The sequence below is a fragment of the Salvelinus sp. IW2-2015 genome, linkage group LG26 (assembly GCF_002910315.2).
Source record: "Salvelinus sp. IW2-2015 linkage group LG26, ASM291031v2, whole genome shotgun sequence".
NCBI lineage: Eukaryota > Metazoa > Chordata > Actinopteri > Salmoniformes > Salmonidae > Salvelinus > Salvelinus sp. IW2-2015.
Window position 1 is genome coordinate 34,585,933 of NC_036866.1, and position 72,089 is coordinate 34,658,021.

Sequence of the window (72,089 nt, forward strand, 5' to 3'; positions counted from 1 at the left end):
GTAGACCAAGGGTCTCTACCAAGGATTTATATATACACTAGATCAAATCAAATGTATTTATTTATTTGTCACATGCTTCGTAAACAAAAGACGTAGACTAACAGTGACTAATACACAGGGAATAACAAATAACAATAAAAAGTACATATCATGTCTTTAAAGATAAGATTAATGTTCACCACCAGTCACCTAGCTATTTTACAGTTAAAAGTCTATATGCAGACTACCACAGACGTTCACTGGAACATTCAACTGTGTGTTAATTAGGACATGTAACTTGCCATCTTGACTGACTGACTGACTCAACCCAATGCAGCATTAAATCAGTGCCTCCATTGCAGACTCTCAAGTGTCTTCTGTCTTGGTCAATAAAATGACGCTCAAAGCTACGCAGACAACTGATTAACTCTCAAGATACTTGTTTACTCATAGAGATTATGATGAGGCTCAAAATCAACTGCAGACTTTGAATAGTAATGTCCCCAGACTGCATGAATCATAGACTTATATTCAATATCATATGAACACATTAATATAATTACATTTTACATTTTAGTCACTTAGCAGACACTCTTATAAAGAGCGACTTACATTTAGTGCATTCATCTTAAAATAGCTAGGTGAGACAACCACATATCACAGTCGGGTTGTTTTATGTCATTTCAGCAAGCCATGACACCAACCATTTCAGATTGTTCTGAAATCTTTTCTGTAGTTAGAAACAGATACGATAAGAATTCCAGAAACATCATTTTGTTGATATATAATAGGATCCTTGAAAATATCATTAATTGCACTTAAATTGGTCATTTTAATTTATAGGATTCATATAATGTTCAAAAATTATAGTACCTAACATCCAATTTTGACCAAACTTTTTTCTAACAATGAGTAAGACATGAGGAATCTAAAGAAGTGGTCAAAAGCCAGGCATAGTCCACCCAAATGACCAAATGACATATTGGTTTTCTTACCCTGTACGCAGACTATGGACCAGGTGTGACTTTCTTACCCTGTACGCAGACTATGGACCAGGTGTGACTTTCTTACCCTGTACTACGGCAGACATGGACCAGGTGTGACTTTCTTACCCTGTACGCAGACTATGGACCAGGTGTGATTTTCTTACCCTGTACGCAGACTATGGATCCAGGTGTGACTCTTACCTGTACGCATCTATGGACCAGGTGTGACTTTCTTACCCTGTACGCAGACTATGGACCAGGTGTGACTTTCTTACCCTGTACGCAGACTATGGACCAGGTATGACAGCAGCAACCCATGCTTTGGTTTTGTTTACCTGACCACTGTTTCAAATGCTAACTCTTTTGCATTTGTGTCACAAATCCAATGTAATTCAAAGGTACCTATATTAGCATTCAGCGCTTCATATCCAAATCATATACAAGTAACATCATTGAGTTACACAATACATTTTTAGATACTTTAGGATGATTTGGACATGAAGCTTGAAAATGCTAATATCAATACCATTGACTTGCTTTGGGCTTGTGACACAAATGATGAAAAGTTAACATTTGAAACAGTGGACAGATAAACAAAACCAAAGCATGGGTTGCTGTCATACCATGTCCAGGGACTGCTTACATGGTGAGCGTCATCCGCATAGCAATGATAGGGGAGATTATGTGAGGATATGACGGAGCTGAGTGACTTGGTGTATAGAGAAAAGAGGAGAGGGCCTAGAACGGAGCCCTTGGGGACACCAGTAGTGAGAGCATGTGGTGCAGACACAGATTCTCTCCACGTCACCTGGTAGGAGTGACCTGCCAGGTAGGATGCAATCCAGGGCTGCATGCAATCCAGCCCTGAGAGGGTAGAGAGGAGGATCTGATGGTTCATGCCGTCAAAGGCAGTGGATAGATCTAGGAGGATGAGAACAGAGGAGAGAGCCTGCTTGAGACAGAGGCGAGCAGTCTCAGTTGAGTTAGCTTCAAGACTCTTCTCTCCACACACCAACTCACTCAGCTCTGTCATATCCTAACATGGTCTCTCCTATCATTGCTATGTGGATGACACTCAACTACTTTTCTCCTTCCCCCCTTCTGACACCCAGGTGGCAACACACATCTCTGTGTGCCTGGCAGGCATCTCAGCTTGGATGTTGGCCCACCACCTCAAGCTAAATTTCGACAAGACGGAGCTGCTCTTCGTCCCAGGGAAGGCCTGCCTGTTCTATCACAGTTGACAACTCCACGGTGTCCCCTCCCAGAGTGCAAAGAACCTTAGCGTGACCCTTGACAACATCCTCGTTCTCTGCAAACATCAAAGCGGTCACTTGCCTGCAGGTTCATGCTCTACAACATCCGTAGAGTACGACCTTTCTTCACACACAAAGCGGCACAAGTCCTAATCCAGGAACTTGTCATCTCCCGTCCGGACTACTGCAACTCTCTGTTGGGTGGGTTTTCCGCTTCTGCCATCAAACCCCTGCAACTTATCCAGAACGCTGCAGCCCGCCTGGTGTTGAATCTTCCCAAGGTCTCCCATGGTAACGAGAGAGTTGGTCATAGACAGCACACTCAATTGTTTTGGAAAGAAAAGAAAGAAGGGATGCTGGTCCATAGTTTTTTTTTTACGTCAAATGCATCGAGTGTTGGTTTCTTGACTGTGACTATCTTAAAGTCAGATGGGACGCAGCCAGTGGTCAGGGATGAGGTGATGTGGGAAGTGAGGAATCCAGATAGGTCTCCAGATAGTCTTGAGGAGGGGATGGGGTCAATTGGGCAGGTTTTTATCTCAAACATCTAAATGTTTTTAATATATACTACAAATAATGTTGTTAATCTGTGTGTGTATATTCTGTATTAAAGAACAATGTAGCCTACCCTACCTGAATGTCACCATATGGTACCTACTCAAGTAGGCTACTCAACCACTTTCAGGAACTCCACTCCTTTAGGTGAGTAGGCCCTGTTCTACAGTGTATTGCAGCTTTAAAATGGTCCACAATGCCTTGCGGTGTCCCAGTTCCGATGCAATGTATTTACAAGCAAGAGTAATGAAATAGGCAGAGGGCGATTTTCCGCAGCGTGTTGGTCCGACCCCAAGGGCTAGCGCAGAGACGGCGCAGCGAAAAACTTTCAGCCATGGATATTTCAATGCACCTCATTTTCTTTTGATGCCGTTCTCTTTGCTGTGGACCGTATCACTTTGTCGCAGTTCATATAAGTGATTTATAGGCTTGCCCGAGAAAATATCACATTTGCAGATTCCATTACTCAACAGCATCTATTTTTCCTAAACTTCAGTCCGGCTACAGAGGAGTAGGGGAACTTCTGTTGTTTTTTTCGTCACCTAGCCTACAACACGAAGGTAAGGTTACGTTTGTAGTTTCCCTCCTAATGTTAAGATGTTAACGTTACACTGTATCTTAACTAACCCTTTACAACAGTATCCCAGGTGTACTAATCGGTAATAGCAAGCGGCCGGGATAATGGAAACATTATTATTAGGCTGCATAGTGGAACAGTTGTGCCCGTTACAATATCGCGGGTTCTTTCTCGCGGTGAATACTATCACACTTTTAAAACAAGAGCGGAACATTTCAGAGCCATTTGCCACACTTGTTTACTATGTGGCCCATATCTTTTACATCAACACATGCATTGGATCTCTACCTGAGAATAGCCCATAGCCTATGGTTTTATGACATGTTTATAAACATTTAATAATGGTTGATAATAGCTACATTGTGTCTCATGATGTCTGTAAAACATTACACCGTTTACACTTTTCAACACAGAATTTCCTCTGTGTATAGCCTATTTCCCACTCATAATTAAGCTAAACACTATTTAATATACCTATAGGGCTATTGTTAATGCGGACTCAGTTTATATTTCCAGTTACCCACTCTACCATTAGAGACTGAAACTACCTGTAGAGTAGGTCACTCCAATATTTTTTGGCATAGTGATGTATTAGAGCAGTAGTAGAATGCAAATGGCTTCTTTCTTGCTTTCAGCATCTGTGTATTGACACTTTTTTCATACAATCAGCTATTACACACATGTTGAAGCAAACAGTGTTGGCCAGCAGATACTGTTCTATATCAGTATCTGAGTCTTGTTTGTTTTGGGCTGTCTCCTGCACAGCACTGTCATTTTGTTGATAATATTAAAGAAACATTGGCCTTCTCCGTAAAACTTTTCTTAGGACCTGTTTAATTTCCCTTCAAAGCTGTACTATCTTAATCCCACAGCTGTGGTAAACATGTGTTCAATTACTGCACTAATGACTGATGGGACCGCCAGAACATGGACTAAACTAAACCCATGTCCTCATCATGTCCAAACCAACCCTCCAAACCCTTGGCCAGAGTAGAAGCCAGGAGATCGGGTCTGTTGCCCCAATCAGTGTTGCTCCTAAGGCCCTGCTCCCGGCATCAGGCTGGCACTTCAAAGCTGGCCTGCTTATAGAGCCATCATGGCAGGGGAACAAAGGCTGTATTATTGCTGCTGGCTAAACGTGCAGTCCAGATGTTCGAGATCCTGCCAGTGTTGACCTCCCGACTAGGGGAGGCGGGGGCCACTCTGGAGTCTAATATAACATCCAGCCAGCCTGATGTTAGGGAGGGAAAGGAGTGTGGGCCTCCAGAAGCTCCTAATGGAAAGCTTTACAGGAGCTGGGGCTATAACTGTGGCTGTGGCATGACTGGGTCTGTTTTTAATCCCTGGTGAGGGACAGACATCTCAAACGCCGTCTCCCTAGAGATTTTTGGATTGAGGGGTTAGAGGGGGTTAGCCAAAATTATGAGCAAGTGTTCGGTTGTAAGGGTGTGCTCGAGGCGAGCCTATGTTTTTCAGGTGGCCTAATATAAGTACAGGATATTGTCTGGCCAAACTTTACCAGTGGAATAATTTATGTAATTTCCTTGTAGTTACGGTAACTAAACTTTTTGTATTTTCTTAACTGTCTAGACATATTTATTTTATGCTAATTTCAAAGTTGCACAATTTGCATATGTCTACAAACATGTTTACAATGTCTACAAATGTTTTCCACTTACAAGGCAATGTGAAGTGTTTCACACACAGACACCCCATCCACACAAGCAGAACTCAGTTTGGTTTTAAATAGTGGCTTTAATCTGTCACTCATTTGTAACAAACTTTATTGAAGACTGTAGGTTTTGTCATTGTAGTCAGACAAATGTAATTTAGGACCAGGTCTGACCTGAGGAGATGCTGCTCCTAGCTCCTGTGGAGGAGGGAGGAGGCTTTTAGTGATTAGATTTCAGAGAACCACCACAAGACATTCCTTCCTCTTTCTTGTTTTGGTATTTAGTTGGGAGTGGGGCTTCTGTTTGTAAAAAAAATGTAGCCTAATGCTTGTTTTATGTCATTCAATAGTACTTACCCTAGATTTAGCCTATTTAGCTTAGTGTTTTAATGATAGAATGTAATACAGTCCTTACGGTGTATTCCTTGTAATTCCTTCCTTCCAATATAAAAATAGTCAGCCCACAAAATCACCAACAAAAAAGCCCGTCACTGTATAGACTGTATAACTGATGTAGTCCTTTAACTGTGAGTAGAATCTAAGGTGTATTCATGTTAAACGCAGCCCTGAGATCAGAGGGCTGTGCACAGAACCATGGAGTTCCTTATCTCCACGTCACGGCCCATTGCATTCTCATCGGCCAGGAATCCACACTCTCTATGTTATTAGTTTCCTGGATGCCTGGCACTGACGTGGAGATGTAGTGGAATTCCTTCCTATAGAAAAGATATCTGCACACACTTTAATACCTCTGCATTCCGGGATGACTGGCACTGACGTGGAGATGTAGTGGAATTCCTTCCTATAGAAAAGATATCTGCACACACTTTAATACATCTGCATATTTATTGTGCTGATGTTTTTGATCAGAGACCTTTTTCAAGAACTCCTCCCTATAGCCACCCAATGCTCCTCTATGCACAACTTCCTCAACCACTGGGGTCCCACAACCCAGTCTTACATACCAGGCTGTTTGACATTATGGTATATAAGGCCTGAGGCCCTAGTATGACCAACTACCCAGGTCTGCTACGTGTGAGACATGAGAATGTGAGGCCAGGGCAGCACTTGATGGCGAACTGGGGGGATTTAAATACATGGTTTCTTAGCCTACTCCAAGACACACACACACACACAAACAAGAGTCCCCACCACCACCACAATAAAACAGTGTCTGGCTGTGGCTGGGCAACAGGGATCCATTTCACAAGAGACCTAGTCTGGTACCAATTATACTAGAGTGTATAAATGGTTAGTAATTACAACGTAGCCCCGCAACAGGAAGTGCATTTTGAATTAAAGTTCAATGCTGGAAATAGTTTGTAAGCACCAGAACCCCCTATCGCACAACCCTGTAAAAAAAAAACTCATTATGGATTGTGGGGTTTGGGCTGTTTTACTTTTTGTAATCAGGATAGAGTTGAAGTAAATGTTTCTTTTGTTTTTGTCTTTTATATATCACTACCTCTGGTGTTAGGTCACTGCTCTGCTTTCAGACCTTCAATGGCCTTCAACCTATCTCCTTTGCCAAGACGTGATTAAATTGTTTCCCCCATAGTGAACAATGGCCTGTAAAGTACAAGGGGAACACAGGGGCTCATAAGGTCTAATCGCAGAGAAAGCAGACGTGGACTGTTTTCCTGCTAGAAGATCTTTTGTCCTCAAAACAGTTCGGTGGTTCCCCAAGGGGTTTCTCCCAACTCCCAGAGTCAAGTTGTGCCTGATTCTTTGTTTTAGCCCCATGATGAATACCCATTTTGTTTCTCCTCAAACGGACGTATGTTCTTCATGGAAATGTATGATATTCATACCAGTCCACTGCAGTACAGTTCAGCAGGAATACATCATAGTTGTAGACCTAAATAAATATGATCATCTAATCCGTGACATGTAAGGGCATTGTCTTACGTCAAGTGGCATCACTCCTACTTGCTGCCTGTCCCTCAACTGACAGGGAATCAGTGCAAACGGAATTAGAGACAATGATGTAAGGGGATGTCCTTATCCTTCCTACCTATGGTCACGAAACCTCACCACACGAAACCTCACCCCAGCACAGCCATATTTCCCATGGCTCAGAGCTGTACATGATCACTCTATATCGGATATTATCTCTGTGGCAGTGACCTGTTGTAGGGGTTGGGAACCTGGGCCAGTTCCTGGCCTGGTAAAGAGATGGCAATGCCTGGCTCGTGTCCCTGTGTGTGAGAGGACCCAGAGGGACATATGGTGGCTTGTTAACACTAGCATCAGTCAGTGGAAGTCCTAGCCCTCGTGCCAACTCTCTGGGCTCCTGTAGCCCCGGATCTTTGGGCTGGCAACAGCGGGAACAGCCATGGCAGCAGCCTGGGTCTCAGCGGACACACCGCTCACAGTACCTTGTACTCGCACACCTCACTAGGCAGACAGGAAGCCAGCCCAGGGACCACCAGCCTGAACTCTGGAGCCATGCCACATTGAGACAAATGACAAATGCATCTTGGGTCTAGTGCTGTGGCGGTCACAAAATTTTGTCAGCTGGTGATTGTCAAGCAAATAACTGTCAGTCTCATGGTAATTGACCGGTAATTAACACAAACACATTTAGCATCTCCTGACTTCCAACATAGCCTACAAGCCACTGAAGCAGACCTTTGGAACCTCTACATTTTAAAAAGTCTCATAAATCCATGTAATATAGCCTACACCTTTACAAAAAATACATTATTTATTTTAGACAGGTCTAAAGAAGCATGACATGAAGAAAATGTAGTCTATTTCAGAAGAACAGAATTGCATGCTCTGATGTTTGGTCCTGATCTGTGTAACGATATGCGCTGAGAGTCGGGAAGCAAGTACCGGGAGTGAGTGTTTTAATAAAATAAACAGAACAATACAAAACAAGAAACTCTGACAGCACACAGGCTGAAACAGAAACAGAAACAATGACGATTGGGGAAGGAACCAAAGGGAGTGACATATATAGGGAAGGTAATCAGGGAAGTGATGGAGTCCAGGTGAGACTGATGATGCGCAGGTGCGCGTAACGATGGTGACAGGTGTGAGCCATAACAAGCAGCCTGGTGACCTAGAGGACGGAGAGGGAGCACACGTGACAATCTGGGTATGCCAAATGGCTGTGGGCTACACTAGTTCATTTAGCAGACAAGATTTGCTTAGAATTCTATGACATTATTTGATATTATTTTATAGTATGAAGAATACAATTGAACAAAGCTGAATAAAATAGAAAGGATATTTTCTCCAAACGATTTGACAGAGTGCACATATGTGGCTATTCTGTGTTAAGCGGTTCACAAAGAAATTTGTACTCCTATATGCTTAATTTAGAGTTATTAATGTAACTTTAGTTGTTCTACAAACGTTGGGCTATATGTTTTGAATGTTAATACATTGTAAGGCTGCATGATGCGACTCTAATGATGATTTGAAAAAAGTCGCTTGAAAGGCATGAGCTCTGTTTTATTTTTTTGTGCAGGCTGTACACACTTCATCAGTCTCTCATTCACAATTTGACAAGCATTTGATAATGCCTCAAATCTCACAGCAGCATCCCCTTTGTGTGGCCATAATGCACCCTAAAGAAATCCATGCCTTTTGGGCCTGTGCCCTTCTCCCGGAGTGCTGCGTTGTGCCCTTCTCCCTGAGTGCTGCGCACTCCATTGGACATCTCACTCACATGGTTCTCCATCACGTGATCAGGTCTTTCTCACAGGCTACAAGTGAAGACAGACACATCGGGGACGCAACTGCGCTCGTCCTTATCCCATTCCGAGGTGCATATTGAAGATATTGGAAGAACTGTCCACATTTACTTTTCATCAGCCAACTAGATGAGTAGGCCTAATAAACAGCAAAAGCACTAGCCTATGTCAATCTACTATCCCCCATAGTACAAAAGTTGACCTGTTATATTCTGTGTGAGAAATAAATATTCCAAACATAGTCTGGGACAGTTGTGGGATGCAATAGATCCCAAATTAATACAACCACTAGCATCCCAAAAACCTTTTTACGCAATGTGGCTGATGCAACGTTTAGCTTTAAATGTTGATAAACTATTAGACTATTACTTCACATTATAAGCGCAGCAATGCGCACATTGCCATAGGCTATAAGCACGAATGTTCCATTAGCAGGAAAACACCATTATCAAAAGTGACCACAAATGCAATTATGCATGTAATGCTTTCATTATAAAGGTGCATTTTTATGGTGAATATTATCTTCCCCAAACTTGAAACTCATGCGCTGCTTATATATGCCAGTAAGGCTCTACACACCTTGTAAAGCGGATTAATGTGCTTAATTTTAAGAAGTTATTTGGCCACTTTAGTTGTGATACAAACCTTATCAAAACATATAGGCCTATGGGCTAGGCTATATGAGGTGTGCAACTATGATTAAAACTATGATTGTTTCTTGCCTTATGCTGGGCATCATTCACAAGTCATAATCTATAATTCACAAGTGATAGGCTAATATTGTCACCCATCAGACTATTCTTGATTTAATCTTGTCTTCTCATATACTAAATATATGTGTCAAATTTGTTTTGATTTAGAATGGACCATTATCATGCACCTGTCATGAAACAGGGGCGGCGGGAAAAAATACATGTCCTCTATGCACTTAAATAGCAAATGGAGGACGCTTTTCCTGTGGTTCATTCCCATGCCAGCCGGGTAGGCTATACTCCTGTTGTAAAGATAAGCAATGTGCTTAATATTAATAAGAAAGATGAGAAATATAGTAGGCCTGGCCTATAGAAAGCTGATGGGTCCCTCCTCTTTTTAATAGAGGCCATCACCCTGTTTTCTTGCGCAATTTCATAGCCTATATAAATGTTGCGCAACATGAGCTCATGGGCTCTCATGAAGTGTTTGATTAGATTTTCGATTACATTTGCATTGATGTCAGAGTGATAAGAGGGACAATAGAGTGCTGAGTACCAGGCAGTTAGCAAGTTTGGTAGGCTACTAATGACCATCAGCAGCATCAGAGCTTGGAGAAGCCTAATTACCGTGACTAAACGGTCCTGTGGAATTTGACGGCCTTCATGACTCGTGACCGCCGGTGTGGCGGTAATATGCTCACCGCAACAGCCTTACTTGGGTCATCTGCCTTTTGGTCTGTTTTGGTTTTACGTTACAGCAGTAAAGCATCTCTTTAGCTGTTCTTCGATCTAAAATGGAATCTGTTGGAATGTACTGTAAGCCATGCTCTCACGGAATGCTCCTTGGCTCAGGGTTGTGAGCAGCTCTACAGATCAGGCCATGGTCATCTCTGCAGGGCAAAGGGGCAGATCTTGAGATAGACCTGTGCCCTGTGCCACTATGCTGGCTTGGCACCAACCACTATGTTATCCTGTATCATTGTCAGTTATACAGTACTGTACTGGATTTGCTGTTGTATTTTCTCTGTTGTGTTATATGATTACTATATGCTAAGCTTATATGGATAATCTTATATGGATCACCAGTTTTGCGGCCTTATGTCATATTGTAGTACACGCCAATGTGTGTTACAACATGGTATTAAGACGCATTAGTCCCCTCACTGTGTAGACATAACCACTGGCTGTTTTCCTGGGGGGTTTGGAACAAAACTGTCAACCAGCTTATAACATTAAAGCCTGGACTTCTGAGAAGGTGAAAGGTTAGTTAATAACACACACACACACACGACCACACACAACACACACACACACACACAGCACACACCACAACACACACATCACACACACACACCACACACACCACACACATCACACACACACTCTCTCTCTCATCCACCACAAAACAACACACACACACACACACACACATACACACACACACACACACACACACACACACACACACACACACACACACACACACACACACACACACACCGACCCCTCAGTGTAACCCAACCTCCCCTGAGGACCTATCTGTCATGTAATGAACAGAAAACTCAAAATAGTCATAATACTACAAGCCTCTCATTCACATCTTGTTCACCATGGGGGGCTTATTGGAGCTGTCATTTGTGACTGAGACTTGTAAACAGGTGCTTTAAACAATGTACATTTGTTGATTGCTAAAGGCATACAAATACAATTATTTCTTGATACATTTGAAACAAGGTCTAGAAACGGTCTAGCTTGTGAACGACTCTTGGCAGAATGCATTGCTTGACTGCGTTGAGGGGGATAAACACAATATTGTTCACAAACTGCAGCTCCCCAAGCAATTCGTTCTCAAGTTCGAGTTTGTTTTGTTTTGGTTCAACAGAGCGGTGTCCATCATAACATTCAATAATCAATTAATTGTGTTCCTTCTTGCACCATGTGATCAATTATCAGTTCTTAACATGTCTTTTTCTTCTCTATTTTCCTGCGCGCATATGACAGACAGTTGGTGGTTGGAGCACGTCTTTCCGGAGGAGCGTGTATTAATCCTGCTGTAGGACTCATTGCAGCCAACTCGTCAAATGAACGAATAAAATTGATTAATCAACCAGAAAAACGAATCATGACTCTCGAGTCGGTAAAAATAGTCATTCAAAAATAATGAATCGTTTGTGAACTGTACATCATCAGCACACAGTTCCTTCACGCTGTTTATTCTCTCAGCATATACTGTCAATTCATGCACTCAGCGGCTGGGGAAGCATGGAGAGGCCAGAGATAGCCAGACTTGTAAATTGGGCTAAGTAACAGAAGTTGGGTTTTGGAGAAACGTCATCAGTGCGTACTCTGCAAGCAATACAGCCGGATGAAGGCGCGACAAGAGAGCGGTGATCGGATAAACGTGGTTATGGATAGTAAGGAAGAAGGAGAAGAGCCAAGTGTAGTGGAAAGGTATGTGTTGGGTAAGACGCGCGCCAAGTACAAACAATATTCTGCTGCCCCTGATGGTCAAAAATGTTACCTGACGAGTGTGCGGATGAATTACCTATGGTGGCTGGTGTTGTGAAGACCTCAGAGTGCAAACATTGCCCGATGGTCATGCAAGGATAATTTGGGCCCAGTAGGAGTGACATTTTTGAAGAAAATTGATCCCTGCCTTTTGGCTGATCCATATGTAGTCTTAGGCTGGGTAGAAAATAAGTTGTTTACTATTACATTTTTGAAGGTAGCTCGAAGTGGATTTTATGGATTTATTCCATTCAAGGGGGAGCAGGCGCTTCGCGTCACATGACTAGGGACAAGACCTGTGACTTGCTTTGCTCTCCAGAGCAGGGCGCCTTTGAAAGGAGTGATTAGGATATGTCAGTTAACCAGTGTAGAGCGTCTGTACCGAACCCACTAAGTTGTTTCAAATGCCAAACTTATGTTCATGTTGCAGCAGTGTTTAGGACGACGATTCCGAGATGTGAGAAGTGTACAGGAGGGCATGGGACAAAGGAATGTGTAGTATCGGTGGGAAAAACTGTGTGTCAATTGTGGGGGTGCCCACGTAGTTGGCGATCAGAAGTGTCCAGTTCGAGAGAGACAGGTTGAGGTTGCCAGGGTCAGAGTAGGACAGAAGGTGTCGTATGCTGAGGCAGTGAAGAGAGTAGAGGATGATGGGTCAAAGGTGAGTAGTAGGCCTAAGCCAATACAGAGTGACACGAATCTGTGCTTCAGTAAGGTTGGCTTTCTAGCATTCATTGCCATGGTTATCAACTGTACTGCAGAAATGGAACATAAATCACAGAAAATAGATGTTATGGTGGCAGCTGCAGAGAAGTACTTGGGTGTACGAGGTTTTACTGCAGAAGAGTTACACGGTGTGTTGAATGAAAGAGTCCCGTTGTCCCAGGCCGTTGGCCTGGTGTAGGATCAGTTAGGGTCAAAGTAGTGGAATGGGGTGGTGATTATATTTAGGTGTAGGATTAGTTGGTGGTGCAATATTTTTCCTTTTCCCTGTTCCTTTTTTATTTTGTATCACAAAATGTAACATGATTGAACACACACTACCGCACAGTAGGTGATGACATGCACAAACAAAATGTGTGAACGCCATGATTTAAGAATGATGCTGCTTTCCACGTTGCCTCTAAATATGAATCCACATGTTTTCTCTATTATACTATTCATTTGTGTATCTTGCTCTCTGCAAAATGCGAGTTAGTCTAAGGAAGCTGGCATGTGCCTAAAATAATGCCTAAAATAATGCTAATCGATAATGTTAATAGTTAACTAGCTAGCTGGCTAGCTAAATGCCATTTAGCTAAATGCTCTAGCTAGGGCAAAACAAACATTAGCTCTAATACAGGTTGCTACCGGTGGTGGTATAGATCACCATGTTGTTTGTGCAACGGTGTGTTCTGAATTAGATAGACTATTCTAAAATCTTTGTCTAAATGCAACATTTATTCAAATGTGATTAGGTTCCCCTGGTAAACACTGACCAACACTTTGGTTCCTACCCTGTCCTAACTGCTATCTGGCTTTTGCATTTGTTGTTGTGCCAACCAACACGAACCATAGAAAATAGATATCTTCTTCAGGAGATGTGCTTCAAAAGTAAGTAGGATTCATATAGGCCCAATGTACAGATGTAGAATGGTAATTTGATCACTCTTTTATTGCTTTGAATTTTCCTCAAACCTGTAGTGTATTTGAGTTTGAAAAATGCAATATAAAAATGTAATTTCCACTTTAACATTTCAGACCTGATTTGCCCTAACAAAAAATGTATCAATCCCTACAAAAATATAAATTATTATAATCCACAAAATAATTCACATTTCCTGTTGCTGCAGGATTAGTGTCCTACTGTAGCAAATTGGCTCAAATTAAGATCCTACATCTGTAGGCTATATCTTAATCAATTTCAAATCTATTTTTATTGTGCTCCTGAATTTTATGTGGTACTCTTAACTTTTCTAAGTTAGCAGCACCAGTCTTACCAATGACATTTTTTCATTTAGAGCCCTGGCCATGTATGTTCTGTATTCCAATGTCAATTCACTTTTCACACTCCCCTGGGGAAAAAAAGTTCAACAAAATAGAGTTATGTGTTATGTACAGAAAAATCTCCCAGAGTCCTCTTTGTGTGTGACTCGCAGCCCATTTCCCTCCATGCCTCTATCTGTACTCTGCTGCCATTTAAGGGCAATCTGGATGAAGGACAAAAGCACTTCCTAGCCAGCTGTAAATATGCCAGGAATAGAGAGATCATCAGCCAGGCAAGAGACAAAGGTGACACACACACAGAGACACACACAGAGACACAGAGTGTTTGTTTGACATCCCCCCTTTGCCTGGCCCTAAAAAGAGAGATTGTTCTCTCAAAGCCCCTACCTTGTCCTATTAAGCTGAACTGGTTTTATCTTGCAGTGATGTTTAGTGTTCTCAACCCACTGTTTTTTAGCAAAGCACCATTTGAGAGGTAGAGTGTGTGTGTGCATGTATGTGTGTGCGTGCAATCGTGCGTGAGTGTGTCTCTGTGTGTGTGCGTGCGCGTGTGTGTGTGTGTGTGTGCGTGTGTGTGTGTGTGTGTATAAAGCACAGCAGCATGCCGAGGCTGGTCTAAATTACATTACACGAAGAGAACTCACTGGGGTGGAGGAGGGTGGGGGAGGTGTGAAGGGGGGTTAAGTGACCAGCAGGAGGATAGAGCAGTGCAGTGCAGTGTGAAGGTCAGCCCTCTAGGGGGCATCACAGCTCTGGACACTAGCCATACATCCACTCTCCATAGACTCTCCTTGAAGAGGACTGCAATGCAGATGGTTTTTCCTTTGAAATGTCCCTAATTTGATCTGATTTCGTAATTCCATATTGACTTTTTATCCTTGGTCTGTTGTGGAGACAGGATGGAATATAGAATGTGCCAGACTGCATGGACCAAGGCCACTGGTCATGCTTTTTCACACTCACTTATCATTTGACAGTGTCTACTACAGTCACAAAAGCAGTCTTGTTCATTTTGTCTGGAATGAACTTGACTGGGAGATGAATGCGGTTCAAAATGAATGTCTTTACCACATACTTCATTGGATTACTACCGTGAAGCTACAGGTAACTGGCAAAATAAAGTAAACACATTTGAGTAAATTAAGGAATACAATGTATATTGAAATCAGGTGCTTCCACATAGGTGTGGTTCCAGAGTTAATTAAGCAATTAACACCCCATCATGCTTTGGGTTATGTATAAAAATGGCTAGTTGCCCAATATTTTGCCTACCATGGCTAGAAGAAGAGATCTGTGACTTTGAAACAGAGGTCTTAAAGGAGCATAGGTGGTTTAAAGTGTGTGTGTGTTTGTGTGTTTGTGTCTAAGTCACCAGATCTCAACCCAATTGAATACTTATGAGAGATTCTGGAGCGGCACCCGAGACAGCGTTTTCCACCAGCCTTAACATAACACCAAATGATGGAATTTATTGTGGAAGAATGGTGTCGCATCCCCCCAATAGAGTTCCAGACACTTCTAGAATCTGTGCCAAGGCGCATTAAAGCTGTTCAATAAGCTTGTGGTAGCCCAACACCCTATTAAGATGACTTTGTTTGTTTCCTTTATTTTGGCACTTACCTGTATTTTGAAACTCATATAGCAAACAACACACAGAGCATTATACAGAAAACAAACCAAAAATAGTTCCTCGTCAAATCAAGCCAGACACACAAACATACAAAGTTACCACATCTGCAGCAAAATACGAGACCCTCGACATCAAAAGAAAGTCCTTGTTCCCCTCCTTCTCCCTCTCTCCCTCCCTCCTCTGTTGCAGTCTCTCATCCTGCCCTCCCCTCTCTATTTCATATTTCACTCACTTTTCCTGCTCTCCCTCTCTCCATTTCACTGACGCCATCTTCCGTCTTTCTCCTCACCGTTGTTTCCTCCTTCATCTCTGTACAATAGCAGGAACTTGGCTTAGACCATCAGTACTGGCAGGCTCTTTCTGTCCAACCCCCCTAAAGACATGTATCTATTCACAGAGCTGGGATGAAAACAACAATTTCATGTCCAGCTGGTCCTACTATGCCTGGCTGGACGGTTCTACCATTCGCCAACTATTTGAGCCGTCCTCCTTTTCCACAACAGCCGCTAAAAATAGTGGCACATATTTTCAGGCTGATATTGTTTTCAGGCCATGATGAATCTCCCATTGCTACTACCTGTCTCATCACAGACTACAGTGACAACAACTTCTACATCTAGCGAAGAAATAGGTTTACACAATTTAAAAGATCCATCCCAGTGGGGTGAAAACTGGTTGAAATTGCATAATTTGGTCCAGTTTTGACCAGTTTTGTGCAGTTCTGGGCAAAGAGTTAAACTACATTGTCCTCTTAAATGTGCTGCTTCCTGACCAGGTCCTTCCTGGTTTGCTCCGTGTTCTTCCTCCTCAGTGAGTTGGTGGCCAGAGGTGCTGCAGCTGGAGCCACCCTGCACTGCTGGAGCTTCCAGGAATGACGGGGCCAACCCATCGCAGCCGGCCCCCTCGCAGCACCTGACCTGAGTCACCTGACCTGACTCACCTGACCCATCATGGAGCTCAAGGTCTGGGTCGACGGGGTCCAGAGAGTTGTTTGTGGGGTCACAGAGGCAACCACCTGCCAGGAAGTGGTCATCGCTCTTGCTCAAGCCATAGGTGAGTATCCTCTGAACTATGACTCTAAAGACATATTCCAGAGGATTGAAAACGACCTGGTTATTTTTTTAAACGTCCCATTTTGGACTTGACGTGTCATTGTACGGCTCATACATGCATAATAAATGATCTACAGTCCTCAGCCAGTGGAAAGGGGCACAGAATCCTTACATTCTAACCTGCCATTTAGTGCATCAGATCTACGTGCTCGTTCCTGTCATGTAGGGAATGCGTGCTCTGAAGCAAGTGGGATTAGTGGCTGCATGCACTTACTATTAGTTATTTTGATAAAAGCGACAATACACTAAATAAATCGATCAAATTCATGCATCAGAAGTTAGAAAGCATCCAAAAGTAGAAGTTAGATCTTTTCGACCTCGGTAGGAGTTGCATTTCTCTCTTTCAATACATTTCTGCCAACCAGAAAATGTTGTGCGCTAAAAATGTCATTTTAGCCACACAAATACATTGAGAAGATAATTGTCAACCTGATCAGCAGGTACGTGCACAGATAGAGAGAATGAGTGCCCTTTCAGATTGGTGGCGTTTTTTTATTATGACATTTTTATTTGACTTTTAATCTATTTTCTCTCTTGTTTAAATTAAATCCTCATCAAACTAGTTTTGAATCCCACTCCTCTTCCCCCACTCGAGGGCACACTGACTGCACTCATCCTGCAGGCAGAGGCTACCGGCCAGGGCTATAAATGAAGGGCATCCCGGGACGATAAAGCCTGTCTGGGGCGGTTTAAAACAGCCTCTGGAGCAGTTCTGGGATGATCCTAAATCACTGTACATCATTTCATTTTTTTAAAGCAATGAGGCTGATGCAACAGATCAGAATGCTTACCTTAAAATATTGATAAACTATTATTTCTTCACATTATAAGAGCAGCAATGTGCACACGGCAGTAGGCTAACACGGAACCCAACCCAAACCGTGCGTGCGCCATCGTGCATAAATGTATTTCGTCCCCCCACACCAAACGCGACCACAACACGCAGGTTAAAATATCAAAACAAACTCTGAACCAATTACATTAATTTGGAAACAGGTCGAAAAACATTAAACATTTATGGCAATTTAGCTAGCTAGCTTGCACTTACTAGCTAATTTGTCCTATTTAGATAGCTTGCGGTTGCTAGCTAATTTGTCCGGGGATATAAACATTGAGTTGTTATTTTACCTGAAATGCACAAGGTCCTCTACTCCGACAATTAATCCACACATAAAACGGTCAACCGAATCGTTTCTAGTCATCTCTCCTCCTTTCAGGCTTTTTATTCTCTTGACTTTATATTGCGTTTGGCAACTTTCATAAATGAGGTGCATTACCAGCAACGACCTAGTCCGTCTTTCAGTCACTCACGTGGGTATAACCAATGAGGAGATGGCATGTGGGTACCTGCTTCTATAAACCAATGAGGAGATGGGAGAGGCAGGACTTGCAGCGCGATCTGCGTCACAAATAGAACTGACTTCTATTTTAGCCCTTGGCAACGCAGATGCTCGTTGGCGCGCGCGAGCAGTGTGGGTCCAATAATTGAATATTATAGATTTCTAAAATTATTTTGCAACGCTCGTGCACGCGACGCGAGTGGTGTAGTCAGCCTGTAAACGCGAACATTCCAAAATGGAATTAGCAGGAACACATGTGACAGAGATGAAAATATAGACATTTTGAAAGATATTTTCTTGCTGTAGCCATTACGCATATCACCTAGGTTGAAAAATATTTATTTACATTTATGTACAAAATAGATGTATTTATTTGGGACGGTTCATCTTCAATTTGGTACGTTTGAAATTGCACTTCGGGATGATCCTGGGACGGTGATGAAAAAAGTTAGTCTCAAGTCGTCCTACCGGTGCCAAAAGGTAAACATTTTAAATTGCATGTGTCATCTCATGGGGAATGCTTCAATTCGACTGTTTGTTGGTTTGTTAGTAGGCTTATGAGGCAGATGTCAGCAGCAGAAGAACCTCCAATCACAGGTAAAGACTAGTTAGAGTGTTTCAACATAGCTAACTATCTAGCTAACTAACTAGCTGATCTACATAATCTACATCCGCTATGATCAGCTGATAGCCCACCCCTCTTTGCCCTCTCTTTGAGCTGTAGGCTGTTAACTTGCTAGGATAAGATTTTGCAGAAAATAAAGGCCTATGCTAAAAAATATATGTTGAAATTTGGTTACAGGCGCATTAGATAATTAGCTATGAATGTAAGAATTTTAAGTCAACAGATATTTTTTTGTGTGTGTTTTTTGGGAGCAGGAGCAGGTGCCCTTTTTAGGTCTGTGCACGGCCCTGCTGATCAGAAACACTATGCTGACAACCTTTAGATTCTAAATGGTGTCACTGGTGAATTTTGGAATATAATGCCCAATAGGTTTTTACCAGGTGTCCGTCCATTAATTTGTCCCGTTCGCCAATCACGGCAGAACACACATATTGATACACTCGAGAAATACATACTGAAGCAAACTTTCACCCACTTTTTAGACAATAAAATATTTGCTCTTTCTATTGTGTCAACCATCCATCCAAATCGAATAATTCCATGTGTCCACCTTTTGTCCTTATAAACATTCACACAGGTATTCCATGATATGGGGTAATAATACAACACTGCAGTTGAACTGCCAGCGATCATCATTCATCACGTATGCAAATGCTATACATAATCCATACACGACTTTCAAGGAATAGGACATTTGATGCAACTTTTCCATTGTATGAAATTACATTTTCACATTTGCTTGCTCATTTTCCTTACTAGTCTGATGAGACAATCCATTCAACTACTGGAATTTGGGAACTGGCCTGCAACAACCAAACGTGATGGACAAGGTTGATTGGCAGGTGGAATGATGTCCAATGAGGTTGCATGGTTAAAGTGGAAGGTGGGATCAGGTCGGTTCCGTATAATCCAATGAGGTTGTGGGATGTACACCCAACATGAACACCACAGAGTTTTTTTTACTCTCTTCGGGCACATGCTACAGAGGCTCGAGAAAAATGATGGGATGTTGTACACAATTGTGCACAATTTTCAGAGACCTGCTTTGGTTTGTGAGCACTAATTTCAAAACTACTGGCTGAAATTATTCAAAACTTCTGGAAAATCCCTTTAACAAAGGCTTTAGGATGTTTGTTTTATGTGTGTTGGCTACTAATATTTAAAATATTAGCATTTAAGAATGTAGGCCTATACTTTGTTTTCTGCATGTGCTTTCCCCTTCGTTATGGATGATATTGAATAATAGAATAATAGTATAATGTACCTCTAACCTAACCTATAGTATTTACCTGTGAGACTTTGGTAAGGTAGGCTACTGTCTTTGTCACCAAGCCATAGTTGATTGACTGCGTAGCAATTTGGGCCAGTGTTACAGAGTAGTACTCAAGTATAGCGACAGTGAAGAGGATATACTGATTCTCTGTTATAATGTGTTGCACCACTTGCTTGTATAAGAAATGGTGGTTAATTAAACTCCAATTTTAATCAGGAGCTGTCTTACAATTTGGCTTACTGCTGAAAACTAATATCTGTTCCTCTCCTCCAGCCTACGCCTCAATCTGGTGCTGTAGTGAGAGATAGAGAGGGTCTTAGTCAGAAACCCCCACCATCCATCTCTTCATCCCCCTCTCTGTCAGTGAGAGGAGAGGAATGGAGCAGACTGTATTGACATCACTTCCCATTACGCGTGGGGCAGGCGAGAGGAGGGAAAGTCTGAGTCATCCCTCCATCTCTTGCAGGCAAGGGGAAGCAAAAGCACTGACGAAGCTCCCTCCTCTCTTCCATCCACCCTCCTCCTACTTTCCATATAGAAATTCCTATACACAGTACAAATGTCTAATGACAAGATGAATGTTAGGTTTTTGGGGTTTATCTCTAGTTGGGACCAGCACTGGAAAGAGACTGTGTATATCAAGTGGTTTGCCTCAGTCTCTTTGGCCTTGTTTCTTGTGTGAAAATTGGAAATTGGAAAATAAAATGTCCCACTAAAGTATAATTTCCACTAAAGCAAATATCATATTACCTAAAAAAACTAACAGGGTTATTCATCTCTGTTAGTAGATAGATGTTAAATTATTCAAGGCTCTTATACATTCGCTTTTCGCTTTTTAATAGCTGACGATGCACTGATACTTATCCTATTGATCCACGTAAAATATGATTACAAAGAGAGCTATTATTCATCTCGACAGATTTGTTAGTTAGTTTGTCAAAGTACATTGCCTGAGAAGACATACACAAAACTATGCACAAAGCATACACTAAAACATACACAAAAGCTGACATAACTGAACTTGTCCTATCTGTTTTTCCCAGGCCGAACTGGGCGCTATACCCTGGTGGAGAAATGGCGGGACACAGAGCGCCACCTGGCCCCCCACGAGAGCCCGGTGGCCTCCCTCAACACCTGGGGCCAGTATGCCGGTGACGTCCAGCTGATCCTGCACCGCACGGGCCCCTCCCTGACCGAACGCCCCCCCTCCGAGGGTCCCCTGCTCCGGGGTCCGGAACGCGGCCCACACCGGCAGAGCCTCCCGCCACTCGCCAAGCTCCGCCATCCCAGCGAACACGCCCTCCATCGCCGCGAGCCGCGCCGCAAGTCCCTCACCTTCACCGGCGGGCCCCGGGGCCTCCGGGACATCCTGAGTGGAGGCCGGGTGGGGGAGGGGAGGGAGTTCGAGGCCAAACGACGTCTCCTACTCCAGGGGAATGGTGGGAACCATAACCACCACCACCATGCAGCAGCGGCAGCCACAGGAGGGGCAGTGTCCCCCGGCATGTGGGCCTGCCGCATGGAGGACCTGGTCAGACTGGTGGGGCTCCAGAGAGAGACTCTGGGCGTGCTGGAGAAGAGACTGGAGGCCTACGAGGGTGAACTGCAGACCTGGGGGGGGAGAGGGGGAGAGGAGGCCAGAGGAGCAGGGGGGCTGATGGAGGAGATAGTGAGGCTGGAGAGACGGCTGAGGAAGAACGAGGTGGAGATGGAGGAGGAGGAGTTCTGGGCCAGCGAGCTGCAGATTGAGCTGGAGAGTGAGAGGCAGCTGGAGGACAGGCTTGAGGAGCTGAGAGGGCGTCTTCAGTGCGCTGAGGTCGAGCTGGGGGACAGGATGGCTCTGGTACAGGTGGGTGGGACACACTTCGGATTTATGACCCATGGGCATTAATTAGATACGGTATGATCAAGTGGCATGGACACTATTAAAGGGCCCCTAAATGTTACGATTTCTGTTGTATATTGTGTAAGGGGCTATGTGACCTTAAGGAAAATAATGCATGATGCGAAAGGTGTGTGCCACGAACAGGGCCAGTCCTTGCTGTTCTGCCGCCATAGGCCATAGGCGAGACCAAAAAATGCCGCCCCCCGCAAAACTAGAATAATCCCAGTGAGCAAAATGACGTTTAAAAGACGTATTTTCCAGACGTTGATGTTAAGTTCGATTTAATTTCTGAATGAAAGGAGGAAAGGTATTTTCGTATGTTTAAAATACATATTTTCCAGGATGTTGAAAAGGCATCTTTTCCGGACGGTAAAAAGAATATGTATTTTCTGAACATGGATATCTGGTTAATTTTCTGTTCTGAATGAAAGTTGAAAATACTTATTTTCCGGATGTTGAAAATACGTATTTTACAGACGTGGAAAATATGTATTTTCCGGATATTGAAATCAGGCTAATTTTTTGGCTCTGAATGAAAGTTGAAAATAAGTCATTTCTAGACGTCTATGTTTGGGCCAAATCAAAGCTGGTCCAGACCAGGCAAAATCTTAACCAAACGTAGACGTCTATGATTGGTCTGGACCGGACTAAAAACCAAAGTCCGTGGAAATCAAGGCCGGTCTGGAACTGCACCAAAAGATGTAGCCTACAGTGTTGCCTGAAATTGAATTTTAGGTATGCCCATCTATCTATGTGGGAAGCCTACCGGTTGTAAAACACCAAACGTTCGGACAGGACCATAACAAGAAGTCCAAAAGACGTCGGTTCGTGATTACTGGGGTGTAGCCTAATATGTCAGACCGCAATAGAATGTTATGAATGTCCATCAATGTGATAGGCCCACTGTTTGTAAAACAGGCCATTGCATTGGCTTTATTAGTCCTGATTCCTGTGACATCAATTTGGCTATTTAAGCTCTGAATATCAGATACCCAGTTATCGCTAGCCTATTTGCTAGCCTATTTGCAATGTATTTACACAGCAGGAGATGCAGAAGTATTTTCCTTTTCACTATGATAAGATGATCAAAAATTGACGGACACAAACTTTAAACCACTGATCATGAAAACGGGGTGGAACTCCTGGACAAAAGTTGTGATTGTCCATTAGATATTATGCATTTTACTTTGACCTGTGCTGTTTTTAGGATATATTGTTTGTTAACATGACAGCGTTTTTTTTTATTGAGCGCCGTCTCATTACATACATTTTATCTCCAGCCTGTAGGCTACAGAAAAGGCCACATAGTCTTTCTACCATATCCTATATCTGCTACATGATTTTTATTAGATTCTTTTTTTGACGGAACGTTGGTGGAGCGCTGCAGAGATGCGTCTCTCCAACAGCACCATGGAGACGTAAAATAATCCCCCCCCTGCCTTTGACAAAGTGGGCACTGCTTATCAAAGGGTGGCATCAGCGCTCACTTAAAAAGTCCACATGGAACTGGTTGAAAGAAATTGTCATTGTTTTGGGGCAGAATTGTGTGAGGTTTTATGTGTTGTTGTTGGACTTCCGTCTTTGTCAGTTTTGCTCAGAACATGCAGTCCTTGTCAATCTGCCGCCACCTAATCATGCCTACTGAGCGGGGCGGCCGTGACCACGAAGCACAGCGGAGTGGCACTAACCTTTTGCAGAGTGCCATTATTTTCCAGAGAACACATACAGCACCAAGTTGATTATCCCGCTTATACCACGGCTATAATTTAACACACACATTACTGAGTGAATTTACCTGTAGAAATGTGTTCAACATCCACAAGTTGCTAGAAAGTTTACTGGATAGCCACAGTAATTGCCTTGGTAACCTAGCAAATAGACTTGCTAGCTAAGCAAACCATCAGTCCTCCTAAATATTAGCTAGCTATAAAAATCGAATTCAACAATGCCAATAATGTTCTCAATTCAACTATTGATAGCAGTTGGTTATTGCCGTGTTTTATAACGAAATAATGCACACTCTAGAATGCTCTTCAAGGAAATCAGAAATGAGTATTTAACAATTCCGGCATGGTATAATTAAGCAATAAGGCACGAGGCAGTGGTGTATCATGAATACAGTCACAGGTAAATGCTCTTTTTCGGCCTGACATATTTAAAATAACAATGAATTACATATTTTCATTAAAATGTTATTTTGATTAGTCAATTCATAGAATTTTATTCTTCCACCATCTGGTTGCTTGTTGCTACAGACCAAAATAAGTTGCTAGCTATGCAAAATAACTGGTTGTTCTAAACAAAATGGTTGCTATGCAGGCTGGATAGCTAACATTCTGGTCACTTACTAGCTAGCTAGCTAGCTAGCTAGCCAACTTTCAGCTTATTTTCTATTGATGCGGGATTTTAACTGGCTCCGAAAAAGTTGTCTCGTTTCGTCTGTGCACCATTCACTCTATTTATTATACTACAGAGAAGGAAATTAAAAAGTGAAACATTGTTTCCGAGGTCAAACAGACAGTGAGGCTTATATTAACGCCCGCTGTACCAAACTAAATGCTAGGCTGGAAGCAAGGGGATATAATGTGCAAGTTGGGATAAATAAATAGAGAGATGACTCAGACATGATATTCTTATGGAGGCGCAGTGATTCAGATGGAACTTTGGTGTGTCTCTGTGACAGCCAATACAGCACGGCTTGGAACGCTGCTCATCCAATCAGTTTTATAAATTGTTATAATCACATAACATTAAAAGTGTGCAGGCACCTTGCGTCATCATTTTAAAGACAGATAATGCATATCCTCTCTCTGAATTTATTGCTGTGCCTTTCTATGCACTTCCATCTAAATCAGGGTTTCCCTTACTCGGTCCTGGGGCCCCCCCTTGGTGCAGGTTTTGTTTTTTGCCCTAGCACTACACAGTTGATGCAAATAATCAAAGGTTGATGATTAGTTGGTTATTTGAGTCAGCTGTGTCGTGCTAGGGAAGAAAAAAAACTAAATGTGCACCCAAGGGGGGCCCCAGGACCAAGTTTGGGAAACCCTGGTCTATATAACAGACTACCAGCAAAACCGATGATGTAGCTAGGGTGCTGGGAAGCATATGTTCTCCTAACCATCTCCTACTCCTATTGGTCTAAAACTCAAACCTGTCTGTGTGTCAGGGTGTAGAGGCAGGTCTGGAGGAGGAGCGTCTGCAGAGGGAGAGACAGGAGACTCAAAGGGTGAGCGAGGTGGAGGCCAAGGCGCAGGTACTCAGAGGCCGCACGGAGCTCAAGGCCCAGGACAGACAGTCTGTCCAGCTGGAGAGCAGCTGCAGAGCCGTGGACAGGTCCCTCGGCCTGAGTGGCAAAAGACTGCAGGTCAGACACAGGCATTGACACATGTATTAACATACACACACAAGCTGATGCATGAGCATACACATGAAAAAATGCATGTAGAAACACATATAGTGTTTTTACATATACAGTATACAGTACATACCAGAAGCATACCAGATACGAAGCCACGGCAGTGCAAACCAAGCCTGGGATTTGGTTTAAATCAACTTAACGGCAAGGCCAGGGACTATTCATTTGTAGAGAGGAATCGTGATCACATCAAAGTGGTTCTGGACATAGTTATGCTATGTGATAGACAGGACATAGCACTGTGTGGACATAGGGAGTCTAAACAGGCCCTTATAAGGGACTTTAAATTTTTTAAATAAAATTTAAAAAAATCAAAGTCGTCATGAGCAGCTGCCAAAAAATTACTTGAATCAGCAAACATAAACCTGGCCTAGCAAGGCAGGGATAAAAGCAGGAAATCATCATACATAGCCTTAAATCATAGCAGGTACGAATACAGTAGCACACTTAGAATCAAACACATATAAGCCTGGTTTACCAAGACAGGCATGAAAACATTAGGCTAAATCATAAATAAACAGTATTCAGGCTTACCTTTCTTGTGTGTTTCACGTTTTACAGCAGAAGACATAGACGTTCCCTTTCAAAGGCATGCAGTGAGCGTGTAAGATCTGATTCATGTTTTGATATGGCATGTAGTGTAGAAGAGTCTCTCAACACTACATGAAGTCATAGGAAGGGTGATGATGGCCCTTACAGGAACTTAGTAGTATTACTTATTTATCTGAGAGTGAGGTGGATATATAGCGTTTAGCAAAAAAATCTGGATTATTTGTCTCTCTGAAATGAAACCATCAAGTGATACATTTTTTTTTTTTTTATAAATATGTCATTGAACATCCCAATGCCATGATTAGATAGTGAAAAAAACATCAATTATTTTTTATACATTTTAAACAATAAGCTAATTTACCAACATTTCTGAAAATGGATATATAGAGTTTTGGAAATAAACTCTTCAAATAGGCTACTGTTTATACATCACTCATTCAATAGCCAAGCATGCTCGAAAGTAAATAGACCGGTAGCCTATTTAAAATATTTTACAGTATGGTTAGGCTACAGTATTGCTGTGCGATAGGAGCTCAACATCATAACCTAATCTCAGAGCCTATACCAGGGCAGGAGATAAAATATTGAACAACAATTTGTCTTTTGCATAGTTTGGGTTGTAGCTTTAAATTGTTCGAATAGACAATCAATCTTGTAGAATGTATGACCAATGTTTGGCACTCACTGTAGGCAGCATGCATAATAAATAAATGTAATAGCTAGGTTTATATTCTAAAATAAAAAATAAATAAAATCGTCATAAAAACATTTTCCCACCAGAGATGTATTTCCTTTAAATGTACTTGTTGCAGATAAAAGTATGTGCATGATGAGGTAGTGCACATAAAACAAACTTTTGCAGTTAAATTTCCATGTACCGGATAAAAAAATACAAGTTAAATGGGTTTCAACTCTACTGATGGTTTTGTCACAAAAAAATGTGCCTTATATATCAAATGTGTCCATACTGGTATTGGCACGTGCGCCTTAGCCAACAGCTCGCGTATACAGTGCTTGTATAGCCTAAATGACTAGATTATTATGGACAAAATACTATTTTTATTTGTCAAATGGCAACCTAACATCGATCATCATGTCACCAGATTAAGACCATAGACATTTATTGGAAAGGAGCATCAAGTTCATCAGCTTTCACTTTCACCACCCTGTGAAGTTCATCATTTATTTAATCTGTAGCCTAACAAACTGCATGCTTTCCCGAGTCATGGTGGGAGGACCACACAGACTTGTCATCGTGTGACTCCAAGTTTACTCCGATATGATGGTTATTATATCAATATTTGCGCATAAAGCATTTCCACCGCCATTTCTCACAAAATAAATTTTACAGACACAAACAGATCCCAGCTTGTCTAGCGTATTTTGTTTGTCTACATTTGGAAAGTTTACCGACAAATTTGCTGTTTCCTCAGGCCTGTCATGACATTTTTTAATCTCACATAAAAAGGTTTGATGGAAACCTGGTTAGTGAGATTGAAACATTCTGCCCAAACCTACTGTATACAAAAATGTGAGCAAATTTGTCATTTCTTTTAGAAACTGTCATGGCCCAGTTACAACATAAAATGTGTACATTTAAATAACTTAGCAGACACTCTTATCCAGAGTGACTTATAGGTGCAATTAAGGTTAAGCTCCTTTCTCAAGGGCACATCAACAGATTTTTCACCTAGTCAAGTGCTTTGCTCAAGGGCACATCAACAGATTTTTTCACCTAGTCGGCTCAGGGATTCGACCTTACAGTTAATGGCCCAATGCTCTTAACCGCCCTAAAAAGTTGGTTGCATCACATTTCAGTCATTTAGCAGACACTCTTATCCAGTAGTGAAAACATAAACTTCCATACTGGTCCCCCGTGGGAATCAAACCCACAACCCTGGCATTGCAAGCACCATGCTCTACCAACTGAGCCACACAGGATCTCCAAATCATACAGCAAATTAGGGCATTTTTGTTACTATGAAAGGTGAATGGAGGACGATTTCTAGGCAGGGTTGTAACGCTCCTTCACGAGCGCATAAATATAATACGTCTCTGATTTATCAATGAAAACATGCGTATATGTTGCGTGCAAATCCTAGAATCTCCACGTACGGCAGAATTTAGTGAGAGTTTTTGCATGGTTGGTAAATGAGGCCCCAGGAACAGATGACCAGTCAGTATAGCTGCAGTCAGATTATACAGTAGAGTAAATACAGATGGCAAAAAGATAGATTTATATCGTTGATCAATCTGTATCTCCCCTCCAGGACATGCATCATGAGCTGGAGCAGCTGACCAAGGAGCTGAGACAGGTCAACCTGCAGCAGTTTATCCAGCAGACTGGCACCAAGGTTACCGTGCTGCCAGCCGAGCCCAGTGAGGAAGAGGAGGGGACTACCCACACCGGACAGGGCACAGGTAATTTCTGTCAAATGAGCTAGATTCATAGATCCTCTGTGGGTGCATCCTGTTACCCCCTTTTTCTCCCCAATATCGTAATTACGATCATGTCTCATCGCTGCAAAGGGCTTGGGAAAGGTGAAGGTCGAGTCATGCGTCCTCCAAAACATGACCCGCCAAGCTTCTTAACACCCGCTCGCTTAACCTGGAGGCCAACTGCACTAATGTGTCAGAGGAAACACTGTTCAACTGAGTCAGCCTACATGCACGCGGCCTGCCACAAGGAGTCGCTAGAGCACCATGAGCCAAGTAAAGCCCTACTGGCCAAACCCTCCCCTAACCTGGACAACACTTGGCCAATTGTGCGCCACCCTATGGGACTCCCGGTCACAGCTGGTTATGACACAGCCTGGGATCGAACCCAAGGCTGTAGTGGCGCTGCAACACTGCGATGCAGTGCCTTAGACCGCTGCGTCACTTGGGAGGCTTCTGCGATAACCTTTGTTCTGACTACTGCTCGTGGTCACATCATATTGCTGAGTATTGCTTATTCATTGAAAGGGCAAAATCACATACTGTATTATGTGATTTATTTCTGATTAATTAAACATAATGCCTAACAAACTTGTCCACACTGAATAAAGAGGCATGATTGACAACTTCATGACACTGGCTGCATCTCTAAGCACTGTGCAGGAGGTGCATTCACGTGCCGTGTGACTTGTCGGGCGACATTTCCGTGCAGCAAAAGAGCACAGATTTGTGCAAAAAATACTTTAAACCTTCAAATGTTATCACGTTGCCATCACGCCATCTTCTTTTCATGAAAAACACCATTCTGCTCTTCCACTGCTCTGTTTGTCAGGTCACTCAATCAGTCCCACTTAGGCTTTTCTACGGTAGTTCTCTTTCACTGTGTGCCTGCTGAGATAGGATGACTCAGCTACGGGGGGGGGGGGGGGGGGGGGGGGGGGGGGGGGGGGGGGGGGGGGGGGGGGGGACCATGCAGTGTGTGCATTTGTTACGCCCCCTCAAGTGGCACTTATGGTTTCCATGCCAACGGCTGCCTAGATACGGCTGCCGGCTTGCCTAGCATCACACACTCCGCCAGCTCAGCTCTCCCTCTCTCCCTCCATCATCATATCCCTCCATCACTCTCTCCCTTCATCCTCCCTCCATCCCATGCTCAGCAGTTTCTGTGGTTATGGACTCAGTGGACTGTAGTCTTGCCTACCAAGAGGCTGGCCTGGCAGAGAGAACAGTTAGACAGAGAGCTAAGAACACTGTGAACACTGAGGCTTGTCAAAAGGCTACGGGAGCATACACAAACAAACTATTCTAGTCACCAGGTGCTCTTGGAGAACCTTTGAATTCCTTAGAAGTTCAGTCTCTTTATATCAATCTTGAATTTTAAACGGATTTCGGAGGTGTAGGATAGTGCCCAAGTGTTCCATGTTAGAGACTGTAAAAATATTAGTTTTATGCACTAAACCAGACCTTGTTAAAATATCCTCTATATCAACTTACGCAACAGTACACCTTTAAATCCCACCTCACCCACCAAGTTTTTCCAGATCACTTTTCCAAATGTTTTTTTTTATAACTGTGCAATGACCATGTGCTTACCATTACCTCATGTAAATGGTTTGCGCTTGTATTTATATTAGACTTCATGCTAATGGTTTTCCATTATGTCAAGTAATGAGTTTAATGTTCATGTCCTTCTAATAACCTAGCAGGACATGTGTGTTCAATCAGCAAGAGCCCTCTGTTTGGCCATTAAGTTAACTGTTATGGCTGGCGTCCTGCACGGCTCAACGCTGACACTGTGTGGTCAGATCTAGTAACGCATAGAGGAACACGCATTCAAATCTGAAAAGTGGATTTGAGGGTGTCCTTTTCTTAAGCGATTGTAGTAACTCATCCTCTCTCTCTTTCCCTCTCTCTTTCTGTCTCTTTCTGTCTCTCTCTCTCTCTCTGTATCTCTCTGTCTATCCCTCTATCTCAAGAGCAAACCATTTACATGAGGTAATGGTAAGCACATGGTCAGTGCACAGTTATAAAAAAAACATTTGGAAAAGTGATCTGGAAAAACTTGGTGGGTGAGGTGGGATTTAAAGGTGTACTGTTGCGTAAGTTGATATAGAGGATATTTTAACAAGGTCTGGTTTAGTGCATAAAACTAATATTTTTACAGTCTCTAACATGGAACACTTGGGCACTATCCTACACCTCCGAAATCCGTTTAAAATTCAAGATTGATATAAAGAGACTGAACTTCTAAGGAATTCAAAGGTTCTCCAAGAGCACCTGGTGACTAGAATAGTTTGTTTGTGTATGCTCCCGTAGCCTTTTGACAAGCCTCAGTGTTCACAGTGTTCTTAGCTCTCTGTCTAACTGTTCTCTCTGCCAGGCCAGCCTCTTGGTAGGCAAGACTACAGTCCACTGAGTCCATCACCACAGAAACTGCTGAGCATGGGATGGAGGGAGGATGAAGGGAGAGAGTGATGAAGGGATATGATGATGGAGGGAGAGAGTGATGGAGGGATATGATCCCACGGGGGACAAGTACGAACAAATATGATAAATGTATGCACTCACTACTGTAAGTCGCTCTGGATAAGAGCGTCTACTAAAACACTTACATTTTAAATGTAAAAAAAAATATGATGGAGTGAGAGAGGGAGAACTGAGCTGGCGGAGTGTGTGATGCTGGGCATGCCGGCAGCCGTATCTAGGCAGCCATTGGCATGGAAACCATAAGTGTCACTTGAGGGGGTGGAACAAATGCACACACTGCATGGTCTCCCTCCCTCTCTCCCTCCCCCTTCTCTCTTTCCCTTCTCTATCTCTTTCTTACTCTCTCTCTCAATTCAATTCAAATGGGCTTTATTGGCATGGAAAACATATGTTTACATTGCCAAAGTAAGTGAAATAAACAATAACAAATGAATAGTTGACATTAAACACACACAAATTTCAAAAGAGAAAGACGTTTGACATTTTATATTAATATTAACTACTGTATGTACAGTGTTGTTACAATGTGCGAATAGTAGAAGTACAAATGGCAGGGGGAAAAAGAATAAGATAAATATAGGTTTCATTTACTTGTGTTTCTGCTCCATTGGTTGTCCTTTTCTTATTGCAACAGGTCACAATTTTTGCTGCAATGATTGCAAACTGCTGTATTTATGTATATTTATGGTGCAGCAGTTAGCCTACAGGTTATGAGCGTTGGGCCAATAACTGAAAGGTTGCTTGTTCAAAGCCATAAACCGACTAGGTGAAACATCTGTCTATGTGCCCTTTAGGAAGGCACTTAACCCTATTTGCTCCTGTAGGTCGCTCTGGATAAGAGCATCTGCTAAATTACAAAATTGTTAATGTATTCCACCTAACAGAATCAGAAGCTTATCAATATTTGTTTTCAAATCTTTTTGGAGTCCCTGTAATCTGAGGGAAATATGTGTATCTTATATCGTCGTACATTTGGCAGGAGGTTAGGAAGTGCAGCTCAGTTTCCACCTCATTTTGTGGGCAGTGGGCGCATAGCCTGTCTTCTCAAGAGAGCCAGGTCTGCCTGGCAGCCTCTCTCAATAGCAAGGCTATGCTCACTCTCTCTCTCTCTCTCCCTTTCTCTCAGACTTGGTTCCTATGTCTGGTTCCCTGAAGCGTCCCGTCTCCTTTCACCCGATGCCTGGTCACCTTCGGGTCCTGCACAGTCCACTGACATCTGGCCTAAACCCAGAAGGGATCTACGTGTAAGAGAAAAGAGGGCACACTTGCGGTGACTTTGTTCCCGTGCTAGCTGGACACCTGAATACCATCCTAAAGGTAGCCTGGTTCCACTAAGACCTGATCCCAGATCTGTGTGTGCTTTAGCCAACTCCTCAACACCCAGTCACTCCTAGTCAAATAAGTTGGCTAAATACAGATCTAGGACCAGTGCTAAAGGATCCCTGTGATGGGACATCCAAGTACAGGTTACCTCAGTAGCACTCTCCGGTCCATGCTCTGTTCTGTTACCTACATATCATGGAGAACAGGAACACTAAAAGAGATCATATTGTTATAGGCCATTGTGTACAAGCACTCCAAGTCTCCGACATGGGCCAACATGTGACGATGATAGCTCCAATGATGAAGGAAAAACTATTGGTAACATATCTGACTGCAGGGCGCTTGAATGGACAGACAGAGGTAGTTGATTATAGACAATATAGCAACAGACATGAGCACCGTGTGTCATAGCCCGAATGGTTTTCTATCTATTTAAACCTTGGAACTAAAAGTGATGCGTCATTATCATCATCAGCATCATCGTAGTTTTCATCCCTTGAAAGTGTATGCAATTACGTTATTTTCATTTTAATGAATCAAGAAGTTTTGAAACATTAATATTTTATCCATTATAACAACATACAGTAAAGAGGTTCGATACTATTTTTTATGAATGTTTGCATTTTGGAAAATATCGCTCCAAACTGAAAAACTTGCTGTTGAAATCTGTGAACTAAACCATACCAGTCCAAAGTTTGGACACACCTACTCATTCAAGGGTTTTTCTTTATTTTTACTATTTTCTACATTGTAAAATAATAGTGAAGCTATGAAATAACATATGGAATCATGTAGTAACCCAAAAAGTGTTAAACAATTCAAAATACATTTTATATTTGAGATTCTTCAAAGTTGCCACCCTTTGCCTTGATGACAGCTTTGCACACTCTTGGCATTCTCACAACCAGCTTCACCTGGAATGATTTTCCAACAGTCCCGAAGGAGTTCCCACATATGCCGACCACTTTTTGGCTGCTTTTCCTTCACTCTGCGGTCCAACTCATCCCAAACCATCTCAAATGGGTTGATGTCAGGAGATTGTGGTGGCCAGATCATCTGATGCAGCACTCCATCACTATCCTTCTTGGTAATATAGCCCTTACACAGCCTGGAGGTGTGTTGGGTCATTGTCCTGTTGAAAAACAAATGATAGTCTCGCTAAGTGCACACCAGATGGGATGACATATCGCTGCCGAATGCTGTGGTAGCCATGCTGGTTAAGTGTGCCTTGAATTCTAAATAAATCACTGACAGTGTCACCAGCAAAGCACCCCCACACCATCACACCTAGTCCTCCATGCTTCACGGTGGGAACTACACATGCAGAGATCATCAGTTCACCTACTCTGCATCTCACAAAGACACGGCGGTTGGAACCAAAAACCTCAAATTAGACCAAAGGACAGATTTCCACCGGTCTAATGTCCATTGCTCGTGTTTCTTGGTCCAAGCAAGTCTATTCTTCTTATTGGTGTCCTTTAGTAGTGGTTTCTGCCACGAAGGCCTGATTCACGCAGTCTCCTATGAACAGTTGATGTTGAGATGTGTCTGTTACTTGAACTCGGTGAAGCATTTATTTCGGCTGCAATTTCTGAGGCTGGTAACTCTAATGAACTTGTCCTCTGCAGCAGAGGTAACTCTGGGTCTTCCTTTCCTGTGGCAGTCCTCATGAGAGACAGTTTCATCATGTCGCTTGGTGGTTTTTGCGACTACACGAAGAAACTTTCAAAGTTCTTGAAATTTTCCGGATTGACTGACCTTCATGTCTTAAAGTAACAATGGACTGTAATTTCTCTTTACTTATTTGAGCTGTTCTTGCCATAATATGGACTTGGTCTTTTACCAAATAGGGCTATCTTCTGTATACCACCCCTACTTTGTCACAATACAACTGATTGGCTCAAACGCATTCAGAAGGAAAGAAATTCCACAAATTAGCTTTTAACAAGGCACACCTGTTATGTGAAATGCATTCCAGGTGACTACCTCATGCAGCTGGTTGAGAGAAAGCCAAGAGTGTGCAAAGCTGTCATCAAGGCAAAGGGTGGCTACTTTGAAGAATCTCAAATATAAAATGTATTTTGATTTGTTTGACACTTTTTTGGTTACTACATGATTCTGTATGTGTTATTTCATAATATTGATGTCTTCACTATTATTCTACAATGTAGAAAATAGTAAAAATAAGGAAAAACCCTTGAATGAGTAGGTGTGTACAAACTTTTGACTGATACTGTAAATTTGAAGAGTTTAGTGATTCTGTGGTAAATAATTGTATTTTATCCAGTGTATTGATTGATGTATGGACTGTGTTGAGTCGTGGATGAGATGTCTATACAGTGGCCCTATTGGGGGCCACTAACAGTAACTTTTAAAGGATGTCTGTTTCTGAAGCATTTATACTGCATCTGTATCATAACAAACTTTGACCCTCGGCTCACATCAACCAACAGGCAGACTGTTTCTGCTCTGTTCCGATTGTCATTATACACTATGCACAGTTATACAACCATTGGTTCAAGGCTTTGTTACTGAAGAAAGGGTAGATGGTAGCCTATAAACTGTCCAAAAGTGCTGATATGTCACTTATTGTTACGATATGTGAAATGTCAACTGATATAATCACTTATTGAAATATTAGAATACTGTAGATAGTATGAAGTTCGGTCACCACATGTATTTCCAATTGCTGAGGAAGAAGGAGAACTGTGTATGTACAGTTATGCAGTATTGTTAATGTAACAGTATCAAATGAACCGACAGTGTTAGTTTTCTCCTTTATCTTGTGTTGAAAATATGTATTACTTTGCCAAAATGTTTAATCTTATTCATCTGTAAAGAAATGGGTCCAAAGATTAGAGGTCTTATTGCATGTGTTTGTTTTTCCAAGTAGCCATATCTGAATACTTATTCAAACCTAAGGGCTCGATTTCATCGATAGGGCTGAAGACCTGTGCTACGGGGTGATAGCAATTTATAAGCAATGTTCCTGCATTCGCAGGGATTGCCTTCATGGTAAACGCAGCATATGTCGGCTCAATGGGAAATGACCTTTACATTTCAATCATGCTACAGCACAGATCTTCAGCACTACGGATTCAATTGAGCCCTAAGTAACACTAAAACCACTTTTGTTAGATCCTAAGAGAGTTTGGCTGAATTGACAGATATGCAAAACTAGACTTGTCCCAGGACCTGTATTCATAAAGTGTCTTAGAGTACAAGTGCTGATCTAAGATCGGTTTTTATCTTTTATAGCAAAATGAATATGATTATATGGACAGAGGGGACCTGATCCTAGACCAGCACCCATACTCTGAGAAGCTTTGTGGATAATGACCAATATCTGTTTTTCATGTCTTGCCAATTCCTTGGCGTGACAATGACCAGAGGAGTTGCCAAAGCAGCACAAACTAATCTGGAACCAGGCTAATGTAACACTATAGCACTGACTAAAATCTGATAAAACGAGTTGATCAAATGGACACATTTTAATGTGATGTATGTATGCAACAGTTGCCCTCATTGTACCGAACACATCTCATTGGTTTTGATAAACTAATGGTTCTCTGCTACTCAGCTTTTAATAAGTTCTTAACAAGTGCCTTATACTCATACTTATTTCTGCATATACTGTATACGACTAATGTCAAGCTTTACCGGGGATTATTCCAACAATGACCCTGCTCTGTTCTAGCCTGGTCTCAGATGTGTTTGTAGTCTTGCCAATTCCTATAGTCATTGTTACGCCAGTGACCATAGGAGTTGGCAATACAGCACAGACAGATCTGGGACCAGGCTAGCTCTGTTCATTGTGCGAGTAAGATGTTTATTGGAGAAATGGGTAGATAAGAAACCACTTGTATGTTTCCATAGGTTGTTTTGGTCGGTGTTTAACATTTTGTGTCCTGTGCTCTCCCATGTTAAGAAATCAACTGTACATACATGTTTTATTTTTCTGCCTTAGTTCACAGCAAATTGTTCAGAGATGTATGGCTACTGGCTGCTGATATGACATGGATTGCATTATTATAATAAAACAATGTGACAAACTTTTTGTCAGCTTTTATGGAGTTGTCCATGAGTCTGATATTCTATAAAATGTTAATTGAAAGAGGCACAGGACATAGGAAGAGTACACCGGAGAAACATGTGCCCTTTTTTAACACTACCATGCCGACCCGGACCAAACTGCTGGCTCAGATATTTTCTTTACACATTGTCCTTTCCAGTACAGTGTGAGCAACTAAGGTGGATGTGTAACTAGGCCAGCTCTGTACAACTTGGCTTGGCTTGTCTCGGTTCGGCTCAGTAGTGTGAAAAGCCCTATGGTGAAAGAAGTGGGAGTTACTTGATGATGGAGATGGAAAACGTGTTGTCGGTATCTCCACTAGATGGCGCTGTCCGTCCAATAATCACAAAGCCATAGACTTAACTGGATGGCTCTGGTGGTTCTCGGTGACCGTGGGAAATCATTGCATAATAATAACCAAGTGGATTATTTCTAAACTGTTAGCGGTCATGAAAACACTTCAGGCAACAAAGTTAAGTCAGACACATTTCTCATTTTAAACTCATGCTTGGTTTAAGAAGGGTTTTACCTTGAATTGTATTATAGACGTCAGTGGGGTTGACTTACATTTTTTTAAATTGTATTTAACCTTTATTGTAGGCAAAGTCAGTTAAGAACAAATTCTTATTTACAATGACGGCCTACACCGGCCAAACCCTAACCTGGACGACGCTGGGCCAATTTTGCGCCGCCATATGGGACTCCCAATCATGGCCGTTTGTGATACAGCTTGGAATCGAACCAGGGTCTGTAGTGACACTACTGGCACTGAGATACAGAGCTCGTAGTTAAATATTCCAAACTGCAACATTTCCACCCTCACTGGCGAAGCACAATACTTTCTATCTGACTAAATATTTACACAGTTGTCACCAGAATTCAGGACACTAGTGAAAGTATCTAATAGGCTAAAAGATAAGGAGGGTAAACAACTAGTATGTATATCAAGTCAACTTATTCTAACCCTTATGAAAAAAGATTGCAGAGTGCAGTATAACTGCAGTACACTGCAGTATAACTACAGTTAGAGTGCAGTATAACTGCAGGATGCTGCAAATACTGTGTCCAAAATAAGTACTTTTGCAGTGATTTGATTCCCTTACAGAAAAACATTGCAGTTTGAAACTGCAGTAAAAGTGTAGTAACTACAGTCGACTGTGGTATTTTGGACACAGTAATTGCAGAATAACTGCAGTTATACAGCACTCTAATTGCAGTTACACTGCAAAATTACTGCAGTAAAAAAACTGTTATTTTGAACGCAGTATTTGCAGCATACTGCAGTTATACTGCACTCAAACTGCAGTTATACTGCACTCTGCAATCTTTTTTCGTAAGGGTTAGAATAAGTTGACTTGATATACATACTAGTTGTTTACCCTCATTATCTTTTAGCCTATAAGATACTTTCACCATTGTCCTGAATTCTGGTGACAACTGTGTAAATATTTAGTCAGATAGAAAGTATTGTGCTTCGCCAGTGAGGGTGGAAATGTTGCAGTTTGTAATATTTAACTACGAGACTACTTATCCATTACTATGCAGAGCATTACTGATGCAGGGAACCCCCCAAGGCTGTGTCTGTGCTTCACTGACCTTGACTAAAACAGAAGCAAGAAGTGACTGGAAATCAGCTTATTGCTCTCTGATTCAAATAGCTGACACAACTTTGACTTATCAAGTAGTCTTACAAGTCAGACAATAGTTTTTGAAATATTACCTAACAATCCAAATGAAGAATCACAAATGTCATGTTAAAAACTAAAGATCAAATTGAATTTTATTTGTCACATACACGTGTTTAGCAATGTTATTGCAGGTGTAGCGAAATGCATGTGATTTTAATGTAGGGAAGAAAATGTAATACTGCACAGTTTCCTAAGACCTTGAAGCACGGCAGCCCTATCCGTCTGCACCATTTTCCAAGGTCGATACCAAAATGTACAATAGTGACAATTGGTGACATTTGCAGTGATGGCTGTGTTCAGAAATAACAACCTAATAAGAAATCAAGGTATTCAACTATTTGTGACAACATAGACCTAAGGTACTGGGGGTGGTCTTTGTCATTAGGCCTACTCAAAGGTGTTATTAGGAACATAAGCCCTATGTCCTTTTCACTGGAGTTGACCTTGCCAAAACAGCACAAAAGTAGTGAAAAAACGTTTGTTTTGCACCAGCCAGCGCAGAGTCAGTGTGTGTAAGTGTAAACACACTTCATCATTCTCTTATCACATCCCACTGGGCATACACTGGTTGAATCAACGTTGTTTCCACATCATTTCAATGATGGAATAGACGTTGAATTGTCATCTGTGCCCAGTGGGATGACACTAGCTCTAAGCCTTAGTTTACTATACATTCCACAGCTGGCTAGATGTCAGCTGATTAGAGAGCTAGTAACAATACACATCGACCTGAGGACTTAACAGTATCAGGGTGTACAGGATGACTTGGTGTTCACACCACTTGTTGTTGGAGATCCAATTAAATGTGGATGCTACTGTGATAATGGATGTAGAAGTTTTCAGAAACATCTTCTATTCTTATTTAAAATAAAAAGTGACTCAAAAAATTACAGAATATATTGTTCCCCATTCAGTTAGGCAAAACATAATTTTAAACACAACCAAAACAAACTGCAAATGAATCCAACAAGTTTGTAAAGTCAAAAGCTTGATGTAGTCATTGAATGCTAGGAATATGGGACCAAATACTCAACTTTTGACTACTTTAATACACTATAAGTGAATGTGTCAATGTTAAGTAAATCATTGTAATGTTTGTGATCATCTCTATCGTGTCTTCTATCAATGAAAGCATATGTTATAGCTACACTACATGACCAAAAGTACGTGGACACCTGCTCGTCGAACATCTCATTCCAAAACCATGGGCATTAATATGGATTTATTATAACAGCCTCCACTCTTCTGGGAAGCCTTTCCACTAGATGTTGGAACATTTCTGCTGGGACTTCCATTCAGCCACAAGAGCATTAGTGAAGTCGGCACTGATGTTGGGCGATTAGGCCTGGCTCGCAGTTGGCGTTCCGATTCATCCCAAAGGTGTTCGATGGAGTTGAGGTCAGGGCTCTGTGCAGGCCAGTCAAGTTCTTCCACACCGTTCTCGACAAACCATTTCTGTATGGACCTCGCTTTGTGCACGGATGCATTGTCATGCTGAAACAGGAAAGGGCCTTCCCCAAATTGTTGCTACAGATTTGGAAGCACAGAATTGTCTAGAATGTCACTGTATGCTTTAGTGTTAAGATATCCCTTCACTGTAACTAAGGGGACTAGCCCGAACCATGAAAAACAGCCCCAGACCATTAATCTTCCGCCACCAAACTCCTGGCATCCGCCAAACACAGATTTGTCGATCAGACTTCCAGATGGTGAAGCGTGATTCATCACTCTAGAGAATGCGTTTCCACTACTCTAGATTCCAATGGTGGCGAGCTTTACACCACACCAGTCGACGCTTGGCATTGCTTATGGTGATCTTAGGCTTTTATGCGGCTGCTTGGCCATCGAAACCCATTTCCAGACGAACAGTTCTTGTGCTGACTGCTTCCTGATGCAGTTTGGAACTCTGTGAGTGTTGCAACTGAGGACAGAAGATTTTTACGCGCTACGCGCTTCAGTACTCGTTGGTCCCGTTCTGTGAGCTTGTGTGGTCTACCACTTCGCGGCTGATCCGTTGCTGCACCTAGATGTTTCCACTTCACAATAACAGCACTTACAGTTGACCGGGGCAGCTCTAGCAGGGCAGAAATTTGACTAGCTGACTTGTTGGAAAGGTGGCATCCTATGAGGTGCCACGTAAGTCACTGAGCTCTTCAGTAAGGCCATTATACTGCCAATGTTTGTCTATGGAGATTGCATGGCTGTGCGCTTCATTTTATACACGTCAGCAACGGGTGTGGCTGAAATAGCTGAATCCACTAATTTGAAGGGGTGTCCACAGACTTTTGTATATATAGTGTGTCTATGAAGCAAACTATCCATTTTGTGGTAAACAAATAAATAACAATAAGACATCCAAGTAGTTTTTGGTCTGATATTTATTTTGCAACTTGTCAGCAATAATTTAGAACACCATATGTGTAAAGCATTAACGAAATGTGCAACAGTTGCTCGGTTAAATATTTTTGGACATTGACATCAGACATATATTCCATAGTATATTCACAAAATTATTTACACACACTTGTCACTTTTGATGACCGTTTAAACTCTCCAACCCTGTTCCTGGAGAGCTACCATCCCGTAGGTAGTCACTCCAACCCTGTTCCTGGAGAGCTACCATCCCGTAGGTAGTCACTCCAACCCNGAGAGCTACCATCCCGTAGGTAGTCACTCCAACCCTGTTCCTGGAGAGCTACCATCCCGTAGGTAGTCACTCCAACCCTGTTCCTGGAGAGCTACTATCCCGTAGGTAGTCACTCCAACCCTGTTCCTGGAGAGCTACCATCCCGTAGGTTTTTGCTCCAACCCTGTTCCTGGAGAGCTACCATCCCGTAGGTTTTTGCTCCAACCCTAATCTAGTGCACCTGATTCTAATAATGAGCGGGTTGATAGGCTAAATCAGGTCAATTAAAACTGGGGTTGGAGTGAAAACCTACAAGAGAGTAGCTCTCCAGGAATAGGGTTGGAGAGCCCTGGTTTAAAACATAGCGGATTTGAGGCAAGAGCTGATGAACATAAGCTAAAAATAAGCAATACTGGGTATGCAAATTAAATGTAGTTACTCACACAAGGAACTCAAAACACACAATAAACACCACATTTGCATGAATGAATCTCTTAGAAAAAAACAAGGATTGTACATTTTAAAAGGACATTTATCAGAACTATCGGTCCCCGACCAAAGTTACCTCTCCATCTACATACACCTATCCTGTACGTGTTTGTGTTAGAATGTGATACTACAGCTACTTCTCCATTCTGAGGCTGAGTATCAGTTGTATCATGTAGCTTTATAAGTACAATAAGACTTATTACCCAAAACGAGCTATGATTAGTGGCTTATAAGGTCTGCACAAAATCACTAAAAAGCTTCAATATCTGTAGTAGCCTAGTATCTGGTTCTTCAAACACATTCACAGTCTGTACAGTCTGGAGTAAAATGTCTGCCCTCTAGTTTAGTGATTTTCTAAAAATAGACAGTGATAGACTAGAATAGTTGGAAAGTGAGTGTTGGGAGGGAACAGGGGGGATTTTCCAAAGGCAGAAACAAGTGCACTTTATCTCTCAAATAGTAAAGAACTAGACATTAATCCTATACATACAAACTTCCAGAGCTAAGAAATACACAGGTAGTTACATTCAATATCAAAGTTCTATAAGGTGCTATCATACCTAGTATCATTTTGCTGGAGGTAGCCGTCAGGTCGCGCGGTGTCTCATTATGTGTGCAGAGATGCCAACCAATCAGGGACATAATTGTCAATTGTCATAAAACAGCATCTTCCAATGAAGTGCTTCTTTTTAATATGCCAAATATCAGCACTCGCAGTCAGAAAAACTTATTTGAGGAGGTGATTGAAAATTCCAGAAGACTAAATAGACAAGTCAAAATGTGTTGGCATGGATAGGGAGTTACATAATACGTAGTCATTTATCCAGTTAGTTAGTCATTTGTGTGTGTATGGGGGGGGGGGGGGGGTCAATTTAGTGCATATGTACAAGGAAATGGATCAAAACACACCTATCACCGTTAGTCATACTGTAGTCAGAGTCAGCAATGTTGATTCTAACCTTGGTGGAGGTCATTTGCAACTCCATACATCCAATGTGACTAGTATCTGATTGGGGATCTGAGGATAATACTGCGCATAGAAGCAGATTGTTTATCTTGATGCTTTGGCACTGATATTGCCAGTTTTAAAGGTTGTGTCAATGGAAAAACTAACTCCAGCTCAATATACCCTAGGACTGTAGTAATAACAGACGTGTGCATGTTGTTAGTGTCAATCATTGTCGATTATCATTCAGATTACTCTTGCATTAAGTGCAAAAGGCACAGACTGTCACAACTTCCCCCTGCCTGGCCAAAATACAGGAGAAATTCAACTGTGAAACTTGTCTCGAAACTCCTAGTATCAATTAAAATTATTGAAAATATGAAAATAAGGTAAAAACAGACAGCTATCAGAAAATCCTAAACAAAATAATATGCAGAATGTAGATCCAATTAGGATATAGGCTACACAGGTAAATTAGACCGTTTTTACAAGAAATAAAATCTAATGTTATCTTCATTATGTACAGTCATTTTCATTGTCTAGGGAGACGTTCCCTAATACCATCATCATCATCATCATCATAATCATCATCATCATTTTCAGGGTTGTCCTCCCTCTCCTCAGGTGAGCCCGGCTCCACGTTTGACATGTCACTGTCGTCAGAGAGAGAGTGCTTGGAGTTGGAACCGAATCCAGAGCTCTTCTCTGTCGACATGGTGGAGAATGCACCTGCGGCAGCAGCAGCCGCTGCAGTTGCCGAAGCGTGTGAGTTAAGGCCGGGGTATAACCATGGAAACGGGGATGAGAGAGCTGCTGCCGCAGCAGGGTACACAAACTTCTCTAGGTTACTTTTGTCGAATAGCGGCATGTAGGTTGCTGCTGCAGAGGGATTGATGAAGTAAAAAGGCATGCAAAATGGAGTCTGCTGTCCCACGCCAGTTATTCCCATCAAAGAGTTCATAAAGGCCAGATCGGGTCTGGTGGTCGTGTCTGCGCCCGTCGTACCGTTTCCAGCCCAGTTCATCTTCGTTTTTTTGGCTGCGTGGTCATCCCCAAACTCCTGCTTTATCTTTACTGCTTTGCTACGGTCACATCCTTTATTCACATCGGTCTTTTCCGCCTCACCCCCGTATCCACTGTCTGTGTCTGTGTCATTCTCGTTAAGCTCCCCGTGGCTCCTCTGTATGACCGATACGCGGTCATGTCCTGCTTGGCTTTCCGCTTTCTGGCCATCCCGCTCCAGCACGTCTCCAGCAGGTTGCTGGGAATGGAGCAGTGGCACACTGGGCTGAAATTGCGCAGATACTTTGTGCAAGTGGTTGATGAGCTGCGCGCACCGCTGCTCTCGCGTATTCCAGTTCTCGAACTTGTTGAGGTACTGCAGGACCTCTTTGGCACATGCTTGGAACCCGGAGTGGAACGCATCCAAATCAGCGTGAATGGACGTCTTCATCGATCGATCCCCTGAAAAAGTTAGAAACGACACAATTTACAGTACATGATTTAATCGTAATCAACTGTGAGAACACAACCAATAGGCCTATCGAATTTGATTTAGGCTACAATAACTTTTACGCATAGCCTATCCAAGCCCAACTCTAAACCCAAAGTAGCCTAAGTAGAGAAACCTAAAAGTCAAAAATTAAAGTCATTGGAGGTTATGTAACAATTTACCATTCTGCAAAGCAATAATCTTCTGGTGTTGCTGCTCAGTGACTGCAGTCAAAGCGTTTAAATGCTTCAAAGTTAACTCGAGAACAACCGCTTTCTCCAAATGCCCAAGCGTCTGAAAGGGAAAAAACATGATATCCAATTACTCAACAACCATTTAACAAGACAGTAAATTAAAAACACACACTATTAGGCTATACATCATCCTACACAATTACAAAAGCTTACCGTCAGTTTGAGATGTTCGGGTAACAAATCCTTCAGCTGTCCGATACATTCATTGATTCTGTCTCTCCTCTTCTTCTCTATCAATCGGTGTGGTAACTTGTACGCGTCCTAGGGATAATAAGATAGATATATTCGATTAGGACCACAGAAACGAATGACAGTGTTAGATTCATTCTACATCAAGTGCCACATAGTCAAGACAGTTGTGTTATCCTACAATGACTTGTTAGCTATCAGACATTGTATTGAGATACAAACAAGACTAAATGAGCGCATACCTTGCCATCTTCGCGCTTCAGTCCTCTTTTCGATTTACACATGTAGAGTGAGGAGTATTCCAACCTGAAATAAATAAAGAGGGCAGGATAGTCACATAGTTATAAAGGTACCAAGGGTGATCATCTAATAGTTTATGGACAGAGCCCATACTGTCCTAAAAATGAAATTATTACCCCAAAAAATTTTCATGATCAGTAAATTGTCTGTCTTGCAGACGCGGTATTCTTTCATCCATAACTTGTCGGTAGGCTATTCCACTTTGTCTTTACAATGTTTGTTATTACAAAACCAGCAGACAGAGAAGGTTTGGGAAGATGTTGCACCGCGACTGTTCTCGATAGTGCTGCGCTTTAGAATGCTGTCTATTTTCCTCAACTGCCACTTTGCGAGCAGTTTGTGCGAGAGTGCACAGCGCACGCGCGCCTCGAGTCGGAACAGCTCCAACTCACGTGTAAACTGCAGCAGCACAACGTCCGGTAATTAAGACCTTTGCAAGACCCGGTCTAGTAGGCTACGTCACAACCCGTTTCTATGGCAATGCAAACTAAGACATATCTATTAATGTATGGTATTCTATTGGAGTTCAAATTCACAGTCAAACGACTAAAATAATTGTGTATTATATCATGTCCGTTCTGCCGGTGCACATCCTCATCCAATTGAGCTCCGCTTTGACCATGTACGTGATGGCAACGCGCACACGGGACTGTGTTTTCGCGTGCGTACGTGCAAGTAGAGTGTGCATAAGGCGCTCACGCACACACACACACACATCCTGGGGGCGAGGTAGGCTGCTCATCCCTTCTCGCGCTGAGTCTCTCAGCCCGCCAGCCGCCCTGAGGTGCGTTTTCAGTAACCATGGCACTGTCTGAGTAGGCTACACAAAAACGTGCGCAGCAGTTCCTTATTCAACCGTGTTGACATCTTCCAATGAACAAATTCGTAACAATGTATGCAATCGTGTCATTGTGCTATGCATAATGCATTACAATTAGGCTACATTATTGTTGAGCACATGAAGTTAATGTGAACATGGCCCATGTGAGAAGAGAAACAATTATATGTGTTAACTTATGCATGCTTGCTTGGCTATTGAAACATGTTTTACTAAGTAGACATGCCATTTTATTAAGATTCAATATTGATACTTTGGAGATCATTGGAAGAAATAAACTTGCACTATTATAAATATGTAATAAATATGTTATGTTGTTAGTAATACATAGGCAAATAGTGTCACGTCTTGGCAGTAGGCTACACTAACTTAAAATAGGTTTCACCATATAACCAAGCAGCTTCAGTATACTTACACTGGCCATGTAATATACCATGTAACACCTAGCTATAGAAACATTTAAAGGGATACTTCACCCAAATTACATATTGGTTTCCTTATCCTTTAAATAGTCTATGGACAAGGTATGACAGTAATCCATCCTTTGGTTTAGTGTCCCTGGCACTGTTTCCAGATGCTAACATTTTAGCATTTGTGGCACAAATCCCATTCAAGTCATTTTTTTTACGCATCATATCCAAATAATCCGAAAGTATCTAAACTGTATTGTGATGCTCACCAAAGTCATTTAAGGATGATTTGAACATGATGCGCGAAAAATGCAAATATCGGCCCCATGACTTGAATGGGATTTGTGCCACATTGAATGCTAAAACGTTAACATTTGGAAACAGTGCCAGCCACTGCCAGGGAAACTAAACCAAAACATGGATTGCTGTCACACAGAACGCATAAAGGGCAAGGAAACCAGTGTAATTGTGTAATTTGGGTGAACTCTCTCTTTAATATAAACTTGAGTAACAAAAAAAAGTTTCCATCCGCGTTTTATAGTGAATGTGCCCACTCTGGTGTTGGCATGCTTTAGCCAACAACTGGCAGATAGCCTACAGTGCAGGAAGGATATCGTACATGATGAAATAATTATGGACAAAAGAAAAGAGCAAGATTATTTTTATTTGTCAAACGGCAGCCAAGCATCGATCATAATGTCTCTCACGATATTTACTGGAAAGGAGCATCAATCACCGCGTGTACTTTCACCACCTTGTGATGTTCATACATTTCTTTTATCTGTAGCCAAATAAACTGCATGCTTTCCCGAGTCATAGTGGAAGGACCACAAAACATATCATTGATGCTGCTTGATCATCGATGCTTGGCTCCGGTTTGACAAATACAAATAATCTCGCTCTTTTGTCCATAATAATCTAGTCATGAAAGGCTATCCTACCCGCACTCTATCTGCGAGCTGTTGGTGCACGTGCCAAGACCAGAGTGGGCACATTAGCAATGTAACGCAATTTTTGGTGGGGACAAAACCATCAGTAGAGTTGAAAATGCAATGCTAAACTATTTAACTTGCATTCTTTATTTGGTACATGGGAATTTAAACACAAAAGTTATTTTTTATGTGTACTACGTCATCATGCACAGCCTGTTATCCGCAATAGGTCAATTTTATGGAAACACATCTCTGGTGGTAAAATGCCCATATAGTTCTTATGCGGATTTTAGATTATTTGCATGAAAATCTGTCGGCAGCTGGATGGAAACCGAGCTAGCGGCAAATCTCCGATGACAGTGGTAAACCCAAAGCAACACCCAGGGTTTATTGCTATTAGCCCATACAAACACATGCATAACATATTCACAACATGGAACAGATACTTTTTTAAAACTTTCTTCACATTTTGTTACGTTACAACCTTCATCTAAATTTTTATTTCATTTAAATCCTCATAAATTTACACACAATACCCCATGATGACAAAGCAAAAACATGTTTTTATTCATTTTAGCAAATTTATATAAAACAACTAAAACAGAAATACCTTATTTACATAAGTATTCAGACCCTTTGCTATGAGACTCCCAAATTGAGCTCATGCGCATCCTGTTTCCATTGATCATCTTTGAGATGTTTCTACAACTTGATTGGAGTCCACCTGTGCTAAATTCCATTGATTGGACATGATTTTGAAAGGAACACACCTGTCTATATAAGGTCCCACAGTTGACGGTGCATATCAGAGCAAAAAGATCGTGTCGAGGCACAGATCTGGGGAAGGGTACCAAAACATTTCTGCAGCATTAAAGTTCCCTAAGAACACAGTAGTCTCCATCATTCTTTAATGGAAGAAGTTTGTAACCACCAAGACTCCTAGAGCTGACCGCCTGGCCAAACTGAGCAATCAGGGGAGAAGGGTCAGGGAGGTGACCAAGAACCCGATGGTCACCCTTTTTATGTTTTATTTAAAAATGAATATATTGATATATGTATATATATATATATATTTTACTTTTGAATGATATCCAATTGGTAGTTACAGCCTTGTCCCATCGCTGCAACTCCCATACGGACTCGGGAGAGGCGAAGGTCGAGAGCCATGCGTCCTCCGAAACACGACCCTGCCAAGCCGCACTGCTTCTTGATGCACTGCTCGCATAACACGGATGCCAGCCACACCAATGTGTCGGAGGAAACACAGTACAGCTGGTGACCGAAGTCAGCGTGCATGCGCCCAGCCCGACACAAGGAGTCGCTAGAGCGCGATGGGACAAGGACATCCCAGCCAGCCAAACCCTACCCTAACCCGGACGAAGCTGGGCCAGTGTGCACCGCCTCATGTGTCTCCCGGTCGCGGCTGGCTGCGATACAGCCTGGGATCGAATCTGGGTCTGTAGCGACGCCTCTAACACTGCGATGCAGTGCCTTAGACCGCTGCGCCACTCGGGAGGCCCCCCCATGGTCACTCTGAAAGAGCTCCTGAGTTCCTCTGTTGAGATGGGAGAACCTTCCAGAAGAACAACCATCTCTGCAGCACTGCACCAATCAGGCTTTTATGGTTGAGTGACCAGACAGAAGCCACTCCTCAGTAAAAGGCACATGACAGCCCACTTGGAGTTTGCCAAAAGGAATTTAAAGGACTCTCAGAACATTAGAAACAATATTCTCTGGTCTGATGAAACCAAGATTGAACTCTTTGGCCTGAATGCCAAGTATCACGTCTGGAGGAAACCTGGCATGGTGGTGGCAGCATCATGCTGTGGGGATTTTTTTCAATGGCAGGGACTAGGAGACTAGTCAGGATCGAGGGAAAGATGAACGGAGCAAAGTACAGAGAGATCCTTGATGAAAACCTGCTCCAGAGTGATCAGGACCACAGACTGGGGAGAAGGTTCACCTTCCAACAGGACAACGACCCTAAGAACACAGCCAAGACAACGCCGGAGTGGCTTCGGGACAAGTATCTGAATGTGCTTSAGTGGCCCAGCCAGAGCCCGGACTTGATCCCGATCGAACATCTGTGGAGATACCCTAAAATAGCTATGCAGTGACGCTCCCCATCCAACCTGACAGAACTTGAGAGGATATGCAGAGAAGAATGGGGGAAACTCCCCAAATACAGGTGTGCCAAGCCTGTAGCGTCATACCCAAGAAGACGCAAGGCTGTATTTGCTGCCAAAGGTGCTTCAACAAAGTGCTGAGTAAAGGGTCGGAATACTTATGTAAATGTATTATTTCAGTTTTTTTATTTTGAATACATTTGCAAAAATCTATACAAATCTGATTTTGATTTGTCAATATGGGGTATTGTATGTAGATTGATGAGGGGAAAACATGATTTCATCCATTTTATAATAAGGCTGTAACGTAACAAAATGTGGAAAAAGTGAAGGGGTCTGAATACTTTCCAAATGCACTGTATACTTCCACTCATTTTTTCAACTGGTACCAGGGGACCATCAGATGAATCTTGTGAGGCCTGAGCAAAACAGAGCAAAACAACTGACATATAGGAGAGTTCATCTTTCCACAGAGGGGTCATATTAGTGTGTAGCCCAAACTGTTCGGACGCTACATGGAGAATTTGGCAGATCGGCTGAACCGACTTCAGACGAGTCCCAAGACGCTTGTGGGGGTTGTAGAACAAAACAGAGAACACCATTGTGTTCGCGAGAGTCCTCTTTCCACAAACCATTCAAACAATTTTGTGAGAAGACCAATTTTCGGGATGTCTCATGGTCTGACAAACACTGCTCTAGCTCTGTCACCTTTTACTGCATATGCGGAAGGGCGACTTAAGCGAATGCGGTAGATTGAGGCACATCCAATGCAAACTGATATCTCCAGCTTAAACTGACCAATTTTCATGGGGATTTCCTTATTATGCTAATTAGATGCGTAACTACTGAATTTCCCAGCTAAGAAACACATGGTTCTCAGAAAGTTATGTGCTAGCTGTGTATTAACTTTCTGGGATAGGTAACCAACATCTTAGGGCCATATGAGTTTCCTTAACCATGTGACCTGACCAGATAAAATGCTGGATTCCATAGGGTATAATCCCAATAGTTTTTCCTGGTCAAGTCACATGACGTCTGTGGAAATCTTCTGGCCCTGGTTTCTCTGTGTCACGATCGTCATAATGATTGGACCAAGGCGCAGTGTGCGTAGAATTCCACATGCTTAATAAATAATAAACTCACCAAACAAAACAGAAGAAAAACGAAACATGACGTTCTGGGCTGCTCACAGGCAGCTACACAAAAACAAGATCCCACAAACAACAGGTGGGAAAAAGGCTGCCTAAATATGATCCCCAATCAGAGGGCCAACATAGAAAACGAAAAACTAGAATGCCCACCCTAATCACACTCTGACCTAACCAAATAGAGAAATAAAAAGGTTCTCTAAGGTCAGGGTGTGACAGTACCCCCCCGAAAGGTGCGTACTCCGGCCGCAAAACCTGACTATAGGGGAGGGTCCAGGTGGGCATCTAGCCTCGGTGGCGGCTCCGGTTCGGGACGTAGACCCCGCTCCGCTCGCTGATCCCTCCGCTTCCGTGGAACCGGACCGTGGATCGTCGCCGGAGGAACCGGACCGTAGATCGTCGCCGGAGGAAACGGACCGTGGATCGTCGCCGGAGGAAACGGACCGTGGATCGTCGCCGGAAGGTCCGGACCGTGGATCGTCGCCAGAGGCTCCGGACCGTGGATCGTCGCAGGAGGACCAGGACTGGGAACCCCCGCTGGAGGCTCTGGACTGCCGACCGTCGCTGGAGGCTCTGGACTGCCGACCGTCGCTGGAGGCTCTGGACTGCCGACCGTCGCTGGANGGAAGCTCTGGACTGCCGACCGTCGCCGGCGGCTCTGGACTGCGGACCGTCGCTGGAGGCTCCGGACTGTGGATCGTCGCCGGAGGCTCCGGACCGTGGACCGTCGCTGGAGGCTCTGGACTGCCGACCGTCGCTGGAGGCTCTGGACTGCCGACCGTCGCTGGAAGCTCTGGACTGCCGACCGTCGCTGGAGACTCTGGAATGCGTACCGTCTCAGGAGGTTCCGGACCTTGGACCGTCTCAGGAGGTTCCGGACTGAAGACCGTCTCAGGAGGTTCCGGACTGAAGACCGTCTCAGGAGGTTCCGGACTGCGGACCGTCTCAGGAGGTTCCGGACTGCGGACCGTCTCAGGAAGTTCCGGACTGCGGACTGTCTCAGGAAGTTCCGGACTGCGGACCGTCTCAGGAGGTTCCGGACTGCGGACTGTCGCCGGAGGTTCCTGACTGTGAAACGTCGCCGGAAGCTCTGAACTGGAAACTGTCGCCGGAAGCTCTGGACTGGGAACTGTCGCCGGAAGCTCTGGACTGGGAACTGTTGCCGGAAGCTCTGGACTGGGGATCGTCGCCGGAAGCCTGGTGCGTGGGGCCGGCACTGGTGGTACCGGGCTGGTGACACGCACCTCAGGGCGAGCGCGAGAAGCAGGCACAGGACGTCCTGGACTGGGGAGGCGCAGTGGAGGCCTGATGCGTGGGGCCGGTACAGGTGGCACCGGGCTGATGACACGCACCTCAGGGCGAGTGCGGGGAGGAGGGACAGGACGCACTGGACTGTGGAGGCACACTGGAGGCCTGATGCGTGGGACCGGTACAGGTGGCACCGGGCTGATGACACGCACCTCAGGGCGAGTGCGGGGAGGAGGCACAGGACGTACTGGACTGTGGAGGCGCACTGGAGGTCTAGAGCGTAGAGCCGGCACAACCCGTCCTGTACAGATAGCCATTTTAGCACAACTAGTGCGGGAAGCTGGCACAGAACGCACCGGGCTGTGGAGGCGCACTGGAGACACGGTGCGTAGAACCGGAAAACATGGCACCTGAATGGTGACCAACTCCACATGGTGAGTACAGGGAGTTGGTTCTGGTTCCCATCTTGGCTCCGCCAACCACCCGGTGTGCCCCCCCCATTTTTTTTTTTGAGGCTGCCTCTCGGGCTTCCGTCGTGGCCGCGAACCCCGGTGTCGTTGTTGTTGCTCCCTCGCTGCTTCCACGGCAGGCCTTCGTATCTCTCCAAGACTTCCTCCCAAGTCCAGGATATTCTCTCCTCAACCTCCTCCAAAGACCAGGATGCCATCTCCTCCCGGGCACGCTGCTTGGTCCAGTTGAGGTGGGATCTTCTGTCACGATCGTCATAATGATTGGACCAAGGCGCAGCGTGCGTAGAATTCCACATGTTTAATAAATAATATACTCACCAAACAAAACAGAAGAAAAACGAAACGTGACGTTCTGGGCTGCTCACAGGCAGCTACACAAAAACAAGATCCCACAAACAACAGGTGGGAAAAGGCTGCCTAAATATGATCCCCAATCAGAGACAACGATAGACAGCTGCCTCTGATTGGGAACCATACCACGCCAACATAGAAAACGAAAAACTTGAATGCCCACCCTAATCACACCCTGACCTAACCAAATAGAGAAATGAAAAGGCTCTCCAAGGTCAGGGCGTGACACTCTGAAACCATATAATAATTTGTAATGACTTATTCCATTACTTTGGCATAGATATTTAATAGAATACCCCCAAATTCCTTATATACCCTAGAGGCTGAACTGTAATTGGACCAATTAATCCATGTTTTGATCATTTTAATAGAGGATCAGAGCTACAGTAATGTCCTCACATGTCTCCCGATCACATTACTTCTTCCACTAAATCATGTGACTTTGGCTTCCAGCACTTGGCATGTAATGGTGTAGACAACAATGATCCAACCACTCTCATTCGAGAATGACGTGGGTGACGTCCTCTGTGCCAATCTTCCTTTAACCCATAGGCCCAACTGCTACTGAACTTGCTTTTTTATTTCATATTAAAACAAGCTTCCTTCATTTTCTATGCAATTGTCTGTTCACAGTGGTGCTTCTGATCGTGTGTTGGAGTCCCCCCTTGTGTCTTCTCTGCCCCCCCCTTTCCTCCTCTTCTTTTACTCCACAGTGTGCTGCTGCTCTGCTATATGTGGCGCCCGGAGCCGCTCCAGGAATCTGCCCTAAATGTTTTCCATATTAGTTCAGAGCCTTCTCTGGTTCCAAATAGCCTAGCAGCCGAGCAGGGATAATACTGAGAGGAACCCTGAGCAGAGAGGGGAAGGGAACGGGGGCGTGGCAGGGAGCAGTGTAGCACACTGACAGACAGCACAACGGTAAGACACTGACAAAGAAACGGGAAAGGAAAGAGAGAGAAAAGAGAAAGAGAAAACAACCTCCCAAGGAGCTGAAGAATACGCGCTAGTCTCATCTCAAGGCAGAAGGTGAAGAATGGGAGAAGGAAAGAAGGGATCTGGAGGAGGGGAGAAGAGCGGAGGAGCGCCCCCCATCCAGGAGAAGAAAGGGGGTAGAGCAGAGGAGGGAGGCCCAGCGCCCGAGGATGCTCACAAGTGCTGTGGCTGTCGCTTCCCCCTGCTCATTGCCCTGCTGCAGCTGCTGCTGGGGGTGGCCATCACAGCCGTGGCCTTCCTCATGGTCACCATCAGCCCCTCACTCCTGGCCAGGGAGACACCACACTGGGCCGGCATCATTGTAAGCATGGACCCGCCTCGTCTTTCTGTATGCATGGACACTTAATATGGCCGTGTGTCACTGTTGTAGCTGCATGGGCCTTTGCCTTAACTGACTTAGGTCCCCATATCCATCTTCAACTCACCTCACTACGTGACTGCATGGATCCTCGTCCTCATCGTCTGACAACCCAATGCAACCTTGTGTATCTACATGCATGTACACTCAATATGGCCACTATTGTTGTCCTGATACTCTACCTACCGTGTCTCGCATGCACTTCACCTACAATGCACACTGGGTTGTACTGCCTCATCCCCCAGAATGTAGCTGAATGGACCTATCTTCTACCTTGATTGCATGCATGGCCTAATGATGTGTATAAACACATACAGTATGTACAGTTGAAGTCGGAAGTTTACATACACTTAGGTTGGAGTCATTAAAACTCGTTTTTCAACCACTCCACACATTTCTTGTTTACAAACTATAGTTTTGGCAAGTTGGTTGGGACATCTACTTTGTGCATGACACAAGTCATTTTTCCAACAATTGTTTACAGACAGATTATTTCACTTATAACTCACTGTATCTCAATTCCAGTGGGTCAGAAGTTTACATACACTAAGTTGACTGTGCCTTTAACAGCTTGGAAAATTCCATAAAATGATGTCATGGCTTTAGAAGCTTCTGATAGGCTAATTGACATCATTTGAGTCAATTGGAGGTGTACCTGTGGATGTATTTCAAGGCCTAACTTCAAACTCAGTGCCTCTTTGCTTGACATCATGGGAAAATCAAACGAAATCAGCCAAAACCTCAAACGAAAATTTGTAGATCTCCACAAGTCTGGTTCATCCTTGGGAGCAATTTCCAAACGTCTGAAGGTACCACGTTCATCTGTACAAACAATAGTACGCAAGGACAAACACCATGGGACCACGCAGCCGTCATACCGCTCAGGAAGGAGACGCGTTCTGTCTCCTAGAGATGAACGTACTTTGGTGCAAAAAGTGCAAATCAATCCCAGAACAACAGTAAAGGACCTTGTGAAGATGCTGGAGGAAACAGGTACAAAGTATCTATATCCACAGTAAAACGAGTCCTATATCGACATAACCTGAAAGGCAGCTCAGCAAGGAAGAAGCCACTGCTCCAAAACCGCCATAAAAAAGCCAGACTACGGTTTGCAACTGCACATGGGGACAAAGATCGTACTTTTTGGAGAAATGTCCTCTGGTCTGATGAAACAAAAATCGAACTGTTTGGCCATAATGCCCATCGTTACGTTATGTTTGGAGGAAAAAGGGGGAGACTTGCAGGCCAAAGGACACCATCCCGACCGTGAAGCACGGGAGTGGCGGCATCATGTTGTGGGGGTGCTTTGCTGCAGGAGGGACTGATGCACTTCACAAAATAGATGGCATCATGAAAATTATGTGGATATATTGAAGCAACATCTCAAGACATCAGTCAGGAAGTTAAAGCTTGGTCGCAAATGGGTCTTCCAAATGGACAATGACCCCAAGCATACTTCCAATGTTGTGGCAAAATGGCTTAAGGACAACAAAGTCAAGGTGTTTGAGTGGCCATCACAAAGCCCTGACCTCAATCCCATAGAATATTTGTGGGCAGAACTGAAAAAGCGTGTGCGAGCAAGGAGGCCTACAAACCTGACTCAGTTACACCAGCTCTGTCAGGAGGAATGGGCCAAAATTCACCCAACKTATTGTGGGAAGCTTGTGGAAGGCTACCCGAAATGTTTGATCCAAGTTAAACAATTTAAAGGCAATGCTACCAAATACTAATTGAGTGTATGTAAACTTCTGACCCACTGGGAATGTGATGAAAGAAATAAAAGCTGAAATAAATTATTCTCTCTACTATCATTCTGACATTTCACATTCTTAAAATAAAGTCTTATCTCTCTATTCACACATTATCTTACATTAGTTACATCTAAACTCAAAATAAGGGTTGTTTATCATGCTTTACTGCCTTTTCTATAGCTGTTTCAACTTGTGTTTTAATGGGAAAGTTCCCCACCTCATATGACACAGAGGTAAACATGACACATGGATAGGATGACTCATAGTMATTTACTAGTGCCATGTGGTTTTACATAGGGAATGATTTCAGATGTACTCCCTATTCAATATGAGCGTAGTGTGCCGTGCAGTGACATACAGTGGCTGTAGTTTTCCATATACCGTTATTTTATTTCTGGCCAGGCAAAAAAATAACTAATGATACCATAAATAACAATTATGATCCAGTTTCAGGTTAAAAGTTGCCTTGTTTGCCTTGTTTTCCTAATGGATGACCCATGTGAACCTTCCTCAGTCGCATCCAACAAATTGGGTGACATTCTAAATGTCAACATGTTGACTGCTACCAATTAGCTTGATGTTATTTTCACATTGGCTCCCTCACTCTCTTACTGTTGATTAGATCGATCTCCTCTAGAAATAGTTAACTGGCTTAAAGAGTTTCTAGGTCATTCTATCACTTCGGTGCCTTTTAAGGAGTGTAACTTGGTCAAAAGAAACGTTTGATTTCATCTCATTTTAACTTTCTGTCATAAAGATGACATTCATTTTCCCATTAAATTGAAAAAAATGATAGTAAGTGCATATTAATTGCCAAATAAAGTAACAGGGTTGACTAACAGGGTTTACGATTTCTTCTTAAATCAGCCATAAATCCCATTGTGACAGGGGGAATGGAAGATTGTTGTGTGCAACAGGGAGTGGCAATTGAATGCAAGCTTCACCATTTTTTATTTATTGTTAAAACATTTCCAGACTGTCTAGCGATTGATAACAGGATTGACGTGTTATGCTCAACCCACTCAGTTTTCCACCACAAAACACCAGAAAATGGCCAAAAAGAGTTGGAATTAGATGTTCAATGTTTCTTTTGAAATAAATATTTAAAAACGAATAGTTTCACACTATTAAGACGAGAGTTCACGTAGCAGGGTTGACCTTAAAATGAGGGACAGACGTAATCACTAATCACATTAAATAAATATTAATCTTCAGAAATGAATTTGTTAAAGCAACAAAATAACTAGGGCTTTACAATGATGGGGAAACTTGGAGACGTTTTGTAATTCAGTGGGTAAAAACCTTCCTAGAAGTGACAGAGGATTGACGGAGGGACATGTCAAAATGCTGAATTTGAGCACTTCAGCAAGCCTTTATTCATATTAAAAATCAGATGTATCTAATTCTCTGTGTGGTCTTCATTTGAAATTTCAATATTGGTGCACAATTTCTACTTAAAATATCAAAGGGACGCAAAAGGCACTCATTTCGTGGAAGACCCTTCTATAAGTTTTGAACTTTCCCCCAACTGTAGTCATGGCAACTGTAGTCATGGCAAGACAACAACAACTCTAGAATGCCAGTCAGAGCTGTGGGGCAGTAGCCTCTTACCCTGATCCTTTAGTTTGCTAATGTCTACAGATAAATAAAGCAAATAATACTGAAAGAAACTGAAGGTAGCACTTTACTTTACATTGCCCTTATACCCTACTGTTATTACTGCACAGTAATTGCATCCGGTACAGGTCCTAAACTCAAAAATCATGTCAAACACTACATGCATCTCCTTAGACCCAGATGTATCTCTTATTAGTATTTGTTGTGTGATTATTGTGGCATCAGTAGCCTCTGAAACATTAGAAACCCTCCGACTCGTATAAGACCATACTGGCCCCCTACGCAAGCATATGTTGTAGGCTATCCATGCAAGTAAATGACTATAAATATTTTTTCCTGTCTTCTCTAAGATAAAGTGATTATGTAAAAAAACATTAATTGATAAACAAACATTCTGAGCCAGAGCTAGAGGTAGTTTTGTAATTAAAGGGTTGCCAAACTGGGATTAAAGGGTTGTCAAACTGAGCCATTGGGCCACATTCATATATTGATAGACAAATTAGAGAGATTGTTCAAAATTCTGCAAATATGGACAATAAAATACTTCAAGAGTAACTTTGATGTCCCCTCTACACATCAAAAGAAATACAAAAATGGCTATTTCTGTCACGATCATTATAATAAGTGGACCAAAGCGCAGCATGATCTGAGTTCTAAGTGAAACTCAAAGCAAAACAAAACAATAAATCTCAAACGAAACGTGAAGCTAATAATAGTGCTAACAGGCAACTATCCATAGTCAAGATCCCACAAAGCACAAAGGGGAAATGGCTGCCTAAATATGATCCCCAATCAGAGACAACGATAAACAGCTGCCTCTGATTGGGAACCATACCAGGCCAACATAGATGTATAAATCACCTAGATAACCCACCCTAGTCACACCCCGACCTAACCAACATAGAGAATAAAAAGCTCTCTATGGTCAGGGCGTGACAATTTCAGACAAAATACGACTTCATTTCAGTGTTCTATGTCAATGCTTTTCATCCATTTTGATGTGATTTTAACAGAATTTCTCAGTTTTTTTTATTAACACACATTTTCCTACCATTGAAGCCTAATGTTGCATTTTTTTAACAAACTTGAAATTTAAAAAACAGATTATTTTCATAATCAGAGGCATATTACAATTACACTAAATATACAAAAGTGTGTTCCCCCTTAAATGAGTGGATTCGGCTAGTTCAGCCACATCCGTTGCTGACAGGTATATAAAATTTAACACACGGCCATGCAATGTCCATAGACAAACATTGGCAGTAGAATGGCTTACTGAAGAGCTCAGTAACTTTCAATGTGGCACCGTCCTAGGATGCCACCTTTCCAACAAGTCAGTTCATCAAATTCCTGCTCTGTTAGAGCTGCCCCAGTCAACTGTAAGTGCTGTTATTGTGAACTGGAAACGTCTAGGAGCAACAAAGGCTCAGCTTCTACATGGTAGGCCACACAAGGTCACAGAATGGGACTGCCGAGTGCTGAAGCGCGTAAAAATCGTCTGTCCTTGGTTGCAACACTCACTATCAAGTTCCAAAATACCTCAGGAAGCTAGTCAGCGCAAGAGCTGTTTGTCGGGAGCTTCATGAAATGGCTTTCCATGGCCGAGCAGCCGCACACAAGCCTAGAATAGCCATGCACAATGCCAAACGTCAGCTGGGGTGGTGTAAAGATCGCCGCCATTGGAAACGGGTTCTCTGGAGTGATGAATCACGTTTCACCATCAGGCAGTCTGACGGACGAATCGGGGTTTGGCGGATGCCAGGAGAATGCCAACTGTAAAGTTTAGTGGAGGAGGAATAATGGTCTGGGGCTGTTTTTCATATTTCGGGCTAAGCCCCTTAGTTACATTGAAGGGAAATCTTAACGCTACATCATACAATGACATTCCAGACGATTCTGTGCTTCCAAATTTGCAATGCCCCTGTGCACGAAGCGAGATCCATACAGAGATGGTTTGTCGAGATCGGTGTGGAAGAACTTTACTGGCCTGCACTTTAACACCTGAACTTTACTGGCCTTTGGGATGAATTGGAACGCCGACTGCGAGCCAGGCCTAAAGTCCCCGCAGAAATGTTCCAACATCTAGTGGAATCTTCCCAGAAGAGTGGAGGCTGTTAAAGCAGCAAAGGGGGGACCAACTCCATATTAATGCCCATGATTTTGGAATGAGATGTTTGACGAGCAGGTGTCCACATACATTTGGTTACGTAGTGTATTTCTGAAGGGTAATAAAAAACATTTTCCTCATTTGGATCTATGCTTGAGTCTCACAGGGTTAGACGTAATACAACTTACATAACACACAGCATTTCCATATAGAATCTATAGGAAGTACAACGATGAACCCTTTAAGCCCCAAGGCTATAGAGGCCTGCTAATGATAGCACAGGGGCCTGACTAGGTATGTTCCCATACCGTCTAATCTAGTATTGTTTTTCTAGGGCAATGTATGGTAGTGAGCATTTCTTTAACATAATCATGTAATCTATGTGAGATACTTCACGTTTGCATTTCTGTAGAGGAAAAAAACAAGTTGTTTTCTCTCAGCTTCCTGTATGCCCTAATTACAGTGTGTACAGATGTGTGCAATCGGAAGCATCTCAGCTCACACAGGGTGCATCCATCTCGGGTTCTGTCCTCACGTGACTCACGACCCGGTGACAAACACGGAGGTCACCAAGATCCTTCTAGAGAATTCTGATTCCTTAAGAACCTGGGGAAAACATTTAAGTTATATGCTGCATGTTAGTCACAAGACTGCAATAGTGTGTTGTCGCAAAAAAGGAGGAAAACGACTTAATTTGCCATAGCATTGATAATGTTATCAGATGACACCTTGGACAATATGATGCTAAAAGTGCACTATATCAATAGCGAACTTGGGATAAACAGCTTGAAGAGGGTTGAAAAGGCCCCTCAGCTGCAAATAAGATAAGAGGTTTGCTTGTATGTGTGTGTTAGAAAACCATGGCAACACTTGGTATCAGCAGATCAAATCCTGGGATGAATATCTGTTTTTCAGATCCGAATGGATTCAGTTTCCCAATAACACATATGCATTATGATGCAGTTATAATGCACCGTAAGACTTTCATGAGCATGCAAGACACCTACGGTGTCATAATGATCTGGACTAAATACCAGTATATACACCTTTTCAAAGCAGCCTTTGTATTTTTTAAGTACACATTGGAGAATGATGTACTTACCAAGCATACAAGTATATTTTACAAAGAATTTAAGTCAGAGAATAACCCCCACTAAATCCATTTTCCCCTGTGTTCTATGTTTCTCTAGTTGTGTGTGGTCTCCTTGCTGGGCTTCCTCCTCTACTGCATCACCTACGTACCAGATGAGAGGACCTCCATGCAATTCATCGCCAAAGTGAGACCCACATATCCTCTGACATAATTTCCTGTCCAACTGAGCGGAGACCAAGGCAAACTCTCTCTAATGGGACAATTAGTCATGTTTATACAGGAGAATGCCATTCATTATCAAACACATGCCCGTCTCATTCAAATCAACCAGGTTGTAGTTAGAGTCAGTTAATCTCATTTAGACTAATGTGTAGGGCCAATATACTACAAAACAGAGAACATTGATTGCCACATTGACATACTGTAGGCAGACCTGGGTTCAAATACTATTTAAAATCTTTAAAATACTTGTTTTAGAAAAGCTGTAGTGCCAGATGGGTGAGGTTTGCACTTTGTGACTATTCTATTACACTGAACAGAAATATAAATGCAACACGCAACAATTTCAAAGATTTTACTGAGTTACAGTTCATATAAGGAAATCAGTCAATGAATTAGGCCCTAATCTGTGGATTTCACATTACTGGGAATACAGATATGAATCTGTCAGTCACAGACACCTTAAAAAAAAAGTGGGGCGTGGATCAGAAAACCAGTATCTGGTACTCAGTATCTGGTGTGGCCACCATTTGCCTCATGCAGTGCGACACATCTCCTTCGCATGGAGTTGATCAGGCAGTTGACTGAGGCCTGTGGAATGTTGTCCCACTCCTCTTCAATGGCTGTGCGAAGTTGCTGGATATTGGTGGGAATTGGAATACGCTATCGTGCATGTCGATCCAGAGCATTCCAAACATGCTCAATGGGTAACATGTCTGGTGAGTATGTAGGAACATTTTCAGCTTCCAGGAATTGTGTACAGATCCTAGTGACATTGGGCCGTGCATTATCATGCTGAAACATGAGGTGATGGCGGAGGATGAATGGCATAACAATGTGCCTTAGGATCTGGTCACGGTATCTCTGTGCATTCACATTGCCATCACTAAATGCAATTGTGTTCATTGTCCATAGCTTATGCCTGCCCATACCATAACCCCAACCCCACCACCACCATTGGGTACTCTGTTCACAAGGTTGACATCAGCAAACCACTCAGCCACACAACCCCATACACGCTGTCTGCCATTTGTTCGGTACTGTGGAAACCGGGATTCATCCGTGAAGAGCACACTTCTCCAGCGTGCCAGTGGCCATCAAAGGTGAGCGCATTTGGCCACTGTAGTCGGTTACGACGCCGAACTGGTGAGGAGCTTCCCTGAGACGGTTTCTGACAGTTTCTGACATCTTTTGCAGAAATTATTTGGTTGTGCAAACCCACAGTTTAATCAGCTCCCCGGGCGGCTGGTCTCAGATGATCCCGCAGGTGAAGAAGCCAGATGTGGAGGCCTGGCATGGTTAAACGTGGTCTGCGGTTGTGAGGCCGGTTGGACGTACTGCCAAATTCTCTAAAACGATGTTAGAGGCGGCTTATGGTATAGAAATTAACATTCAATTCTCTGGTGGATATTCCTGCAGTCAGCATGCCAATTGCACGCTCCCTCAAAACTTGAGACATCTGTGGCATTGTTTGACAAAACTGGCCTTTTATTGTCCCCAGCACAAGGGGACAATGATCATGCTGTTTAATTAGCTTATTGATATGTCACACCTGTCAGGTGGATGGATTATCTTGGCAAAGGAGAAATGCTCACTAACAGGGATTTAAATACATTTGAGAGAAATAAGCTTTTTGTGCGTATGGAAAATGTCTGGCATCTTTTATTTCAGCTCATGTGTTTATATTTTGGTTCAGTATAGTTCCATTGCAACAGGCAATCTCAATAAAACTCAGATAAAATATTTAAAATTATTTAAAATACAATTTGAACCCAGGTCCGACTAGGGTTGAATGGTTGCACCTTGAATGTGATACTGTATGTACAGTATCGAGAGAAATGCAGAGCACAGCATGCCTACTAGCAAGGCCCTGTAGGAGGCCTATGGGTAGATGAGCACAGTTATTGGACATGACTTCTCATTTAATTGGCCAGACAATGTAGGCAGTTGGAATGTGCAATCAATTAGAGTAGGAATACCACTGTTGCCCATCGTGACTGAGCTGCGTACAAATACAATATTTTCAAAGGCGACTTCCTCCACTCAAAATGTATGTGAAGTAGACATAACGTGAACTGAACAATACATTTAAAAAGTAATACAATCAGTGGTGTAAATGTACGCAACAAAATATTCTCCATATTTTTCTTTTCTTTATGTCTTCTTAAAGTTCATAGAACAACATAACATTGAGTACAGCGATATATTAAAGGCTTTGTGATGCTCTTCTTTTTATGTAATTTATGTACAGCAGTTGGCAGTACAATACGTCTCATAACGTACTTCAGTTCTCCATTTTTCAGAGCTGTTTACATTGTTTTTAACGCCATTTCAAATCAAGCAAGCATCAAACATTACATAATGCTATAAGCAGCATGTAATGGAGTGTAAATACAGTGCGAATCAGGGCTCTGTTACATAACCTGTGGATTTAGATGAAGGGCTAGTGTTATTTTGATTGTACACTGTAATTACATAAACCACACAAAGCCACTCTTGCACATTATCAAGCTGTATTTTAGACCCCGTTTACTCAATGTGGACATACAGGCACCTGCCAAAATAAAGGAAACACCAACAGTGTCTTAATAAGGCGCTGGGCCACCAAAACAGTTTCAATGCGCCTCGGCATAGATTCTACAAGTGTCTGGAACTCTATTGGAGGGATGCGACACTATTCTTCCACAAGAAATTACGTCATTGGTGTTTTTTTTGATGGTGCTGGAAAACACTGTCTCAGGTGCCTTTCCAGAATCTCCCATAAGTGTTCAAATGGGTTGAGATCTGGTGACACACACACACTCCTTTGACACCCCTCTTTCAAAGTCCCCGAGATCATTTCTTCTAGCAAAATATGGGCAACTGGGCATTTTTACACATGACCTTAAGCAAGCTGGGATGTTAATTGCTTAATTAACTCAGGAACCAGACATTGTATCCCTCATTTACTCAAGTGTTTCCTTTATTTTGGCAGTTACCTGTACAAAGACAAATACAGTCGTGGCCAAAAGTTTTGAGAATGACACAAATATTAATTTTCAAAGTTTGCTGCTTCAGTGTCTTTAGATATTTTTGTCAGATGTTACTATGGAATACTGAAGTATAATTACAAGCATTTCATAAGTGTCGAAGACTTATTGACAATTACATGAAGTTGATGCAAAGAGTCAATATTTGCAGTGTTGACCCTTCTTTTTCAAGACCTCTGCAATCCGCCCTGGCATGCTGTCATTTAACTTCTGGACCACATTCTGACTGATGGCAGCCCATTCTTGCATAGTCAGTGCTTGGAGTTTGTCAGAATTTGTGGGTTTTTGTTTGTCCATCCGCCTCTTGAGGATTGACCACAAGTTCTCAATGGGATTAAGGTCTGGGGAGTTTCCTGGCCATGGACCCAAAATATTGATGTTTTGTTCCCCAAGCCACTTAGTTATCACTTTTGCCTTATGGCAAGGTGCTCCATCATGCTGGAAAAGGCATTGTTCGTCACCAAACTGTTCCTGGATGGTTGGGAGAAGTTGCTCTCGGAGGATGTGTTGGTACCATTCTTTATTCATGGCTGTGTTCTTAGGCAAAATTGTGAGTGAGCCCACTCCCTTGGCTGAGAAGCAACCCCACACATGAATGGTCTCAGGATGCTTTACTGTTGGCTTGACACAGGACTTATGGTAGCGCTCACCTTGTCTTCTCCGGACAAGCTTTTTTCCGGATGCCCCAAACAATCGGAAAGGGGATTCATCAGAGAAAATGACTTTACTCCTGTACCTTTTGCAGAATATCAGTCTGTCCCTGATGTTTTTCCTGGAGAGAAGTGGCTTCTTTGCTGCCCTTCTTGACACCAGGCCATCCTCCAAAAGTCTTCGCCTCACCGTGTGTGCAGATGCACTCACACCTGCCTGCTGCCATTCCTGAGCAAGCTCTGTAATGGTGGTGCCCCGATCCCACAGCTGAATCCAATTTAGGAGACGGTCCTGGCGCTTGCTGGACTTTCTTGTGCGCCCTGAAGCCTTCTTCACAACAATTGAACCACTCTCCTTGAAGTTCTTGATTATCTGATAAATGGTTGATTTAGGTGCAATCTTACTGGTAGCAATATCCTTGCATGTGAAGCCCTTTTTGTGCAAAGCAATGATGACGGCACGTGTTTCCTTGCAGGTAACCATGGTTGACAGAGGAAGAACAATGATTCCAAGCACCACCCTCCTTTTGAAGCTTCCAGTCTGTTATTTGAACTCAATCAGCATGACAGAGTGATCTCCAGCCTTGTCCTTGTCAACACTCACACCTGTGTTATCGAGAGAATCACTAACATGATGTCAGCTGGTCCTTTTGTGGCAGGGCTGAAATGCCTTGGAAATGTTTTTTGGGGATTCAGTTAATTTGCACAGCAAAGAGGGACTCTGCAATTCATCTCTTCATAACATTCTGGAGTATATGCAAATTGCCATCATACAAACTGAGGCAGCAGACTTTGTGAAAATTAATATTTGTGTCATTCTCAAAACCTTTGGCCACGACCGTACACAGCATGTGGATAAAGGTAAAGTGGGAGGCTGCAGGGGATTCTCACAGGAACACTGTCTACTTAATGCAGTCAGTCCTCCTTTTCAACTAGAATGTTTTTTTTGTGTGAAAATAACTGAATTCTTTTGAAAATGACCCCTGATGACATCATAGGGGGTGATTTTCTTATATAAGCTAATTGACTACATTTAGGTTTTCAAATACGGAAACACTGGTATGGTGCTGCTGTGCTGGACATAATGAACATGAGGTTAAAAAGTGGTGAAGTTCCCCTTTAAGACAGTCTTGCTCTGTGAGGTTCTACCTCTGGCCGGTAGCCAGGATCTGCAGGTATTTATTGGCTGCTTTGAGGGGAGATAATCGTTAGCAGACAGAAACCTATTTGGATTGGAAACTGATATGGCTAGAGTGGGCATACCTGGTTCACTATGGCCTGCTAACACTTAAGCCACTTCAATCAGTCATTGAATGTGCTACAGTAAGCTGAGTAAAGACATAGAGCTCCAGTCATCTTAGCTCTAGTGTAGACAACCAGGGTCATGTTCAGGCTCCAACACAGAAAAAGCTTTGAAATATTGTTGTTATTGGTAGTCTGTCCTCGGTTTCAAATCATTTATATCAATTGGTGCTAAACATGACCCTGCAGTGGTCCTTAAGGATGACCTCCCTCTAAGTATTTATCCCCCACTATGCTTAGCTATGCTATGATTCACTACACTACACCACAACACACAAGCTCACTTCCTCTCCTCTCCTCCTCCAGCTGCTGTACTTCATCCTGTGCACAGTGGGCCTGGTCCTCTCTGTCCTGGTCATGGCCTTCTCTGGCCACCATTATGCTCAGACCAACGGCTTCAGGTGCCTGGAGGTGGGAGACGACTGCGTGTGCACCCTGGACCCCCACGACCCAATCGCCAGGACCTTCACCTACGCGGGAGTCAGCGACTGCGGAGAGGTCACAGGCACCCTGAAGTTATACTTCCTGCTTCAGATTGCCCTGAACCTGACCCAGGCCCTGGTGTGTGCACTGGGGGCCTTCGTCATGTGGAAGCACCGCTACCAGGTGTTCTTTGTGGGGCTACAGATGGGCTCACCCTCCTTCCAGCACTGGCAGAAGGTCTGATGGGAAATTTAGAAAAAAAGATGCCCATGATGATGCTGATACCACTATTGATGGTAGAGTAAGGTGGAGAGCAGCCAATCAACATTTCGGCTCATTTTACTTGAATGGACAGAGATGTATTACACAAAACACTTTGGTGTGTGCATAAGTGTGTGTGTGTTTTGGTTGTTCTCGATCATATTTACATTTTGGGGTGGTTGACTTCTTCTATAATGGCTTTTCGCACAACTTTTATATACTGTGTGGAGAACTTTATTCGCAGTTGCCAATGCTACATGAGATACTGTATTTCTAATAGATGAAGAAAATATTCAAAACTATGAAACTGTCAGTTTTTGAATGATCTACCATGATGTTCAATGTATTTTTGTCAGGGTTTTCAAAAATAATTCAGCAGAAATCTTTATTATGCCTTTACAATTGAATGTATACAATCTATAATAGTGTTGATTGTGTTACAATTAAAGCAAACTCAAGACACTTTTCTCATACTGTGGTCGTAAAAACGATTCTTGCTGTGCAAGTATTCAACTCTATAATCTTCTATCATACTGCTGTTTAGGACTGTGGGGAATGCTATTGTTTTCAACCCCAATCGGCCTTCAACTTGAGATACTCAATGAGAGTGGGCAGCACTGAGCTAGCCTGCAACATCACTTCCGGGAGTAGCTCAAACTGAGCATGTTATCAAAAGACAGCGCAGTATGAAGATATGCAAAAACTGCTTCTCCAATAAAAATCCCCTTTTACATTGTAGGCGATGTCATGGCGAAGTTCATGTACAGAAAGACGTCATCGGGTCTAACGGTTGTCTCGGGCCGAACTGCGCATTTGCAGCCCGTCAATTCAAAAGGGACTCCTTCGATATCAAGTTGCTTTTGACAAAAACGTGTCACTTTCACAGGGTTGGAGTAATAACATGTTCAACTACTTAAGACATTGGCTCGAATCTAGGTTGTGGATTTAGATTGAGAAAATTACTAATTAAGTATGTATTTCACTTCTCTCATCGACTTCTCAAACCCCGGACAGGTCTGCTTGGTCTGTTTCGCAAGCGTTCCCGGAAGTCACGCGAAATTGCGCCTCTGGGATTAGGAACTGCGATGTTATGTTTTGAGAATCCCCCCCAAGTGATTCCATTTTAGCTAAAACAGATTTCCCGAGCTTCAAATGCACTGTTGAGTCTTCACATAGGAATAAATGGTGTGACGTCATCAATGGCTTTGTACATTCATATACAGTCAATGGTTCAACTGCATCGGTAGAGGGTGAGGAGCAGGGTGGAACATAAGTGAGGGAATTATGCTCTCTTTTTGCAATTGCATATTTAGCACTTGACTTTGATTATGATGGACTATCACACAAACAGTGGTACATATTTTGTAATAGCCTAGAATTACACAAAATACAGTATTTTTGGGCAAAAGAGGCTACTAATTTTATCTTTCCTTTCAGCCAATAGATGCGTCTGTAGCATTTGGGGCTGTTGACATAATACCATCATTGTATGAATCAGGGAAAACCCCTTACTGAATACAGCAGTACAGCCTGGTGTGTTATTGCATTTACTAACCACTCAGAGTGGAGACATACTGGTGCTGCGAGGAGGCATGTGGAGGCTATCAACAATACCAGTGGCGTCCAGTCATGACTCAAGCAGCCAGGCAAAACCAAAACTGCTGCAACCGCAGGGGGAGGGCTGGGCTGGGGAGGGGTAGGTAAAGGGGTACTCAGACAGACAACTGAACTGTGCCACCCCAAGAGGGAAACTAAGTTTATATGGCTCATTTAGCTGGATAGTGTCCTTCCAATAGTGAAGACGTTAAATCAGTTGTCCAAAGGTTTGGTGTATGTTGTCTTATGCTAAATGAACTTAGGTGGATTGTAGATCACATTTTAGGTGCTGGTAGTGGACAGCATTTACCTATGACACATCTAGAAACTAGAGCAGCATGAAAAACAGAAGCAGAAAATATGAGGAGAATTTGAGCTAATGAGTGGTGGTGGTAACATGGTAATTACTGTGCATTAGAGATACTATAGTCGAGTCTTTGTACATAATACACGAAGATAAGTGTTTGAGAATAGCAAAATCTGTGTTTTATCTTCAATAGACACCTTATTACTGGTGCTTGAGCATTTCGTGTCATTTACATGTACATTAGAGAAAGAACTACTGCCGATGTCCGTGTACATTTTCTACGCCTTTTAGCATGGTCTCACTTTTACTTTGAATAAATGGTGTTGACTTTTAAGTCCTTAAATAGCAGTTGTATTATTTGTGTTGCATGCAATCCTACCTCAACTATTCTTAACCCAATCCTGAAATACTGTTGATGAAAAGTATGTGAATGAATGCGTTTTGCCTGCGAGCTACAGTATCACACCAGCTATCACTGAAGACGGACAGCTTGCGAGGGAAACATAACTATCTGAACCGGAGTCTTTTTATTCAATCACTGGAAGGGATAAGGCTGTACAAAAGTACACTACAGCAGCGTGTTATCAGATTAAGTGAGAAAGTTAGAGGGCCTGGGCCATGTTCATTAGGCACCAAACGGAAGAAAACAGGGAGGGACTACCTAGTTCTGTCCAATAAGAACAGCTTGTTTTTCATTTTCTGTTGAAAAACCCTAAACACTATTTTGCTATGGTGAATATAGCCCTGATTTTTTTGATAGTTCATAACACCCTCAGGCCTATCATGTGACCACACCGCATCATTATTCATGACAGCATGACATAGGGAAGTCATGTGCAGCCCATCACGAGGGGGATGTATTTAAACAAATTACAGATAAGAGTTATTTTCCTCCCACAAAATCTGTTATCCTTCCTTTGAAACGGCAAACACCTGCTTGAAATTGCCATTGATTTGCGAGTGGTGAAAAACGGAAAGGTATCTGATCTGTTGTCCAGTGCATTTCTTCTGACCCTTTGAAAGGGGAGATGAATGTGGGAGATAAATGAGGTGATCAATTTCTGTATTGGCACTTTATTGGATCAACCTTCACTTAGTGGGAGCAGAACACTTTCAAGTAACTAAAATTCAATGAAAAAAAGTGACATTACCAGAGGCGTGACTAATAGGATTATGTTAGAGCAGTTTCACTTCAATAATGGCCACCTGCAACTGGCATAACTCAAACTGGAGAAGAAAAAAAATGTGCCCAAATTACTTGGGAAACAGAAATTGGCATTTGAGCAGAACAAAATCACCTATCAGTTGCTCAACATAGCATTTGAAAATACTTGTTTTTCTTTTGTCACACTACAACACAAAAACATATTTTGTTTGTCACACTACAACACCTGCCTCCAAACACAATAAACACAACATCCAAATCATCACCGTGGCTCAGTCCCAGAGGTGTTTGTGGCATAATATCCTGTTTATTGTCCTACTACTATTGGGTGGGTCTGAGTTCACGCTGACTAAACAACACGTGACTTTGGTCGGGGGCTGCCAGTGTCGAGAGACTCCGGTGTCCAGCTCAAGTGCACGCAATGTGTTGTTCACGTGCACAAAACGTGTACAGTTTCTCAGAATAACAGTGAGTCATAAGGGTACAGTAACACATATCGACCTGGGGGTGACAACCCATTACATTACAGCAGTATGTTTTCAGACTCCGAGCAGCACAAGTGGAAAGACTGTAGCTATTCTCTTTCTGATCCTGACACAGAACCTTACACCACTACTAGCTACTAAAAAATACATTAGTCCAATGGCAGTTAGGACACGTCCAACAGAAGCAGTAGATTAACTATGGCGGCATCTGCCATGCCATTTCAATTGTATGAGAGAAATTATTGTTTGAGGAATATATGGCTGAAATTTTCCAGGTCATTGGAATATAAAAAAACAAAGCAGTGGATGTTTGTGTATGAATGCACCATACAGTACCGACAGAGCCAGGGTAGGCATGTCCCATCGCCCCCTCTCTCCTTCCCTCCCCTCCTAGTCGGAGCATTCCAGATTTGCTGGACTTTCCCCTTCCTGCCTTGCTCGGTGACAGCTGTGGGCTATTATGGTACCGCGTGCAGCTAATTTTAATGGCTGTGTCACAGAGGCGGCGTGAGAGAATGCAGCCCCGCCAGCGTCAACAAGAACAGAACCATCTCTGGACATGAGCCCTGTCCAAGCGGGAGGAGGGGTGCCCTCCATTTAGATCAAACAGGGGGAGGCGGGTGGGAAATCACATGTCTAGATTATAAAACAACTTGGAAACAATTCAAGCCTTACATTCATTAATGACCTCGCACGTGTTGCGTTATCCAACTGTACACGGATTCCTTGTCTATCCTAGCACTGTAAACCATTTCATTTGATATCTTTAAATCAGAGAAAATTAGCTAATTTGGAATTAAGGTGAATTTGAGTCACACAGACATATTTCCAGTCATTCATCTTGATCTTTCCAAACAGGCTAAAGTAAAAAATGACAAAAGATAACGCTGATCCAAAGTCCACATCAGGCTTCTTATGAGTGTTAAGCAGATGCACTGAGCAGAACGGTTGCGGTGTGATCGTTAAAGTATGATGTTTATTGTGGTGTGTGTACTGTGTATGTGCGCAAGTGGCCCACAACGGTAGGACAAACATGAATTCAACCCAAAGACTGCTGACTAAATACACAGAGACAGTGATTAACTCAAGGCAAAAACATCCATTCTTATCTTATCATAGCTTTATTACATTGTAACAGCTCAACAACATTAAATACACAATCTGTTTAGAGAAAACTGTCAAAGGGCATTCCACTCTGGAGTGCATACATACTGTTATGTGATTGTGTGACATTAAAACATTTACACATATATTGAATTGCATTCCATTTGACTGAGTGAGATGACTTTACATGGCTGAGTACAAAAAACCAGAGAATGAATAGAGTATGAGATTGAGTCCCATGGTTATGTCCCGGGCCATATGGAATAGGGGGTCATTTGGGAAACACCCATGACTACAGTATTATGCAACATCTTTATCAACATGAGTGACTGTTTCTGGGTCATTCCATGAAATTAGTCCCTTTTCGTCCCTTAATAGAAATTGTGAATCAATTTTGAATTTAAATTCTATATTAAATGAAGTGCCATTTAATATAGACCACATGGATAATTCAATAAATATTTTTTTTATATGAATAAATTCAGCATTTTGACATGTACCCTCTGTGACTTCTAGGAAGATTTTAACCCACTTGATCCCAAAATGTCTCCAAGTTGTCTCCATCATTCTAAAGCCCTAGATATTTTGTTGCTTTCACAGTCCTTTCTGGAAATTGTTTATTTCAGGCAATCCGTGGTTCATTTTAAAGGTAAAAAACCCTGTCCCTCATTTTAAAGGTAAAAAACCCTGTCCCTCATTTTAAAGGTAAAAAACCCTGTCCCTCATTTTAAAGGTCAACCCCGTTACGTGAACTGAACTCTCATTTTAATATGATTTGAATAATTTTTTCAAAAGGAACTTTCAACATCTACTAGTCTGATCACAGTGTAAAAACAGGCTGGTTCTACTCTTTTGATCATTTTCTGCTGTTTTGTGGTGGAAAACCGAGTTGGTCGTGCAGAACATGTCAACCCTGTTACCCATAGATAGACAGGATAGAAATGTTTAAACAATTAAAAAACATTTGTGAAGCTTGCATTCAATTGCCACTCCCTGTTGCATACAACAAGCTTCCATTCCCCCTGTAACAAAGGGATTTATGCCTGATTTAAGACGAAATCACCCGGTTACAGCCAACCCTGCTACGGTCAACCCTGTTACGGCCAACCCTGCTATTTTATTTGGTACTTAATAGGCACCTACCACAGTCATTTTTTTTATTTAACCTCTTGAAATGGGAAAACATGTTTTTTAATTAAGTTGAACATGTACTCTTCATGACAGAATGTTTTTTTTCAGCAAGTTATACTACCCAAAAGGGACTCATTTCGTGGAACGACCTATCTACTGTATTGTACACAAGCACATTATCTTTAGACAGTGGTGAATACATTCTGTACCAATATAAGACTTTGAATCACAAGGACTTTCAAGTAAATTCCACACAGATAATCAGATTATCTTCATATACATTTTTTCACTGCGTTATTTCTAGACTATGTACAACATTTGTAGAAAGTAATGAAGTGCAGCGATTGCATTATCATGGATGACACTTCTTTGAGAGGAAAGGCGGTAATACTTTACTTGAACTCAGCGGCGTAACGCTTCGCAACAACGTCTTTAACATGTCTTGAAGCTTCACAGTAGGAGGCTAACTACTGCAATATGTAAATATATGTGTCATAACATTGTCATAGTATATCCTTTAGAAATGACATATGCATTGAATCTTTACTACATGTTTATGACACAGCTATGAAGCATTATTGCGGCTAGTTGAAGTAAAGTGTCACCAAAAAGTATTGTCACAGGCAATCCGTTTCTCCAGTTGTATGTTAACATTTTTTTTTAAAGAATAATTTTTTAATTAGTGCAGGCCACTGAGAACATTGACTATCCCGGTCATTATGATTAAGATGATGAAGCAATGCTACCACATAAGGCAGCCACGCGGTAAGTTTAGCAATTTCTATTCCACAGTAAAAAAAAAAAAACGAAAGTATTATTCTCCAGTTACATTCATGAGTTAACAGGTCATATTAAAACAAAACAAAAGAGAATAGATAGCCTGGTCCCAGATCTGTTTGTGCGGTCTTGCCAACTCGTATTATCAT

The 72,089-nt window shown here is 42.7% G+C and overlaps 4 protein-coding genes across 6 annotated transcripts in view; 2 read left to right on the forward strand and 2 right to left on the reverse strand.

Annotated features, from left to right (window-relative positions):
• Positions 1 to 3,020: 3,020 nt before the first annotated feature.
• On the forward strand, positions 3,021 to 36,062 carry LOC111952993 (ras association domain-containing protein 8). 3 transcript variants are annotated; one of them, XM_023972045.2, is made up of 6 exons: positions 3,021 to 3,336; positions 16,321 to 16,598; positions 20,939 to 21,744; positions 24,947 to 25,144; positions 28,018 to 28,168; positions 31,797 to 36,062. In XM_023972045.2, the coding sequence occupies exons 2-6, from the start codon at positions 16,496 to 16,498 to the stop codon at positions 31,916 to 31,918; spliced, it is 1,380 nt and encodes a 459-aa protein (XP_023827813.1). In that variant the 5' UTR covers positions 3,021 to 3,336; positions 16,321 to 16,495; the 3' UTR covers positions 31,919 to 36,062. The 3 variants fall into 3 exon arrangements, with proteins under 3 accessions (XP_023827813.1, XP_023827814.1, XP_023827815.1); XM_023972046.2 differs by having other exon boundaries at positions 16,357 to 16,598; XM_023972047.2 differs by lacking the exon at positions 24,947 to 25,144.
• A 5,558-nt stretch (positions 36,063 to 41,620) lies between these two features.
• Positions 41,621 to 44,397, reverse strand: bhlhe41 (basic helix-loop-helix family, member e41). Its single transcript, XM_023972080.2, has 5 exons — positions 44,166 to 44,397; positions 43,992 to 44,055; positions 43,714 to 43,821; positions 43,489 to 43,600; positions 41,621 to 43,278 (listed from the first exon to the last, which is right to left on the reverse strand). The coding sequence occupies exons 1-5, from the start codon at positions 44,225 to 44,227 to the stop codon at positions 42,347 to 42,349; spliced, it is 1,278 nt and encodes a 425-aa protein (XP_023827848.1). The 5' UTR covers positions 44,228 to 44,397; the 3' UTR covers positions 41,621 to 42,346.
• A 7,914-nt stretch (positions 44,398 to 52,311) lies between these two features.
• Positions 52,312 to 65,732, forward strand: sspn (sarcospan (Kras oncogene-associated gene)). Its single transcript, XM_023971551.2, has 3 exons — positions 52,312 to 52,866; positions 59,589 to 59,675; positions 64,998 to 65,732. The coding sequence occupies exons 1-3, from the start codon at positions 52,606 to 52,608 to the stop codon at positions 65,355 to 65,357; spliced, it is 708 nt and encodes a 235-aa protein (XP_023827319.1). The 5' UTR covers positions 52,312 to 52,605; the 3' UTR covers positions 65,358 to 65,732.
• Positions 65,733 to 70,026: 4,294 nt separating this feature from the next.
• Positions 70,027 to 72,089, reverse strand: part of LOC111952558 (inositol 1,4,5-trisphosphate-gated calcium channel ITPR2) — a 160,347-nt gene continuing 158,284 nt past the window's right edge. The window contains exon 56 of the mRNA XM_023971370.3: positions 70,027 to 72,089. This exon is cut by the window's right edge and continues 738 nt beyond it. The gene's annotated coding sequence lies outside the window, so the exon portion shown is untranslated.

What these genes read in the sequence shown, in the direction of transcription:
- sspn (XM_023971551.2), top strand. Translation starts at nt 52,606, where the DNA reads ATGGGAGAAGGAAAGAAGGGATCTGGAGGAGGGGAGAAGAGCGGAGGA. An exon ending in CACACTGGGCCGGCATCATT is followed by an intron (nt 52,867 to 59,588) that starts GTAAGCATGGAC and finishes ATGTTTCTCTAG; the next exon opens with TTGTGTGTGGTCTCCTTGCT. An exon ending in CCATGCAATTCATCGCCAAA is followed by an intron (nt 59,676 to 64,997) that starts GTGAGACCCACA and finishes CTCCTCCTCCAG; the next exon opens with CTGCTGTACTTCATCCTGTG.
- LOC111952993 (XM_023972045.2), top strand. Translation starts at nt 16,496, where the DNA reads ATGGAGCTCAAGGTCTGGGTCGACGGGGTCCAGAGAGTTGTTTGTGGG. An exon ending in TGAGTGGCAAAAGACTGCAG is followed by an intron (nt 25,145 to 28,017) that starts GTCAGACACAGG and finishes TCTCCCCTCCAG; the next exon opens with GACATGCATCATGAGCTGGA. An exon ending in CCACACCGGACAGGGCACAG is followed by an intron (nt 28,169 to 31,796) that starts GTAATTTCTGTC and finishes CCTTTCTCTCAG; the next exon opens with ACTTGGTTCCTATGTCTGGT.
- bhlhe41 (XM_023972080.2), bottom strand. Translation starts at nt 44,227, where the DNA reads ATGGATGAAAGAATACCGCGTCTGCAAGACAGACAATTTACTGATCAT. An exon ending in CCGAACATCTCAAACTGACG is followed by an intron (nt 43,601 to 43,713) that starts GTAAGCTTTTGT and finishes TTTCCCTTTCAG; the next exon opens with ACGCTTGGGCATTTGGAGAA. An exon ending in GATTATTGCTTTGCAGAATG is followed by an intron (nt 43,279 to 43,488) that starts GTAAATTGTTAC and finishes TAACTTTTTCAG; the next exon opens with GGGATCGATCGATGAAGACG.